Source organism: Rhinopithecus roxellana, chromosome 4, assembly GCF_007565055.1.
Source record: "Rhinopithecus roxellana isolate Shanxi Qingling chromosome 4, ASM756505v1, whole genome shotgun sequence".
Classification (NCBI taxonomy): domain Eukaryota; kingdom Metazoa; phylum Chordata; class Mammalia; order Primates; family Cercopithecidae; genus Rhinopithecus; species Rhinopithecus roxellana.
The window spans coordinates 123,699,927-123,772,015 of NC_044552.1; the positions used below are offsets into that span (position 1 = coordinate 123,699,927).

Genomic DNA, 72,089 nt, shown 5'->3' on the forward strand with positions numbered 1-72,089 from the left:
ACTGAAGAACAGCTGGGTTCTCTGGGTTATGTAGGAAACACCTCTTATGTCCACAGAATGCTTGACAAATGCATTCTTGAACTCTTCCTAAGTGTTTATTTCTACCTGCTGTAATTCAGTCCAGGACCAGGAAGTCAGAGATATTCTGGGCAGCAGAAAACGCACTCGGTTTCCCCCTCCCATCTTTCTTTGATTCTCCCTTCAGGGACTATCGCTCTCAGATCTTAGGTTTGTGCCCCAGATTCCTCTGTGTGCAGGAGGTGGGCATCTTCCCCCTTTATTGCCTCATATTGGTTCCTTCTAGACTTCTTTCTTCTCTTTCCTAAGCCAGTTGTCTGAAGGCTGCATTATGCACTCTGGTTGCCCCAATTTCCTCGGCACCTCTCACCTCATGCATTTTTATGTAAGCTGACTCCTGCCCCCCTCTCTTTATTAAAAGGAACTTTAAAATCCAATCTCGGGGCAGGCTACCGTAACTCACACCTGTAATCTCAGCACTTTGGAAGGCCAAGGCAGGCAGATGGCTTGAGCCAAGGAGTTTGAGACCAGCCTGGACAATATGGCAAGACCCTGTCTCTACAAACAATAACAACAACAACAACAAATTAGCCGAGTATGCTGGTTTGTCCCTATGGTGCCAGCTACTGGAGAGGCTGAGGTGGGAGGATCACTTGAGCCCAGGAGGTAGAGGCTGCAGTGAGCCAAGACTGTACCACTGCACTCCAGCCTAGGCAACAGAGTGAGACCTTGTCTAAAAAAAAAAAAAGTCAAATCTCGTGGTCGGTTTTCAGCTCTTACTAAGCCTATACTTCTTGGAGTAATTTTACCCCCCACATTTTAATACCTTTTGCTTTTTATTTTCTTTGATCTTTTTGTCTCTTCTCCCTACCCCAACCACACTTATTTTGTTTGTCATTGATAAAAAGGATGCACTCTGCTAGACTCAGCTCTCACATCTGTATCTTCCTCATCTAAAATCTTTCTACGGAGAGTGAAGCCACTCTTATGGCTTTACTTAATATTTCTGATACAGCAGAGTATAACTCACTGGTAAGCAAACAAATTTTTTCTTTCATGAGAGCAAGTTCAAGCCGCATCATCATGTTTATAGGCTGCATTAACAATGCAAAAATAGTTTTATTAAGTCCTATGCAAAAATATGTATTCTTGTAATATTAACAACTTGTGATATTATAGTTCCAGGCTTATAAATCCCATATCCTTTGTTAGGGTTTTTTTTTTTTTTTTTAACATTAGGGAGTTTTAGGCCTCAGGAGCAGACCTTATGAAACAGCATCTCCCTCTCTGACATTCTCCTGTCCTCCCTAAGGCAGGACTATAATCTGATTGTGGCTCAAAAGACCCTCATTTCAGAGAGGGTCCCACCCCATACCCTAGAGGAAGAAATGCTACAAAGAGATGTCAAGACAAACCTGAACAGACAAACTCTGCTGGGTTTCCCCACTCAGACTGTTAGTATGGGATCATATCCTTTTTGTGCAATCGCATTTCTACACGGTTGTCAATCGTGACTATGTAATGAAGCTTCCATAAAAACCCAAAAGGAGAGAGTGCAGAGAGTTTCCTTACAGCTGAACACGTGGAGGTTCCTGGAGGGTGGCATATCTAGGGGTGCGTGGAAGGCTCTCCAGTCTTTCCCCCATACCTCGCTCTATGCACCTCTTCATTTGTATCCTTTGTAATATCCTTTACAATAAGCCACTAAAGGTAAGTGTTTCCCCGAGTTCTGCGAACCACTCTTGCATATTAATTGAACCCAAAAAAGGGGTCATGGAAACCCCAACCCAGAGCCATTTGGTCAGAAGATCTGGAGGCCCAGACTTGTTACTGGTGGGAAGGAGGAGGCGGTTTTGTGGGACTGAGCCCTTAGTATGCAGGATCTGATACTATCTTTGGATAAATAGTGTTTGGATTGAACTGGAAGATAGCCAGCTGATGTCTGCTGCAGAGTCAATTACTTGCTTTCTAGTGGGAAGAAATCCCCACCTACTTGGGGGTAACCAGTCTTTTGTGTTAATTGTTGTGGTGTGAGAGCAGAGGAAAAACGAATAGCTTTTCCTAAATGTCAACAAAAGAATTGACATCGTGTTGTAGACACTAAATATTAAAATATGGACATATATTTTGAGTAGCAATGCAGAGGCCGACTGCCAATCAATCTTTTATCGGACACGTGTATGTGGACACACTTTTACATGCTGTGCACATGGCTTTTCAGAGTTCACCAGGTGAAGTGCAAGAGGCAGTGCTCACTCCACTCAGTCCTTGCTCTCCTCTCCTTTTCCCTTGTTTCTGGTTCTCTGCATAAGCTGGGCAGGACTTGTTTCTGAGTTCCTCTGGGGGCCTGCTGCCTGGGTTGGGGTGATCACTGCTCTGCTAGCAAAATCCAGAACACTGTGGATCTTGCTCTGTTCTGGACAGTGCGATGTCATTTTCCTTGCAAAAGGCAATCTGCTCCATCTATGCAAGTTTGGTTGAAGGAGTCTGGAGGTATCAATTAGGGCTTTTGTCTACAGTCAAAGTCATTTCCTTGGAGACAATTCTCCCAGTTTCTACTCTGTGTGAGCAGAAGGGCTGCATTTGGGGACCTTGGCAGGCTGTAGCAGTAGGGTTAAGGATCCAGAGAACCACCCTAGGAGTTGTAGTAGAGGCTGTTGGTGCCTCCCAGGTCCATGTCCTGCTGATGATACTCTACTACAAGAACTGCACTGTTTCTATTTCTATTTATTTCTCTCTCTCTCTTTTTTTTTTCTTTGAGATGGAGTCTCACTCTGTCACTAAGCTGGAGTGCAATGGCACGATCTCGGCTCAAGGCAAACTCCACCTCCCGGGTTCAAGCAATTCTCCTGTCTCAGCCTCCCGAGTAGCTGGGATTACAGGAGCCCCCCACTCCACTCCCTCCATGCCCAGCTAATTTTTGTATTTTTAGTAGAGACAGGGTTTCTCCATGTTGGTCAGGCTTGTCTCAAACTCCTGACCTTCAGTGATCCGCCCACCTCAGCCTCCCAAAGTGCTGGGATTATAGGCGTGAGCCACCACACCTGGCCAAACTGCAGTATTTCATCTGAAGATTTGCTCTCAGCTAGTATATGCTAGGTAGGCCAGAAAGGCTAGATTCATGTGGCGGTGACATGCTGGAGGAGGGACAGGGTTATTGGTCCTATGATTCAGTCTCAGTCTTTTAGTGAGCCTGTACCCCTGGGTTTATGAACTTCACTTGGCTTTTTCCTTCTGCCATTAGTTGGCATAAAAACAAGCTAGAGCTGAGATTTTCCCTTTCCCCATGTTAGAGATTAGAGTGGCTGGGGTTGCAGTTTTTCCTTCCGCTAGGTAGGTTAGCCTCTGGTAAGATACTTTTTACCTTGAGGGCAGGCTTTTATTTAGAAGAACAGACCAGAACTCTCAAGGTTGTCCACCCTGAGCCTCCAGCAATTCGTCAATTACACTTCAAGTGACCCCATGGTACTGGCGCCAGCCATAGAGGACTCTGCTCCCAGTACACTCTTACCCTCTGTATTTGCCTGTCTCTTCAATTTTGAGGACCGCAGTTTGTCCTGTGACCTCAGTTCTCTGACGCATCTTAGAAAAGTTGTTGATTTTCATTTGTTTAGCTTTTTTCTTGTTGTGAGCATGGGAAAAATGACTGCCAAGCTCTTTATGAGTTGGACTAGAAACTCCATGGGAGGTTCAATATTTTTAATCTAAGAAGGGCAAAGAAGTAATTTGTTAACTTCTTGGCAACTCATCTCAGTTTTAACTTTTATTTCAGTGCTTCCTTTTATAAATTGTTACATAATAATGACATCTGTTTGTGAAATATGTGGTATTCCCACCCACCTGGGCATGAAAAGGCCCTAAGAGGTCAACAAGCAGTCAGAGAAGCTGGTGTTTACCGGAGACTCAGGAGGACCAGCCAACCATAACCTCTGGGTTACCTTGGCAATTGCAGAATAAATGCATTATAGTTACTAAAGTAAAAAATTAGATATGCGTGTTTGCATATTGAATTATAAAAATACCATTCAAAGACAAATAGATCTAAAAATAAAATGGAAAAACAGAAACACTAATTCTGTAAATATTACACTTAATGCACAACTGAAACAAAATTTGCCAACTTAGTCAATATCAAAATCTACGAACAGTTTTTCTATTTTATATAATTTCCCTCTCCTCGCTCTGGATCTCCCTCCCCAGCTCTCAGTATTTTATTTTATTTTTTTTACTCTCATTCTTTGTACACTTCTGTTGCCTCTGTGATAAGCAGCTTCAAAGTTGGTTCCTAATGTTTTATTGGATAGAATACAGCAAAAGTGATGAAGTGTTGCTTCCCCAATTACATTACGAAGCATCCGTGGCTTCCATCTCAAGTGGGTTCACTTGCTCTCTGGGAATCTCTCCTCTAAGGGAATCCAGATACCATAATGCTGGCTGCCCTGTGGTGAGGCTTGCATCACTGGGAACTCATGTCTCTGGGCAACAGCCAATGAGGACCTGAGCCCTGCTGTCAGCCACTTGAGGGAACTTGGAGCTTGGAAGTGAATCCTCCTGGAGTCAAGCCTTGACCTAACTAGGCTTGGCGGCTGCTTGACTGCAGCCTTGTGAAAGAGACTTTGGGCCAGAGGCACCAGCTAAACCACCCCCGGATTCCTGACCCACAGAAAGTGGGAGATAACGTATGTTTGCTTTTTGAAGTTGCTGAATTTGGGGATAATTTGTTATATAGCAATAGAAAATGAGTAACTCTTTTGTATTCCTCTTTGTCCTGGCTTCCCCATTTTGAGGAAACAAAAGTAAATCACAGTGTAGAGCTGAAATATTCACATGAAAATAATAATATATTTTTAAAATTATTTGAATGTCTATGTGCTGACATTCCAAAATACATGAATTCCAAAAATTTATAAGTTGAAGTCCTAACTGCCAGTATCTTAGAATGTAATCTTTTTTGGAAACAGGGTCATTTCAGATCTAGTTAATTAAGATGAAGTTATACTGGAGTACAGTGGGCACTAAATCTAATGGGTCCTATGATTCAGTCTCAGTCTTTTAGTGGCCTGTACCCCTGGGTTTATGACCTTCACTTGACTTTTTTCTTCTGCTCTTAGTTGGCATAAAACCAAAGCAGATGGATCACCTGAGGTCAGGAGTTTGAGACCAGCCTGCCCAACATGGCAAAACCCTGTCTCAACTAAAAATACAAAAAATTAGCTGGGCATGGTGGCAGGCACCTGTAATCCCAGCTACTTGGGAGGCTGAGGCAGGAGAATTGCATGAACCCGAGAGGTGGAGGTTGCAGTGAGCTGAGATTGTGCCACTGCACTGCAGCCTGGGTGACAAGAGTGAAACTCCATCTCAAAACAACAACAACAAACAAACAAACAACAACAATGATAAAAGAAGCTAGAGCTGGGATTTTCCTTTTCCCCATGTTAAAGATGAGAGTGGTGTCCTCATAAAAACGGAAAACTTGGACACAGACACACACATGGGGAGAATATCATATGAAGAGACACAGGGAGAAGGCAGACATCTATGGGTCAAAGAGAGAGGCCTGGAACACATCCTTCCCTCACCGCCCTCAGGAGGAACCAACTCTGCTGACACCTTCCTCTGGGACTCCTAGCCTCCAGAACCGCGAAACAATAAATTTTTTACACCACCCAGTTTATTGTATTTTGTTAAGCAACCCTAGTGAAATAATGTACATACAGTTCTTGATTTACTGTTCACAAATTACTGCAATAAGGGAGGGTCCCGTGGGACTACAGGCGCCCGCCACCTCGCCCGGCTAGTTTTTCGTATTTTTAGTAGAGACGGGGTTTCACCGTGTTAGCCAGGATGGTTTCGATCTCCTGACCTCGTGATCCTCCCGTCTCGGCCTCCCAAAGTGCTGGGATTACAGGCTTGAGCCACCGCACCCGGCGGAGTTTTCTTAATTAACTTCCATAGTTTATTTTTAAGGTACTGACTCTGGACACCACGTGTCTTCTCTCTATAAATACCAGGACATGCTCTGTTTTTCAGCAGTCATTGGACTTCAGCATGACTACTCAGTTGCCGGCTTATGTGGCAATTTTGCTTTTCTATGTCTCAAGAACCAGCTGCCAGGACACTTTCACTGCAGCTGTTTATGAACATGCAGTGATATTGCCCAATGTCACCCTAACACCAGTGTCTCGTGAGGAGGCTTTGGCATTAATGAATCGTAATCTGGACATTTTGGAAGGAGCGATCATATCAGCAGCACAGCAGGTACCATCTCTACCATCTCTCCAGTGTACTGGATTCTATGAGAAAGGAGGGGGTCCTAGGAGACAGGGCCGGTGTCAGGGTCCTTTACACTTTTAGATGACATATGTATTAGAGTAGCCAAGAACCTTTATTTTGCAGGTAGAATTCTACTTTCCTCTCAAAATTAGAGCAAGGACACTACCCTAACAGTGAGAACAAAGTTAAGAAAAGAACAATTTGCTCATTATCAAGAAGCAGCAGACCTTTGAGGAACTGGCCATAAATTCAACATCTTTGTTCCCTTTTTCTGGTACAGATGGAGGATGGAGGATAAATGGGTCAGGGACCAGGTGCTATTTTTAGAGTATTAGTGGCCTTCATGTACTCATGTGCTATTAAGGGTTTGCAGGTTTTGGAATAAATTTATAATCTGAAAACAAACAAGTTTTCAATTCCTTGCCAGCATGCATTATATACTTCATACTTCATTCTAATTACAAGATAAAAGTATATGTAATGCATTGTGAGTCCTTAAGTTGAGTGAAGATTTCAGTTTAAAGTTAATCATACAGTATAAATTGTGGTTTACAGGAATATTATTTTAAAAGCTATTAATCTATTAGGTGTAGACCAGGGATATATGAAGTGTGATAAAAGTCATGGATAAATGTGTATTACATATATCCATAAATATATATTCTTTTGTGTTGTTGTTGAGACAGGATTTCACTCTGTTACCCAGGATGGAGTGTAGTGGTGTGATCACGGCTCACTGCAGCCTGGACTTCTCGGGCTCAGGTGATTCTCCCACTATAGCCTCCAGAGTAGCTGGGACCACAGGTGCGTGCCACTGTGCCCAGCTAAGTTTTGGATTTTTTGTAGAGATGGCGTTTTGCCATGTTGCCCAGGCTGGACTTGAACTCCTGACCTCAGGTGATCCACCCGCCTCGGGCTCCCATAGTGCTGGCATTACAGGCATGAGTTACTGTGCCTGCCCTATATTCTTACATATACTAATATTTAAAAGGTTATCAGGAGTTCTGATGTTCTTTTTCACCCTTAGTCCAACTATTTCCTTAAAGGTCACAGAGCTTTTTAAGGTGACTCTCTAATCAGAAGGTGCCTAGGTTAGCTCAGGCAGCACTTGTAGGCATGGCACAGTTCAAGTAACCAGTTTGTGGCTCCTCTTTTTCTGAGAAGCAGGAATCATGTTTGCAGGGGAAGGCTGGGGCAGAGGAGGAAACAAACAGAGCATTTATTAGTCAGTCCTGACACAGGCACAATTATCAGCCAAAGTTCAAGGAGAGGCTTGGTTCCAGGACAAGCTAGGTTTATAGTTAACAACTGCCATAGGAAACAACAATGGCAGGATTAGAAAATTAAAATGCTTGACTAAGTCGGGTGCGGCGGCTCATGCCTGTAATTCCAGCACTTTGGGAGGCTGAGGTGGGCGGATCACCTGAGGTCGGGAGTTCAAGACCAGCCTGATCAATGTGGAGAGACCCCATCTCTACTAAAAATACAAAAATTAGCCAGGCGTGGTGGCGGGTACCTGTGATCCTAGCTACTTATGAGGCTGAGGCAGGAGAATCGCTTGAACCCGGGAGGTGGAGGTTGTGGTGAGCCGAGATAGTGCCATTGCACTCCAGCCTGGGCAACAAGAGCAAAACTCCATCTCAAAAAAAAAAGAGGGAGAGAAAATGGTCCACTAGAAGCCCAAACCTCACCATTATGTAACATATCCATGTAACAAACCTGCATATGTACCCTCTGAATCTAAAATTAGAAATAAAGGAAAGAAAATAAAAATGAAAAGAAACAACAATGCACTAAAAAAAAAAAAAAGGAAATTAAAATGCTTTGGAAAAGAAAATAAATTATAAAAATATAGAAAACAAAATAAGATTTAAGGGGCGTGGGGGGAAGCCCAAATAGTTGTTACTCTGCCACTCAGTTCCTCAGCTCCTTTTGCAGGTCCCCTTTTTGATTAAGGTGCATTTTGAACAGGGTGCGCGTATTATTGTGACTCCAGAAGATGGTATTTATGGCTGGAACTTCAACAGGGACTCCCTCTATCCATACTTGGAGGACATCCCAGACCCTGAAGTAAACTGGATTCCCTGTAATAATCCTAACAGGTAAAGAAACAACTTGTGAAAACTTCACTAGTGAATATCAACTTGATTTACCTGGGAAAACTTTGTTGATGATCATTGCATAGATCCACGATCAACTCTTAAGTTTCAGCATAGCTTATTTTTCATCTACTATGGGTATATTTACTGGGAGAGTAAATATGAATTACGAAGTCACAGAAATCAGAGCTAGAAGGTAGCTGAGAAATCATCACATTTGGGCTGGACGCGGTGGCTCACGCCTGTAATTCCAGCACTTTGGGAGACCAAGGTGGGTAGATCACGAGGTCAGGAGATCGAGACCATCCTGGCTAACACGGTGAAACCCCATCTCTACTAAAAAAATACAAAAATTATCCAGGTGTGATGGTGGGCACCTGTAGTCCCAGCTGTTCAGGAGGCTGAGGCAGGAGAATGGCATGAACTCAGGAGGCGGAGCTTGCAGTGAGCCGAGATAGCGCCACCTCACTCCAGCCTGGGCGACAGAGCGAGACTCAGTCTCAAAAAAAGAAAAAAAGAAAAGAAAGAAATCATCACATTCAATGTGAACATCTCTGGTCTCTGACTCCTCACCAGTGAACAGGAAAATATTTCCCTGTGTGGGTCTGTGATTTGAAAACTGTATGAGTAAATGGCAAAATAGAGTCACATCGGTTTAAGATTAACAGTTTTCCTTTCTCATTGATAAGACAGCTGGTGAGGTTAATGTAGTAAAATCCTTAAAGTGTAAGCTGATTGTAACCTAAGAGGTAATAATATGTCAGGATTGTAAGTGGTTTAAGTCAGGTCTAAAGAGATATTAAGTATGATGAAAGCAGCACTATTAATTTTAATGTAAAGAAACCAACATCTTATACACCTAAGAAAATCATGTCGGTTCACATACTTCTTTCTGAATACACATGGCTAAAATTGTTTTAGGAATTCCTCTTTTGGAACTATTCTCAAAACCACACAACGCCAGTTAGAATGGTGATCGTTAAAAAGTAAACAACAGATGCCAGAGAGGATGTGGAGAAAGAGGAAAGTTTTTAAACTGTTGGTGGGAGTATAAATTGGTTCAACCATTGTGGAAGACAGTGTGGCAATTCCTTAAGGATCTAGAACAAGAAATACCATTTGACCCAGCAATCCCATTACTGGGTATATACCAAAGGATCATAAATCATTCTACTATAAAGACACATGCACATGTATGTTTGCTGCGGCACTATTCACAAGAGCAAAGACTTGGAACCAACCCAAATGCCCATCAATGGCAGACTGGATAAAGAAAACGTGGCACATAACACCACGGAACACTATGCAGCCATATAAAAGGATGAGTTCATGTCCTTTGCAGGGACATGGATAAAGCTGGAAACCATCATTCTCAGCAAACTAACACAGGAACAGAAAACTAAACACTGCATGTTCTCACTCATAGGTGGGAGTTGAACAATGAGAACACATGGACACAGGGAGGGGAACATCACACACCAGGGCCTGTCAGGGGGTGGGGGGCTAAGGGAGGGATAACATTAGGAGAAATACCTAATGTAGATGATGGGTTGGTGGGTGCAGCAAACCACCATGGCACATATATACCTATGTAACAAACCTGCACGTTCTGCACATGTATCTCAGAACTTAAAGTATAATAATTATAATAGAAAAAAAACACAGAAACTGGCTGGGTGCAATGGCTCACACCTGTAATTCCAGCACTTTGGGAGGCCAAGGCGGGAGGATCACCTGAGGTCAGGAGTTCGAGACCAGTCTGGCCAATTTGGCAAAACCCCATCGCTACCAAAAATACAAAAATTAATGGGGCGCAGTAGTGGGCACCTATAATCTCAGCTACTTGGGAGGCTGAGGCAGGGAGAACTGCTTGAACCTGGGAGGCAGAGGTTGCAGTAAGCCAAGATAGTGGCACTGCACTCCAGTCTGGGTGACAGAGCTAGACTCTGTCTCAAAAAACAAACAAACAAACAAACCCACAAAAACTACTTCCAGAGACACCTTGATTTTGATAAGATGGATTTTGACAAATTCCAGAGTTATTTATCATAATCATGTACTCTATTCTTATTTAATTGTATCATAATTATTTATTATTTAATCATGTCATATGTCAGTGTTTTAGTTTCTAGAAGGCAAGCACTCTATTATCACTTCCACTATGAACTGAATTGACTTATTTCTGAATGGCCTTTCCCTACAACCTCATCTCCAAGGGCCTCCTGAACATCCCCACAAGGATGTCCCATTCACTTCATTTCAAGGAACCCGGTTGCCCCTTTATGTTTTCCATCAACTAATGATGTCTGAATTTCTTGCCTCCTTAATTCTCTCACTTACTCTACTTTTTTTTTTTTTTTTTTTTTTTTTTGGAGAGAGAGACTCTGTGTCACCCAGGCTGGAGTGCAGTGGCATGATCTCAGCTCACTGCAACCTCTATCCTCCAGGTCCAAGCAATTCTCGTGCCTCAGCCTCCTGAGGATGACAGGTGTGAGCCACAACATCCAGCTAGTTTTTCGTATTTTCAGTAGAGATGGGTTTCACCATGTTGGCCAGGCTGGTCTTGAATCCCCGGCCTCAAGTGATCCACCTGCTCGGCCTCCCAAAGTGCTGGGATTACAGGTATGAGCCATCACGTCCAGCTGCCTTAATTTATTAACTCTGTAATTTTTTTTTGACTACCTGTTATGTCTAGACATTGTTCTTGGCAATGAAGTGAACAAAACAGATTAAAAATTCCTGTCCTCTTGAAATTTATACTCTAGTGTGGGGAGGTAATAAATTTTTTAAAAAGATAATTATCTATCTATCATCTATCTATCTGTATAGGTATCTTTCATCTGTCTACCTATCTATGATATGAGGTGGAAGTAAATGTTATGGAAAAAATAAAGTGGGGAAGGTGAATAGGGTGGCAAGCATGGGGCTGAAATTTTTAAAAGGTCATCAAAGGGCATCACAGTGAGATTTTAGTAAAGACCTGAAAGAAATGAGGTGACAGATCATATGAGTACCCGAGAAAAGTGCATTCCAGGCTGAGGGAATTCTAAATTGCAAGATCCTGTGGTCAGAGTATGTGTCTAACCTATAGAACAGAAAAAGGGTTAGTGTGGTTACAGTGATGTGACAGAAGAGGAGAAAAGAAGGAAATAGAGGCAGAAGGGTAGGAGGAGTGCAATGTAGAGAATAAGTTCCAGGGTATAGGTCACCAAAGAAGCAGAGGACAGTTAAAAAGCTGTTGTGATAATTTTGGCAGAGAGATGATGGTGTCTGAGATCAAGAGATGGTAGACGTTTAGGTATTGAGAAGTGGACAGATTCCGAATAAAGGCTGAAAGTAGCACTGGCAGGTTTTGCTGAAAGACTGGATGTAGGATGTGAGAGAAAGGGAGGACTCAATATCCTTTCCTGCTCTCATAGAATCAGATCTCATCCTACTGAGTATGTTTGAAGTATGCACAGAGTTGATTGCTTCCTCTTCTCATAGTCACCAAACTTTTGGGACCACATCACCTCTTAGACTGAGTGTTAAAGGAACAGGCTCTCATCACTCTTCTTTTTTATTTAATTAATTTATTTAGTATTTATATGTTATATCATTCCAGAAGGATTTGAAGTCTCTAATTATATCTAATATAATTAAAAATAGGATAGTTTAGTCTTAACAACAAAGTAGAAACCATATGAATAGAGGAAGCAGTTGTTACGAGGCATCATGGTAAAGAGCTGCTCATTACAATTGGATATTAAGTATAGTTCTAAGAGTTTCCGAGCAGCTAAGAGAAATACAATTTTGTTCAAACATTTCCATTGCGTCATAGAAGAAAGCTTGCATATTTCTTCAGTGACAAACTATGTCTAATAACCTAACTTAAAGATGAATTATTCAACTTTTTTTGTTAATTATTTTATTCTTAACTTTCATGGGTACATAGTAGATGTATATATTTACAGGGTACACGAGACGTTTTGATGTTTGTACACAGGCATGCAATGGTAATAATCACATCATGAAGAATGGGGTTTCCATCCCCTCTAGCATTTATCCTTTGTATTACTAACCATTCAATTATACTCTTTTAGGTATTTTAAAAAGTACAATTATTATTGATTATAGTCACCCTGTTGTGCTATTGAATACTAGACCTTATTCATTCATTTTAACTATTTTTTTTGTACCCATTAATCTCACTTTCTCCCCACCCCTCCCCTAACTATCCTTCACAGCCTCTGGTAACCATCTTTCTATTCTCTATCTCTATCTCCATGGGTTCAATTGTTTGATTTTTAGATCCCACAAATAAGTGAGAACATGTGATGTTTGTCTTTCTGTGCCTAACTTATGTTATTTCACATAACCTAATTATCTCCAGTTCCATTCATATTGTTGCAAATAACTGGATCTCATTCTTTTTGTGGCTGCATAGTACTTTATTCTGTACGTGTATCACATGGTTGTTTCCAAATTTTGGCTATGTGAACAGAGTTGCAATGAACATGAAAGTGCAGACATCTTTTCTATGTACCGATTTCCTTTTTGAGGGGTATATACCCAGCAGTGAGATTGCTGGATCATATGGTAACTCCATTTGTAGTGTTTTGAGAAACCTCCAAACTGTTCTCCACAGTGATTGTACTAATTTGCATTCCCACTAACAGCATATGAGGGTTCCCTTTTCTCCACATCCTCACCAGCAATTTTAATCAGTGCGAGATGATATAACTGTAGTTTTGATTTGATTTGCTTTTTTTTTTTTTTTTTTTTTTTTTTTTTTTGAGACGGAGTCTCGCTCTGTCGCCCGGCCTGGAGTGCAGTGGCCGGATCTCAGCTCACTGCAAGCTCCGCCTCCCAGCTTCACGCCATTCTCCTGCCTCAGCCTCCCAAGTAGCTGGGACTACAGGCGCCAGCCACCTCGCCCGGCTAGCTTTTTGTATTTTTTAGTAGAGACGGGGTTTCACCGTGTTAGCCAGGATGGTCTCGAACTCCTGACCTCGTGATTCGCCCGTCTCGGCCTCCCAAAGTGCTGGGATTACAGGCTTGAGCCACCGCGCCTGGCCTGATTTGCTTTTTTTACTTTCTTTTTTTTTTTTGAGACAGAGCCTCACTCTTGCCACCCATGCTGGAGTGCAATTGGTACGATCTCAGCTCACTGCAACCTCTGCCTCCGGGTTCAAGCGATTCTTCTGCCTCAGCCTCCCGAGTAGCTGGGATTACAGGCGCCCGCCACTACACCCGGCTAATTTTTGTATTTTGAATAGAGACAGGGGCTCCACCATGTTGGCCAGACTGGTCTCAAACTCTGAATTCAGGTGATCCGCCCGCCTAGGCCTCCCAGAGTGCTGGGATTACAGGCGTGAGCCACCGCGCCCTGTTGATTTGCATTTTTTTCTGATAATCAGTGATGTTGAACACCTTTTCATATGCCTGTCTGCCATTTGTATAACTTCTTTTGAGAAATGTCTATTCAAATCGTTTGCCCATTTTTGAATTGGATTATTTGATTTTTTTCCTATAGAGTTGTTTTAGCTCCTTATATATTCTGGTTATTAATCCCTTGTCAGATGGGTAGTTTGCAAATATTTTATCCCATTCTGTGGGTTGTCTCTTAACTTTCTTGATAGTTTCCCCTGCTATGCAGAAACTTTTTACCTTCATGTGATTCCATTTGTCGATTTTTGCTTTGGTTGCCTGTGCCTGTGAGGTATTACTCAAGAAATCTTTGTTCAGACCAATGTCCTGGAGAGTTTCCCCAAAGTTTTCTTTTAGTAGTTTCATAGTTTGAGGTCAAATATTTAAATCTATAGTTCATTTTTATTTATATGGTGAGAGATAGGGGTCTACTTTCATTCTTCTGTCTGTGGATATCTAGTTTTCCTGCACCATTTATTGAAGAGAGTATCCTTTTCCCAATATATGCTCTTGGCATCTTTGTTGAAAGTGAGTTCACTGTAGATGTTTAGATTTATTTGTGGGTGCTCTATTCTGTTTTATTGGTCTATGTGTCCATTTTTATGCCAGTACCATGCTGTTTTGGTTACTAGAGTTCTGTAGTATAATTTAAAGTCAGGTAATGTGATTTCTCCAATTTTTTTCTTTTTGCTCACGATGGCTTTGGCTATTCTGGATCTTCTGTGGTTCCACATAAATTTTAGAATTCTTTTTCTATTTCTGTGAAGAATGTCATTGGTATTTTGATGGAGATTGCACTGAATCTGTAGAATGCTTTGGATAATATGGGCATTTTAATAATATTGATTCTTCCAATCCATGAACATGGAATATCTTTCCATGTTTTGTGTCCTCTTCAATTTCTTTTTTTTTTTTTTTTTTTTTTTTTTTGAGATGGAGTCTCGCTCTGTCACCCACGCTGGAGTGCAGTGGCCAGACCTCAGCTCACTGCAAGCTCCGCCTCCCGGCTTCACACCATTCTCCTGCCTCAGCCTCCCGAGTAGCTGGGACTACAGACGCCGCCACCTCGCCCGGCTAGTTTTTTGTATTTTTAGTAGAGATGGGGTTTCACCGTGTTAGCCAGGATGGTCTCGATCTCCTGACCTCGTGATCTGCCCGTCTCGGCCTCCCAAAGTGCTGGGATTACAGGCTTGAGCCACCGCGCCCGGCCATCCTCTTCAATTTCTTATATCAATGCTTTACATACTTCATTTTAGACAGCTTTCACTTCTTTGGGTAAGTTAATTCTTAGGTATTGTATTTTATTGATAGCTATTATAAATGCTATTCCTTTCTTGATTTCTTTTTCAGATTGCTTGCTGTTGGCACATAAAAATACTACTGATTTTTGTATGTTGATTTTGTTGTCTGCAACTTTACTGAATTTGTTTACCAGTTCTATTAGTTTTTCAGTGGAGTCTTTAGGTTTTTCCAAGTATAGGATAATGGCATCTGCAAACAAAAATAATTTTACTTCTTCCCTTCCAATCTGGATGTCTTTTATTTCCTTCTCTTGTCTGATTACTTTAGTGAGGACATCTACTACTACGTTGAATAATAGTGGTGAAAATGGACATCCTTGTCTGTTCCAAATCTTAGAGGAAAGCTTTCAGTTTTTCCTCATTCAGTATGATACTATTCATGGGTTTGTCATAAATGGCTATTATTGTGTTGAGGTATGTTCCTTCTATACCCCTTTATTGAGGGTTTTTATTATGAAGGAATGATGAATTTTATCAAATGTTTTTTCAGTGTCAATTGAAATGATCATATGGTTTTTGTTCTTCATTCTGTTGATATGATGCATCACATCAACTGATTTGTGTATGTTGAGCCATCCTTGCACCCTTGGGATAAATCCGACTTGGTCATGAGGAATAATTTTTAATGTGTTGCTGCAATTGGTTTGCTAATATTTTGTTGAGGATCTTTGCATCAATGTTCATCAGGAATTTTGGGCTGTAGTTTTCTTTTTTATGTGTCTTTGGTTTTGGTATCAGGGTAATACTAGCCTCATTAAATGAGTTTGGAAGTATTCCCTTCTCTAATTTTTGGAATAGTTTGAATAGGATGGGGATTAGTTCTTTAATTGCTTGGTAAAATTCAACATTGAAGCCATTAAGTCCTGGGCTTTTCTTTGCCAGGAGAACTTTTATTACAGTTTCAATCTTATTCTTTGTTGTTGGTCTATTCAGGTTTTGGATTTCTTCCTGGTTTAATCTTGGTAGGTTGTATGTGTCTAGGAATTTATTCATGTCTTCTAGGTTTTCCAATTTATTGATATATAGTTGCTCATAGTAATCTCTAATGATCTTTTGAATTTCTGCAGTATTGGTTATAATGTCTCACTTTTCAACTCTGAGTTTGTCTTCTCTCTTTTTTCTTAGTCTCACTAAAATTCAATTTTGTTTATCTTTTCAAAAAACCAACTTTTTGTTTTGCTGTTCTTTTGTATTTTTTTATTTCAATTTCATTTATTTCTGTTCTGATGTTTATTATTTTTCTTCTACTAATTTCAGATTTGGTTTGCTCTTCTTTTCATAGTTTTTTAAATGCATCATTATGCTGTTTATTTGAAGGTTTTCTTCTTTGTTAATGTAAGTACTTATATCTACAAACTTTCCTCTTAGACTGATTTTGCTGTATCCTGTAGGTTTTGGTAAGTTGCATTTCCATTTCCATTAGTTTCAATAAAATTTTTAATGTTCTTCTTAATTTCTTCATTAACCCACTGGTAATTCAGGAGCACGTTCTTTAATTTCCATATGTTTGTATAGTTTTCAAAATTCCTTTTGCTATTGATTTCTAGTATAATTCCATTGTGGCTAGAGAAGATACTTGATATGATCTCAATTTTTAAAAAATGTTTTAAGATTTGCTTTGTGACCGAGCATATCGTCTCTCCTTGAGAATGATCCATGTGTGGAGAAAATGTTTATTCTGTAGCCATTGGATGATATTTTCTGTAACTACCTATTAGGTCAGTTGGTCTATAATGCAGATTAAGTCCAATGTTTCTTTATTGTTTTTCCCTCCAGATGATCTGTCCAATGCTGAAAGTGGGATGTTGAAATCTCCAGCTATTGTTGCTTTGGGGTCTATCACTCTCTTTAGCTCTAATAATATTTCCTTTATATATCTATATGCTCAAGTGTTAGGTGCATATGTATTTACAATTGTTATATCTTCTGACTGAATTGACCTCTTTATCATTGTATAATTAATTTCTTTGTCTCTTTTTATGGCTTTTGTCCTGAAAACTATTCTGTCTGATAAAAATATAGCCATCCCTGCTCCTTTGGTTTTCCATTTGCATGGAGTATCTTTTGCTATCCCTTTATTTTCAGTCTATGTGTGTCTTTATAAGTGAAGTGTATTTCTTGTACACAACAGGTCATTGCCTTTTATTTGTTTTTAATCCATTCAGCCACTCTATGTCTTTTGATTGGAGAGTTTAGTCCATTTACATTTAATGTTTTATTGTTAAATAAGGAAATACTCCTGACATTTTGTTTTTTGTTTTCTGGTTGTTTTGTGGTATTGTCTTCCTTGCTTCCTTCCTGTCTTCCTTTTTGTGAAGGTGTTTTTTCTCTGATGGTATGTTTTAATTTTTGCTCTTTATTTTTTGTGTATCTGTTGTAGGTTTTTTGATTTGATGTTATCATGCAGTTTGCAAATAACAACTTGTAATTCATTATTTTAAACTGATGACAACTTAACATTGATTGCATAAACAAACAAGCAAAAACTAATAAAAGCTCCATACTTTAACTTCATCCCCCATATTTTTTAATTTTTAAAATTTCTATTTATATCTTATTATGCTATCTATGCCTCAAAAAGCTTTTCTTGTCATTATTTTTGATTGGTTCATATTTTAGTTTTTTTACTCAAGATATGAGAAGTTTACATCACAATTATAAGTTATAATACTCCATGTTTGCCTATGTACTTACTATTACCAGTGAGTTTTGTACCTTCAGATGCTTTCTTAATGGTTATTGACATTCTTTTCTTTCAGTTTGAAGAAATTTCTTTAGCATTTCTTATAGGAAATGGCAGTGGGTTCTTTTCTGACCCACAGTGGGTCTAGACATGCCATCCAGGAACTAAGCCCTGTAATTGAGAACTTTAGGATTCTGCTTGGTGCTTTATGTTACTGTGGCTAAGTTGGTACCCAATTTGTAAGACAAAGTCCTTTTACTCTTCCCTCTCCTTTCATGAAGCAGGAGTCTCACCCCATGGCCACCACAGCTGGGAAGGTGTTAGGTCACACCTGAAGCCAGCATGGTACTGGGACTCACCCAAGGCTTGTAGTGAGTACTGCCTGGCTATCACTGATGTTTATTCAAGGCCCAAGGACTCTTTAGTTAGCAGGTGATGAATCTTGCCAGGACTAGGACCTTCCATTCAAGGCAGAAAGTTCCCTTATAGCCCAGTGTATGTCTAGAAATGTCATCAGGGAGCTAGGACCTGGGTTGGGGGCTTCAGTACTCTGTTTGGTGCTTTATTTTACTGTGGGTGAGCTGTTATCCAAGTTGCAAGACAAAGTCCTTTCTATACTCCTCTCTCCTTTTTTAAGGCAGAGGGATGGAGTTTCTCTCTCAAAGCTGTGAGCTGTGCTGCCTGGAATTGGAGGAGGGGTGATGCAAGCACTCCTTTGACCACTCCAGCTGGTGTCTCACTAGGTTATGGCACTCCAAGGCTACTGGTTCGGAGCTCAGTACAGCACTAGGACTTGCCTAGGAATAGTAGTCCTTGTGGCTTAAATCAGTGATCCCAACATTTTTGGCACCAGGGACTGGTTTTGTGGAAGACAATTTTTTAATGGGCAGGGTGGAGGATGACTTCTGGGTAAAACTGTTCCATCTCAGATCGTCAGACATTCGTTACATTCTCATAAGGAGCATACAACCTAGATTCCTCAGATGCACAGTTCGCAACAGGCTTCCACTCCTATGAGAATCTAATGCTGCAACTGATCTGACAGGAGGCAGAGCTCAGGCAGTAATGCCACTCACCTCCTGCTGTGCAGCTGGTTTCTAACAGGCCACGGACTGGTAATGCTGTGCAGCTCAAGTCCTAATAGATCACAGTCCGTGGCTTATGGATTGGGAACCCCTGGCCTAGACTGCCTTTCGAGTTTATTTAGAACCCCAGATAACTTTGTCCCACACTGGTGATGCTTGGTGGAACTCAGGTTCTGACTGCTGGGAGGACAATTCCCCTCTGGCTAGAGCTGTTCTAAATGTGCTGGCTGAATTCTCTGCCATGTTGCTTTCTGCTGCTACATGGCATCACTGACTTCCAGTGCAAAGTCCCACAATCACTGTACGTTCCTTCTCCCAAGGGCACAAATTTTCTCTCCACACCATGTGGTGATCTGGAGGATGGGTGAGAGTGGTGTTGGCAATTAAAGACTTTCTTTCCTACCCTCTTCAGTGCCTCTTGTCTTGATATGATTTTAAAACAAGGTATTGTGATTACTCTTCTGATTTTTGGTTCTTATGAAGATGCTTTCTTGTGTGGATGGTTGTTCAGTTTGGTGATCCTGCAGGAAGACAATCACTGGAAGGTTCTATTTGGCCATCTTGCTCTGCTTCCTCCTCATCTTTTATTTCTTTCTCTTGCCGATTGCTCTGGCTAGGACTTCAGTACAATGTCAAATAGAAGTGGTGAAGGTGGGCTTCCTTGTCTTGTTACAGTTCTTAGAACAAAGGCTTTCAGCTTTTCCCCATTCCATAGGATGTTAGCTGTGGGTGGTGACATAAATGCCATATATAGCCTTTATTATGGTGAGGTATGTTCCTTCTGTATAATAAAGTGCACATCTCTGAATTATGTATTACTTGCATTGTGGGTGCCAAGAAACTATTTATACTGCCTAGAATATTAACCTTTATTATGCCTAAAGAGTTCATTAGTCAAATGTTGGTTTTGATGTAGACCTCATAATTTAAAATTTAACATTTAAATTAAATAGGTTATCATTTTTTAATACCACCTAAATACAATATATTTATCCAATATAGAAAGTTAGATCAATGTTAGAAATGGAGTTTCATAGTGTACTTTTTCAGACTCATCATTAGCATTTCATATTTATACTTTTAGCTTTGATTTGAATGTTTCACAGATGAATTTAAATCTACACATGGTTACACCATAGCATAATATTAATTAGGCAGTTTCCCTAAATTTGAGACCATCACCTTAATGTAGTTGTGATGTTTTGAGGCTCCATAGTTTAAATCCATTATACTATTATGGAGTCTATAGAGCAGGGTTATGGAGAAAGGTTTCAGAGAAGGGCTTTTTGTTGCTACTATAACCTTATTTAAAGAAACAACAAAAAACCCAAACTTATTTGAAGCCTGCTTAAATATTACTGTTAAATGTGAAGTATCTATATCTAAGATTCATAATCATATGAATGTCAACATTTAGTTTTGAGTAGAAAAAGATAAATCATTACTGTGAGTTAAGAAATTTGAATGGCGATGTGTGAGGGAACTCGTAGCATGTCCATTCCACCTTTTCCATCTCCACCCTCCCCAGAGTTTCATCCCCAGGGTGCCCTGCTTGTTGCTTTATTTTGGTAACTCCAAGATGGTTGGAGATACCCATCCAGCCTCTGGTGTTCTGCGCGGGGTCTTGTCTTCTTCCCATCCCACTCAGGCTCAACCCCAGACTGGAACATGGTTTGGGAAGCAGTGGGGATAGCCAAGATGGTTGTCAGTGGGTGGCCCAGCAGTTCCTGTCCCAGGAGTGGCCACAGGCCAGGAGTAGTGGTGGCTGTGCATGTGGCCAGCCTGCTGCCATTGTCTCATCCTTGTCAGGGCCCTCTCTTTCACCTTACGGCATCTGAGGGGCAGAGAGAGGGTTGGGGCCGACAATGCCCCTGCAAATTTTTTTAAAATAAAATTTAGATGACAAGTATATATCATATATGCAGTGGCCAAGCATATAACTACTTTACAGTCATCTAACTGCTGTAGCAATGATATGTAACTACAGTATCAAAACACCCTGACAGTTTTTTCGGAAACCCAAAGTGGAGACCATCTGCCATATCTTACTTTTTCTTTAGGTACAATACTCAAATTTATATTCATTTTGCTTACACATGAATAGTTTCAAATCTGTTCACATATGGTTTAAAGTTTTTGTCCCTATTGTCTTACTCAGGCTTGTGTAACTTAAAATGAGCCTGAGCGTGGGTCTACATACAGGAAGATGTGTAATAAAAACATAATTTTGGTGCTACTCTCAAATTCATGCTATTAAGAAGGATGCTGTTTTCAAAGCTAAAAAGACCATGAAATGGCTAACTTACATATCAGATGTTGGATAGTTCCTTACTATTGAGGTGGTATAGTTTCTATGTAGTAAATGTCTTCAAATATTAACTGAAAAATCAGTGAAGTCATTTTCCCCTTTGTGATTCCAACTTCATTTTGTTTATTCTGAAGATAATTAATATTTTAATTGCAAAAGAAATTATAGCGTTGGAAAATTTTCTCTATATGGAGAATAACAATGAATCAAATTTACCAATTAGGGAACCATTTCAGGAATTGTTGGATGGTGAATTTTTCTGCAGTAACTATGCTTCAGTTGCAATGCAGTATGCCCAGAAACAATCCATTTCAACTTCCGAATGTTTGATTTGGAAAATTTGTTTGATGAGTATTCAGTTAAATACTTGGACACAAGTTCTTTCCAGAAGGTCACATCTCTACCATTTATCTTGGAATGTTTCTGAAGACATTCTACTCATTTTATTAACTCTATATACTTCTGTTTTTGGATCTCCAATATGATTATAGACAATATCAACACAGAAGGCTTTGATTTAGACTCTAAAGTTTAGAGCTTTTGATCTTGACATGGCCTTAAATTGGGCTTCCAGTCAAAATTGAGGTCACTTCTCCTTTCAAATGGCAAGTTCTCTTGAATGAGTTCTAGTGGAGTTGTAGAAACTGAAAGGCAATAGTAGCTTTCACTTTACATTACACCTTCTCCAATACAATCTTTTCCATTCTCATCAATCTGAAACCATGAACCTATATTCACTTATTTGGAACACATCAGTTGCTAATGGGACATTCCTTTCCTCTTCTATTGATTTTACAGCCAAATAGAAGCAGCTCAGTCCAACACATCCAAGGTGCTTGGGCTGTACCTTCATTTAACACAGGAATCTGTCCAGTAAATTTACAGAGAAAATGCCTTTATGTTAAAGCCAAATAACTGAGTTAGACTAACATCTTGTACTTCAAAGTCCTGTAGCCTTGCAGTCATTCTGAGGCTATTGTCTATCATGTGCAAACTCAATTGTCTCAAACCACAGGTCTTTAACTGACATCCAGACTTCTGTTCCAACAGGGCATTCAGCTGGTGTAGCAATTTCCGAGTCAGGTGTCAGTACTGCTATCATCTTGATAGTGACTGGGACTCAGTAGTAACCACCCTTCTTGGGCCTGCCTTCACCTTACCTCACGAAATCCAATCTCAGAGCCCCAGGGAACAAAGCAAAGAGAGAGACCCAGGGAGCGGGAGCCTTCCTGGATGGATGTTTCTGCAGAGCCACCAAGATCATATTGCCCTCATCAGGGTCAGCTTGGAGCTGAAGGGCTCAAAAAGCATTTTGATATTTGATTGCGTATTATTTCATACTGTTATTTCAGAGTTGTGTGTGCACATATTGTTTCTTCAGTAAGTCTAATGCTTTATAAGCATAGCAACCACATCTGACATTTCTGTGTCTCACACATTGTGTGCTTGGACAACTCTGCCTGGAATATTCTTCCCCCATTGCTCACATGTCTAATATAGTGCTTTGTGTTGTGTCAAAACCTAATGAACATTTGTTGAATATTTAACATGTGCTGATTTTAGGTTAGTAAATGTCTTTTTGATAATTGATGATTTTTGTTATACCTGGAGATTGAACACTTTGAAAGCAGTCTTAAAGAATGCATTTCAATTATTCTCTTTCACCTCTTCCTTCTGTGCCCAGGACAAAACTCTGCATGGATTAAGGACTTGGCAAATATCACGGATGAAGCAACAGGCAGATTTCAGGCACACATAAGCAAACTGAATTTTTAATCCCTCAATCAGGACATGTGGTCTAATTTTGGAGCATTTTATGTATATGCCAAACAACCTGAGAAATGTAGCTTGAATACACGAAGACTAATAGAGATAGTAGGAAAATATGTTTGTCATCAGAACTGTTTCAGAAATCCAAAACACCAACCTACCTATTCCACCACTTCAGGTGATCCAAAAAGACTGGGAGTAAACATGTTTCAAGTGGTTCAATGTGTTGTAATTTATATCTATGTATTTCAGATGTTAATAGAAACAAAGGTGGGTTAAACTATTGAATGGTTGTTCTTTCTTATAAACACATTTAAATAATACTTTTCTACACGTATTATTATATCCTTTTCTGATCTTTTTCAAGGATCTATTTTATAGATGATTGCTATGGTCTTCCTTATATTAATTATACAAATTTGTTTGTAGATCTAATAACCAAGATTTGATGGCACCAAATTTTTCTTCATATAACAGTTATCTCAGCCTTCTCAGCTGTGCTTCAATAACCTGGTATAACCCATTTACCATTTCAGAGTTTTGCAATAGAGGATAAATATAGCAATATGTTATATATTATTTTCAAAATTGTATTTTAATTGCTTTACTGGGACAATTATTGGTAACTTTGAAAAAGAGTTAAAAAAATCAGACATTAACAAATGCTCCAGGATTTCCATAGTTTCATACTAGCTGGTAATGCCCTAGCCAATCCTTGTTACCTCTTATTTGAACTATGGCAACAGCTTCCTAATGAGTCCCTTGCATTTAGTCTCTCATTGTTCTGGTACATTCTATATTGTGTGTTCTATTTATCTTTACAAAGAAAATTTTGACCAGGTTGTTTTTGTCTTCAAAGGTTTTAATAGTGCCTATTTGTTACTAAATTTGGAACAAATCTTAGCCTCTTGTGCAATGCTCAGTATCCATCCTTCCTTCCTTTGTCCCTCTCTACCTCCCTCCCTCCCTCCCTTCCTTCTTTCTTTCTTTTCTTTCTTTTTTTTTTTTTTTTTTTTGAGACAGAGTCTCGCTCTGTTACCCAGGCTGGAGTGCAGTGGCTCCAGCTAGGCTCACTGCAAGCTCCTCCTCCCAAGTTCACTTAGGTCATTCTCCTGCCTCAGCCTACCGAGTAGGTGGGACTACAGGCACCCTTCACTACGCCCGGCTAATTTTTTGTATTTTTAGTAGAGATGGGGTTTTACCATGTTAGCCAGGGTGGTCTTGATCTCCTGACCTCATCATCCACCTGCCTCAGCCTCACAAAGTGGCTAGGAGCCACCACGCCCCCTCCTCCCCTCCCCTCTCTCTTTCCTTTCTTCTAAAATCTGGTAATGTCTTCATTTCTCCCTCACTTTTGAAGGACAGTTCTGCTGGATATAGCATTCTTGATTGTCAGATATTTTTGTTCTTTCAGTACTTTAAATATATCAGCTCAATGCTTTCTGGTCTCCAAAGTTACTGATGAGAAATCTGCTGATAATCTTATTGGGGATCCCTTGTATGTATGAGTCACTTCTGTCTTGCTGCTTTCAAGATTCTCATTTTGTCTTTGGCTTTCTACAATTTGATTATAGTGTGTCTTAGTGTGGGTCTCTTTGAATTCATTCTCTCAGAGTCTGTCGAGCTTCTTGGATCTTTTTATTCATATCTTTCTCCAAATGTGGGAAGTTTTCTGCCATTATTTCTTCAAATAATCTCTCTTCTCCTGAGACTCCCACAATGCATGTGTTGGACACTTGATGGTGTTCCTAAGGCTCTATTCAATTTTCTTTACTGTTTTTTGTTGTTGTTCTGCAGACTGAATAATTTCAACTGTCCTGTCTTCCAGTTTGCTGTTTCTTTTTTCTACATGCCTGAATTGGTCTTTGAGTCCTCCTATAAAATATTCATTTCAGTTATTGTAATTTTCAGCTCCAGTTATTTTAGGTTTTCTATCTTTTTATTGATATTTCTACTTTGTTTTGGTTTTTGATTTTCTCCACATCTTCCTTTATTTTCTTCAGCCTCTGTAAAATCATTGTTTTGAAGTCTGTGTTTAGTAGGTCTGTCATGCGGTCTTTTTCAGGGATGATTTATTTTCCCTCTCCTTTGAGTGAGTCATATTTTCCTGTTTCTTTGTATGATTTGTGATTTTTCTGGTTGATAACTAGACATTTGAATTTTATCACATAGTTACTCTGGGAATCACATTCTCTGGATTTGCTATGTTTGTTTTATTGTTGTTGTTGTAGGATGTTTGTGTTGAGGATCAGCTTGAGATGTAAATTTAAGGTCTTCTTAGGCCTTTTATGAGCCTGTGCCTTTCCCTGGGCATGTATGGCAACTTTCTAAATTTTCCTGTATATTTAATTGCTTTTATGTATCTTTTTCCTTAAATGTCTCACTACCCAAAGGAGAAAAAGAGAAAAATAAATAAATAAATAAGGCACTGGATCTAATTTAAATCTCCTGGAAGCCACTTCAGCCAGAGAGAGGGCCTGCAAAAATGGTGTGTGTGTGTGTGTGTGTATATACACAATAGCTGCTTGCCTTTGTGTTTGTACTTCCATGATCAGAAGCAGCAATTAGTGATCAGAACACAGATTTCATATATTTGAAAGACAAGGTCATTATTGTCCACCTTGTTCCCAAATGCTGCCTGCAAGCTGCTTTAGGAACACAGACACGGCAGCCTGTCACAGGGACAGGGGATGAGGAATTGGTAACCACTATTGAGCTAAGAGCTAAAATGAACTGAAATTAACTGTAAGTTATGTTCCAAGCATTCCTCTGGAAGTTGCAAGCACTAGAGCTCCAAAATAGCAATATCAGACAGATTTCAACCGTGCAATTGTTATCTAGGTGGGGGAGAAAAATTCCCTGCTCTGCTATCTTCCTAGGATCCCCCTACCTCTAAATTAAATTTTTTTGAGATGGAGTCTCCCTCTTGTTGCCTAGGATGGAGTGCAATGGCATGATCTCTGCTCACCACAACCTCCGCCTCCCAAGATCAAGCGATTCTTCTGCCTCAGCCTCTCGAGTAGCTGGGATTATAGGCATGTGCCCAGCTAATTTTGTATTTTTAGTAGAGACGGGGTTTCTCCATGTTGGTCAGGCTGCTCTCGAACTCCTGACCTCAGGCGATCCACCCACCTTGGCCTCCCAAAGTGTTGGGATTACAGGCATGAGCCACCGCACCTGGCCCCCCTAAAGTTTTTTTTTTTTTTTTTTTTTTTGAGACAGGGTTCAGGGATTTGCTCTGTTGCCCAGGTTGGAATGCAGTGAAACTCACTGTAGCCTCAAACTCCCAAGTTCAAGCAGTCCTCCCACCTCAGCCTCCCAAATATCTGAGACTACAGGCACACACCACTATGCCTGGCAATTTTTTTTTTTTCCATTTTTTTGTAGAGAGATGGTCTTGCTTTGTTGCCCAGGCTGGTCTCAAACTCCTAGGCTCAAGCAATCCTTCCTCCTTCTACTCCCAAAGTGCTGGAATTATAGGCACGAGCAACCACACCCACCCCAAAATATTTTTTAATGCCTCTCTTCTGTTAGACATAAGTTTAGTAAACAAGATACGTAAGTCATTGACCCATGATATCCACAGGATGCTGCAGACATTATAAGATGGACACACAAGTGGAAATATGATTATAGATTATGATAAATGCTATGAAGAAAAAGTATGTGATCTGGTATCTTATCCTACAGTAGACTGCTACAACCAATTTTACTCAAGCATGGGATTCCTCTGAACTCCTTTCTTGTCTTAATCCTTCTCTTCTAATTATTGTTATTTAGAATTTATTTTTGCATATATCAAATAATAAGTTTAGGCAACTATCATTCAGGATTTTCATAAAAGCTAAGATTGATTTACAAAGATTTTCTTCCTCCAATAAACATATACCAGATTTGGCCAGACCCCAGTACAAGAAAGACTTAGCTGCTTGGCCAAGAACAACTCTATCTACGTTGTGGCAAATATTGGGGACAAGAAGCCATGCAATACCAGTGATCCTCAGTGTCCCCCTGATGGCCGTTACCAATACAACACTGATGTGGTATTTGATTCTCAAGGAAAACTGGTAGCACGCTACCATAAGGTAAAATTAATTTGCAAATAATCCAATTAGTTAATATCTAAGAAAATAAAGCGGGCAAGGAGAAAAATACTTTATTGATAATGATGAGAGTACTTTAGAAATCAAGTAGAGGCAAAGCATAGAAAGTAATGATAAAGTGTGGAAAGCTCCTATAAAGAGGCTTAAGGGGTTCCGTGTGCATGTAAGAACACAGGAGTGTGTTTTTAGGAGTGTGTAGGAGTCAGAAAGTACTACATGCATTATGTTGCACAATGTTGCCTTTTGGACTTTGTCTTTTTAAAGACATACCCTGGCAACGGGTCTAGGCTAGAATGAAAAACTGCTTACCACATAAACTCTGTCTTGAGGAGAATGGAGCAAAGTTCCTTGCCAAGGAAAACAGTGAAGTATACTTGGCAAATAGAAGTAATTATTTTACTCCCATGTCTTATAAGACTCCAAAGGGACTTTATAGATAAAGATACCCATGTACACATCTGTAATGTGGAGACTGAACCAAAGGCTCAGTTTAGCCAGAATGGCCTCTGGTTCTCTAAAGCAATCTCTTTTCCCATGGAAACAGTGATTATAGATTAAATTGGCTCTAAGATGTGAGCTTGCACTTTTTCCGACACTGTGATGTCCAGATCAACTTCCTACAAGAATTTTTTTCTCTTTATCTTCTGTTTATTGCAGCAAAACCTTTTCATGGGTGAAGAGCAATTCAATGTACCCAAGGAGCCTGAGATCGTGACTTTCAATACCAGCTTTGGAAGTTTTGGCATTTTCACATGCTTTGATATACTCTTCCACGATCCTGCTGTTACCTTGGTGAAAGATTTCCACGTGGACACCATACTATTCCCAACAGCTTGGATGAATGTTTTGCCACATTTGTCAGCTGTTGAATTCCATTCAGCTTGGGCTATGGGCATGAGGGTCAATTTCCTTGCATCCAACATACATTACCCCTCAAAGAAAATGACAGGTAATGTGTGATCTTAAAGATATGCAGTCTGATGTAATCAGAAAAGAAAAAAAAAAAAAACATGTTTTTCTAGCTAATGCATACTCCTTAAACATACAATGTTTTCCAGCTTTTAATTTTTGAACATCTAGTTTTTAATATGCTATAGAATCAATCTCAGTCTAAATTGTTTTGTAGATTTATTTGGTTTTATTTATCTTGATTTTTTTTTAAAAAATATATGACTTCTTACATACATCTCTCCTTTCTTGGCTTCTGGGTGTCATACTTTAATTGATTTCCTCTCACTTCTCTGTCTTTATCAGCATGTTTTACTGAAATTAATAAAACATATAACTTAGAGGGAGTAAAATGTGGATATGAGTTTAAAACAGTAATAACAATCATGAAATTCCTTTTTACTTTCCCATTTCAAATGATATTTTCAACTTATTACTTCCAGGAAGTGGCATCTATGCACCCAGTTCTTCAAGAGCATTTCATTACGATATGAAGACAGAAGAGGGAAAACTCCTCCTCTCACAACTGGAATCCCACCCATCCCACTCTGTAGTTGTGAATTGGACTTCCTATGCCAGCAGTATAGAACCGCTCTCGTCAGGAAACCAGGAATTTAAGGGCACTGTCTTTTTCGATGAATTCACTTTCGTGAAGCTCGCAGGAGTTGCAGGAAATTACACAGTTTGTCAGAAAGATCTCTGCTGTCATCTAACCTACAAGATGTCTGACAACCTAGCAGATGAAGCGTATGCCCTAGGGGCATTTGATGGACTGCACACTGTGGAAGGGCGCTATTATCTACAGGTAATATTTTAATGTCAGAAGAGATACTGGATAAAATAAAGACACTCAGTTAAATATACATTTTAGATAGATAATGAATGATTTTTTAGTATAAGCATATCCCGCTTTTGGGGATTTATGCATCCTAAAACTTTTGTTGTTTACCTGAAATTCAACTTGAGCTGGAAAGCCTATAAATATAGGCTAAATTCATTTGCTGCATCTTTTTTTCTTTTTTATTTTTGAGACAGAGTCTCACTCTGTAGCCCAAGCTGGAGTGCAGTGGCACACAATTCTCATGCCTCCGCCTCCCAAATAGCTGGGACTATAGGCAAGTGCCACCATGCCTGGTTAATTTTTTTTTTTTTTTGTATTTTAGTAGAGACTGAGTTTCACCATATTGGCCAGGGTGGCCTTGAACTCCCTGAGCTCAGGCGATCTGCCCACCTTAGCCTCCCAAAGTGTTGAGATTACAGGGATGAGCCACCATGCCTGGCCTATTTGCTGAATCTTGAAATCTTAGATGTCAGTTCAATTTTAAGCTGACTGGGGAAAGGCAGAACATTTACTTACAATAGCAGTATTAAAAATAAATATTTAAATTACAGATAATTATAACAGTTCATTGAAAACCTGTTTTATTTCCTCCTGAACAAACCATTTTCCCTATATTTTCACAAATGCCTATCTTGCTTTATAAAGAGTTTGACGCTAAGTATATCCTGGACATGAATGGAGTTGACCACCAAGATTGTTCAATGGAATGATTTGTTGCTGCAAAGATCCAATCTCTCACGCTCACAAGTGGCCTCCATGGTCCTCTAATTCTACTCTTCTCTTCCTTGGTCTGGCCCTCATCTTATCTCACTTAACAGAGCTTCCTGTTGACAGTCTGACCATCTCAGCTCCATCCAGTCAGTTCCCTACACTGTAGTTACAGAAATCACAAAAAGCTGTTTTTGATTATAATACTGTCTGGCTTAAAATTCTTCACTGACTTCTAATTGACAAATCAAATTTCTTAACATGAAAGACACACGAAGTCTAGATGTGTGGTCCCTTCCTATTCTCTATCCTCTAATTTCACTTCTACTTACATATATCCTGGTCTTCTGCAATATTGAGATATTTTCCTATTTCCTATTTGCCAGCACCTGCAGAACCTCGAGGTGTTTGCACAGATTGTTTGGTCCTTTATCCATGGCGAGCCCCACCTACTCATTTTCATAGCACTTTTCAGGTGTTTTCTTCACCAAGGAGCCTGCCTGGATATTTCCCAAGGAGCTACTCCTACCTCCCTAGCTGAGTTAAGTACCTCCTTTGTGTGCTCCCAGAACACCATATGCTTAACTTTATCAAAGACATATTATGTCATAGTATTCACATACTTATTTGAGACTGAGAACCCCTTAAGTGCTGAAATTATGCCAACTGCACAGTATTTTGTTTGCTCTATGGTAACTACTCTATCAATACTTGTTCATTTTAGCAAGTGAAGGCCTACTATATGCCAGGTATTTATTCAGTGTTAATGATATGAAGATAAATAAGCATAGATTCTCCTCTTGAGGAATTAGTAATGGAGAAAGACATTTGAACAGATAATTTCAGCATAGGTTGGCATGTGATAGTCCGTAGAATGCACATTTTGCCGCAGGAGTACTAAAGAGCTCCACTTAGATTAATTTGGGAATGCAGGGAAGTTTCTGGAGCTGATGCTATTATCCAGGTGAAAAAGAGGAGGGGATTCTTTGTGCTGTGAAGAGCATGAACAAGGGTGTGGATGCAGGCAGGAGCAGGGTCTGCAGGGAAAATCAAGCAGGTCAGTGCTACTAAGGCATAGCTTGAGAAGCTGGGGTTGGTGGGAAATAAGCCTGGAGGCAACATCCTGTCCTGCAGGATCTTACCTAGTACACTTAAGATTCAGCCTTTATTCTGCAGGTGATGGTCAGCTGGTGGAAGTGGTCCAGTGAGGGAATGATGTGGTCAGATCTGCCTTTGAGTATATCATTTTTACTACTCTGTAGATGATGGAGCAAAGACCCAAAAGACTAGATTACTAAAATAGTCTTATTAAGGGTCTGGACCACGACTGTGTTTGTCAGAATAAAAGCAGAGCATGGAGTCTAGAAATATTTAGAAAACGGAACTAAGTGGCTAATTTGATGTGGAACAGGAAAGCAGAATGAAGAGTCCAGAATGTGGCAGGTTTCTGGCAAGAACGGCTGGGTGGGTGAGATGCCTCTGACAGATCAGGAGGCAAGAGAGGAGCAGACTGGTTGACAGTGGGTAGAGGCTGAGTTCAGTTATAGATACGATGGTTTTGAAGTAGTTGTGAGACATTCAGCTGGACCCAGCCAGTTGGCTGTTGAATACTTCGGTTTGATGCTTAACGGAGGTACTAGAATTAGAAATATTGTTTCGAGAATCAGCAAAATACAAGGGGCGATTAAGCACACAAGAGTGAATGACACTAAAAAGGAGACTGTACTGACAATAAAGAACTATTGACAAGGTAGAACCTTTGGGAGCTTCGGTATTTGGGGCAGGAAAAGACAGAGGACAAGAAACCTGCAAATACAATTGAGAAATAAAAGAAAATTTAAAAAGAGAACATCTGGTAGATGCAAGGAAGTAGAGACTCTTGGAAGAAGGAAATCGTGAGGTGTATTAATGCAATACGTTGACCATTATTAGCATTTTTTAGCATAATTTTGGAAGAATTTTCTGAGCTCATAATGATAGCATGATGGGCAGATTATACTGGGTTGAAAAGTCAAAGGGAAGTGAATGCATTTTTTTCCCCAAGAAGTCTTATCTGAGACAAGAAGAAGAGAAGCAAGACAAGGGCTTAACAGAGACTCATGGTCAGGAGAAATGTGTGTGTGTGTGTGTGTGTGTGTGTGTGTGTGTGTGTTTATGTTTCTCAACAAATGAGAGAGCCTTGATTGCCTTTGTAGGTCTAGGAGAAAGAGCTACAAAAGAAAAAATATATAAAATATGAGAGGAATCGGGCCAGGTGCGGTGGCCTGTAATCCCAGCACTTTGGGAGGTCAAGGCGGGCAGATCACCTGAGATCAGGAGTTCGTGACCAGACTGTCCAACATGGTGAAACCCTGTCTCTACTAAAAATACAAAAATTAGCCAGGCATGGTGGCAGGCACCTGCAATCCCAGCTACTTGGGAGGTCGAGGCGGGAGAATTGCTTGATCCTGGGAGATAGAGGTTGTAGTGAGCTGAAATTGTGCCACTGCACTCCAGCCTAGGCAAAAGAGTGAGACTCTGTCTCAAAATAAAATAAAATAAAATAAAGGAGGAATCAATACTCTTACTCAGTGTTCCAAGGTGCTGGAGGAAAGGGGGAAAAATAGTATCATGAACACAGGTACAAAATGTCCAACAAGTGGACATTAAATGAATTATATGGTATATTATGGTATATTATGTGGTATATTAACATATGTAGGCTTATATATGTGACATACATGCGGTATTATATTGCTATATAAATTTTTATAATTGAAGTATAAATTGTGATGTATTATTTTTAAGTTAAAAAAGGTTGGTCACTAAACAAGAGGGTAATCTCTTAGCTCTTCTTCCCTCCTTTTCCTTCCTGCCTCCTCTACCTTTTCCTACCTTTTTGCCTCCCCCAGAGTCTTAGCTCTATCTAAAGAGAGTTGTGGGAAGTTCTTTCTTAGTGTTGTGAGGTAGGTTAGCTTTGTCAAGTAAAACCAAGCTTTCTGTTTATCTTGCTAGACGGTGATATTCCATTTAAACGATTGGTACCAGTTATGTTTTGGAATCTTTCTATTTAAAGATAATAATACATATTACTTGATATTACCAGCAGAGTCTGGGAAAATACCCAGAATCAAGCATATTAATATATCTATTGGAAAACATGGGACTATTCACCTTAAATAGCTTGAATAAAAATGTGATAGCCTTATGTTAATTCAAGTTCTGTCTTAATGCCAATGTGCCAGTGGGTTACAAAAATCCTTTATTTTCAGAGGATTTTGGATTTTGGTATTGAAGATAAGGAATTTTGGTATAATATTGTATTTATAATTTTTCATAGTCTAACTGTGATGATATATTATGATTGAAAAATCTTGATTATCACCAAAAGCCACCTCCAATCCAAGTGAAGAGAAACAAAGAGAGGTAAAAGTGAAATAAACCCCTATCTTGCCACACAGATTTTCTAAGCATTCTATAGTGAATATGCATAATTTTGTTTATATCAATGTCATTACAAACTTACTGCTTTTATATTTTTTCTTTGTTTTTCCTAAAGTTATTAATTGCCTTTTTTAAAAAATTTAGTTAATTTTCTTCGACTTTTTGTTAAAACCCCAAATCTACTAACGACATCTCAGAATAATTTTCCCACAATATCATTTTCATAAGATTACCTCGAGCTAAAAATAATAACCTTTCTCTGCACTGGTTTCCCTCTAGTCCTTCTGCACAGCTGTCATATTGAGATTTCCTTTACTGTCATCCTAGGAATGCTCTCTTAGCTATTTCCTTGCTTTGGGTTCTCTGTTTTTCTCCTTCTACCTTTATTTGCTCCTTTCTTCTGTTGGAGTCAATGCTGTCTAGTTACGTTGCTCTAATCTGAACTGGCTGCTCTCCATGCCTTGTACATGATAGGAGTCATCCTGGAATCTCCCTTTATCCTCGTGGTAAAGATTTTTTTTTTACCACTTCCCGGTGTGGATTTCCTGTTTTCTGTTCCCCGTCTTCCTTCTTTTGGGCTTGTGCCCTCTTTCTTGTTGTTAACAGTTTCCGGAAAGAGAGTGATTGGGATGCAAGATTTTTGAGACTTACCAGTCTGAAAGTGCCTTTCCTCTTAAATTTAGTTAAGTATTTCCCTGGGCATGGAACTCAAAGGTGGTTATAACTTTTCTTCAGGGTTGTGAATGTATTATATCCTCACATCTTATGTTGCTATTGAGAATTCTGAAGTTCTTCTGATTCTTGATTCTCTGTATGCGTATTCCTCATTCTGCACCTTCCCCAGAATGCATGCAGTTTCTTCCTTTCCATTTTCTTTTTCTCTTTTTCTGAAACTCTTATTATTGGGATCTTTTGCCTCTTGGATTGGTGCTCTAATTTTCCGACACTTTCTCTACTATTTTTTACTACTTTATTTTTCCCCTCTACTTTCTGAGAGATTTCCTCCTCTTGATCTTCCAAATCTTGTACTGAATCTTTTATTTTTGTTAACATGCTCATAATTTCCAAGAACTCTTTTTTCTTGTCTTCTGAATTTTACTTTTTCTTCAACACTTGTTGTTTTGTGCATGTATTATTTTTTCTTCTCTCTCTGAGGCTATTTAGAAAACTTTTTATTGAAACTCCTTCCCCCTGCTTCCTTTAAGTTGCCTTTATCTGCTTTTTTATTTGCTTTTTCATGCAATACGTTTTTCTCACATATCTGATAACTCTTGGGGATTACCAAAAACTCATAGAAAATTCTGAGCATGTGAGTAACACTTGTCAATTTTGAGCTTCATGATAGAATGACCTAGCTGGACCTTTTGCTGGGGGGAAATCTAAGGTAAGTGTCTTTAGAGACTTCCTCTTGGAATGGTCATGTCTTGCAGTTTTCAAGATTCTTCTAATTTCCATCTTGAATCAGTTGTCTAGTTTAGGAAATAAAAATACAGGATCTCCAGGTAAATTTGAAGTTCAGATAAGCTTTTTTTTTTTTTTTTTTTTTGGTTGAGACAGTCTCTCTCTGTTGCCAAGGCTGGAGTGCAATGGCACGATCTCCACTCACTGCAACCTCTGCCTTCTGGGTTCAAACAATTCTTCTGCCTCAACCTCCCCAGTAGCTGGGATTAGAGGTGCATGCCACCACACCCAGCTAATTTTTTGTATGTCTGGTACAGATGGCGTTTCACCATGTTGGCCAGGCTGGTCTCGAACTCTTGACCTCAAGTGATCCACCTGCCTCGGCCTCCCAAAGTGCTGGGATTACAGGCAGGAGTCACTGCCCAGATAAACACTTTTTTGTTTTTTTAAAGTGTAAGAATGTCCCATTCAATATTTAAGACATACTTATACTAAAAAATTATTTGTTGCGTATCTGAACTTCAAATTTAACTGGGAGTCTTGCCCTGTGTTTTACCTGGCAACCCTATTCCTGAAAGATAAATCCCTGCTGGCAGCATTAGGGAGCCAAGTGGGGAAAATGGCCTTGCAAGGTGTGGTTGGGGGCTGAGGGGGAACGTTTTCAACATTCAGTGTTATTTATTCAGGTAATCCCCTTCAACTGTGTCTCTTAAACTTTCATCTAAAGAACATCCACTTTACCCCCCCTGGAAACATTGTCAGTTATTTACTGGAGTAGGGGAGGATCAGTTACCCAATTTTTTGGAGGACTTAGTATCCAAGGCATCCTTCACAACTTTCTGCTCATTTTTTTTTCCTTTGACTGCCACAACTTTACTCCTAGCTCTAAGTACAGAGCGGTCCCAGCGATGAAATCTTTGAGTGCTTTGCAGTGTAGATAGGGTTGATTCTCGGCCCTTTCTACTGTTAGTTTAGGACTTGGCTTTCTTAGGTCTGCTAAATCAGTTACTACTTTTTCTATCAACATCCTAGTTTTTAAAACTGTGCTGTAGTCTATCCTCCTATTTTCCAGTCTTTGTGGGCTAAAAAATTAGTGTTCTTTTTGAAGGATTGTAGAAAATAAAATTGAAGCATGTGTTCATTCTACCTTTACCTGGAAGTTACTTCCATCCCATCTTAATATACTTGCACTGAAGTGATTACTTTCCACCTGCAAAGTGGAAACAATGAGACCAGTTAGTGGCTACTGCTTTAGTCAAGCAAGAAATGAAGGTGACTTGGAATATGCCATACAGATGGCATTAAATGAATATGGATCTCCTTTTGGAAACTTTTCATCTGCATGGTGAGATGACTCACATACTTAGATTTTATATTCAATAGCTACATACTATAGTGGAAAAAAAACTTAATGGAGAAGGTTTTCAGTTCTTGCACAGATATAGAGGATATGACTTTTCCAGATTACAGGGGTTGGCTCTAGGTCAACTCTGGGGTTCATTGCAACTCTGAAGCTCTTTTATTGTGTGAAACAGGCAATAAGATACGATTTACACAGGTGCCTAAATTAAACCTTTAAACACATTTTAAATTCTTGATAATTAAAATCATTAGTAACTTGAGAATATTGAAGATATAGTTGTTCATGGCTATAGGCCAAGGATCTGATTGCTTTTACGTGGCTAATCTTTTTGACAGTGAATTGCAGGAGGCACTGGGGCTTAAAGTCCTTTATTTTTATTATTAGTTGTATTAATTATTCTGCAATAAGCTGGATGACTCTAATGAAGAAGTAACATTATTTTACCAAATAAAGTGGCATAGGCATTTTTCTAGATCAAGAGAATATTTCAGTTGACTTTCTCATGTTTTTTTTAAGAGCATCTAGCATTTTATTTAATTATTTTATTCTATTTTTTAATCTTTAAAATTTACCCTAGCTTTATTGTCATTAATGAATGAAAATTATATATCTTTACAGTGTATGATGTGATATTTTGATATGTGTATACACCATGAAATGATTAAATCAAGCAAATTAACAAATCCCACATGACTTTCTTATGACTTACTGGTTTTCATGACTTCCCTAGATTTGTACCTTGTTGAAGTGTAAAACGACTAATTTAAACACTTGCGGTGACTCAGTTGAAACAGCTTCTACCAGGTTTGAAATGTTCTCCCTCAGTGGCACTTTCGGAACCCAGTATGTCTTTCCTGAGGTGTTGCTGAGTGAAAATCAGCTTGCACCTGGAGAATTTCAGGTAAGAATCTTTGAATATTGCCAATTAGTTTCATGTAAGAGGAAGCAGTTTTTGATACAAAAACCTGCTCAAATGCTTACAAATATCATAAAAATTTCCATTTGTAAAGGGCTAGATTGTCCTTGGGGATCATGAAGGACATTGAGCAGGCTGCATTTCTTGACTGGGAATTCTTAACATAGTAATTAGTGTGTCCTTGAGAATAAAAAGATATATATCTTATTTTGGGGGTTATACAGAGTTTAAGATCTTCTAAGTAGAAAGAAGATTCAACGAGAGTAGTTTCAGAACCAATCCCACTGGAGCCCATCAGGATCACTGGGAAGTGATGGCCTAGGGAAGTTGAAAGGAGTCCCTCTCATCGAGTGAGTCGAGGCTCTGTGTGACGGTAGAAGGAAAAGAGACAAGGAAAAGCTGAAAAAGAGAGAATTCGACAGTGGCTGATGTTGGCAAAAAAGCAAAAACTTTTTAAAGTTCAGAAATAATCCCTTGCTGCACATGTGCTCTGCCCAGCCACATTCTTCTGCTGACTTCCTGCAAGTTCTCCTCTCACTCCCTGTTCCTGGTAGAAACCACTGCTGGGGTGAGGGAGGACAGTGGAATGATGAGGTGGTTGTGGTGAGCAAGAGACAGGAGATGACAGATGCTCAGTTCAAACCCCTCTTAGTCAATTGCTTCAGGCCATTGTGAGGAGCAATTGTGGGGAGCATTTATTTTGTCTGAGAGGACTAGGTTTCTCTTCTGTATACTGCCAAATCCACTGGTTTGTGTTTATTAACTCTTACGGCGCCTCCAAAAGTAAATAAAGTAGAAGATATTGATTACAGTCATCTCAATAATAAATGAATCAGTGCCAGTTTCATAGCTCGAATTTTTCTCATACTCGGCAACATTTCAAATTTTTCTGATACAACACAATTTGGCCAGCATTTTTGTTTCTTCATTGTGTTATAGTAAATTTTTAAAGTGAGTTATGGGATTGTATAACTTGAATGTAGCCTTTGCCTACTTTTTTGTTTTAATCAGGTGTCAACTGATGGACGCTTGTTTAGTCTGAAGCCAACATCCGGACCTGTCTTAACAGTAACTCTGTTTGGGAGGTTGTATGAGAAAGACCGGGCATCAAATGCTTCATCAGGGCTCACAGCACTAGCAAGAAGAATAATGCTAATAGTTATAGCACCTATTGTATACTCATTAAGTTGGTAGAATATTGACATTTTCTGTTTTTTACTTGGGATAATTTAAAAAATGATGGATAAGAAAAGAAAGATTGTTCTGGGTTAATATTGTTCTCTAGTATACGTGAATTACTGATTTCTCTTTATTTAGACAAACACACACACACACCAGATAATATAAGCTTCATAAATTCTCTGTTAATGTAGATTTTATAAAAAACTGTATTTGAACATTGGTCTTTCTTGGAAGTGAGCTAATTATATCAAATAAGTATTACAAATCTTTTATGCAGAAGAAATAAAAACTACGGGTAAAAAACATATCAGAACTATCATAAAATTTACTTACAAGAAGGCTGCTCTTGTTACCACTTTTATTACAATACATATCACTTATTCAGCTCTGTTGAAAATTTCCAAAGATTTTATTTGTTTGCTCTTTTAGTTTTTTACCTAAACAATGAATTTTGATTCTCTTGTGGTTTGAATAATGTCTCCTAAAAATTTACATGTTGAAGTACCTCAGAATGTGATTGTATTTGGAGACAGGGTCTTTAAAGAGGTAACATAAGGTCATTAGGATGGACCCTAATTCAATATGACTGGTGTTCATAAAAGAAGAGGTGAGTAGGGCACAACAGGCACAAAGGGAGACCATATGAAGACACAAAGGAAAGACAACTCTTTACAAGCTAAGGAGAGAGGCCCTCAGAAGAAACCAACCCTGCCAACAACTTGATCTTGGATTTCCAGCCTCCAAAACTGTGAGAAATACATTTCTGTTGCTTAAGTCACCCAGTTCATGGTACTTTGTTAGGCAGCCCTGGCAAACGAATCAAAGACCATTCCTGTTCCTCTCTCCACCACTACTGTTTTCTATCATAATCTGAAGCTTCAACAAAAGGCTTACCTGGTAAGAATATTCAGCCAGTCTGGGTCCCCAAGACTCCAACAGACACTCTTAGAGAAGGATTGCTGATGGATTGATAGTGAAACCATTAGATCATTGAATTCTTCTGGAATTAGAAAATCAGAGAGTCCCATTTTAAGAAATTAGGTATTTAATCTAGCATTATGTGTTCTATTTTAGTAACAGCAGAATCTCTTGACATTACACAATTCAGTGAAACAAAGAACATCATTTAAGCCAGAACATCTTGCAAAGTGACTAACAGACTCTGAGCACTAATATCATAGTACTGTGATGATGGACAATTACATAGCACCAATAGCAGCCATGCACTGTGCAAAGCATGTCCTTCTGCACAGGACAGCAAGGCACTTGCAGCAGTGATCTATGCCAGCAAAACATCATTTTGAGACAAACATTTTTGTGGCAGATGTTTTTCCTAAAAAGTACTATATCATCCAAGAAATATTTGAGTAAAATCCCTTGTGCTTTTGGGTGACATTAACTGATATTTGCTTTTTTTCAAGACCTAATAGAAAATAAGAAAACCCATAATGTATTTAGAAACAGAAATCCACAGAGCAAGTCTCCATACTCTCATATAATTTCAATGTAAAACAGAAAACATATTGATGTGTTGGTGATAGGCTTGAATTATTAAAAACTTCAAAAGAATTCTAAATGTTTCTTTTCTGCTCAACATTGACAACTATGGTAGGTCTCCCTTGTGGTGTAATGAATTGCCCCCAAACTAATATCTTAAAACAACAAAGATTTATTACCTTATAGAGTTTCTGAGGGTCAGGATCCGGGACTGGCTTAGTGGAGTTGTTCTGAATCAGGGCCTTTGTAAAGTTGTAGTTAACTTGTCCCCAGGGCTGCCATCATCTCAAGGCTCGGGTAGGGCTGGAGAAAATCTGTTTCTCAGCTCACTCACAGTTGTTGCCAGGCCTCCATTCTGTAGGATGCTAGAAAAACTTTCATAAAATGTCATCTGGCTTCTCCTAGAGCAATGATACTGAGAGAGAAAGCACATGAGAGAAAGAATGAGGGAACTTGGATGTAAGCCACAGTCTTTGAAAACCTAATCACAGAAGTGACATCTCTTCTTTCACATGATATTGGTCACATGGACCAACAATGGCACAATGTGGAGAGAACAAACAGAGTTGAGAATATCAGGAGGTGGGGCTTCATGGGGGCCATTTTGGATGCTATCACAGTGAATATATGTATTTATATTTACATATGTATATATTGCAATGTAATTTTAAAAATAGGATTGTTTTCCTTTTCTTTTTGCTATATGTGATATGGATTTCAAAATACACTCTCAATAGTCACATCTATTAGAAAAGTACTACACTAAAAACTTTCTATATGTTGTATAATTAAATTAAATAATGTAATAATCTCTACTTTTGGTCAATAGTAAATTTAACTGTTTGCCTTAACTACAGTTTGTGGCAAAACCATCTCCTTTTAATATACACAAAGGACTTTTTTTTTTTTTTTTTTTTTTTGAGACAGAGTTTCACTCTTGTTGCCCAGGCTGGAATGCAATGGCACGATCTCAGCTCACTGCAACCTCCATCTCCTGGGTTCAAGCGATTCTCCTGCCCGAGCCTCCCGAGTAGCTGGGATTACAGGCTGGGATTATAGGCGTGCTCCACCATGCCTCGCTAATTTTGTATTTTTAGTAGAGATGGGGTTTCTCCATGTTGGTCAGGCTGGTCTCGAAATCCGATCTCAGGTGATCCACCTGTCTAGGCCTCCCAAAGTGTTGGGATTACAGGCGTGAGCCACCATGCTCAGCCCATGGGACTTTTGCATTCATTTTTCTGAAGCTTACTTTGTAGGGGAACATGCATTCGAATGTAACATAAAATAAACAGCAAAAGTTCCAGAATTATTAATTCATGAAGTGCAACCACTAGGAAAAAGGGTCTTAAAAACATTACCCTCTTTACTTAATTGATTCTTTGAAGAAACCGATATTCTTTTTCCTAATAATCTATTTTATATACAATATATATCAAAAGTATATAAATATATATGTATCTAACAAAAGTGAAAGAAACTGACTTAATCACGATGTTCTGAATATCAAGAGGAATACTAAAAAAGTCGACTGGAAAATAAAGTCAACGTCAAAAGCTGTTCTGAAACACATCACGTTGATTTTATACTGAAAGCTGATATCTCGAATTTCCTCTGCTTAGCTGTCCTGTGGTTGTACTGGGCGTGTTCCAAATGTATCACTTTTATTTTTATTTTTTATTAAAAAATAACTTCAAGGGTTATTTTAGATTCAGGGGGTACGTGTGCAGGTTTGTTACATGGGTATATTAGGTAATGCCGAGGTTTGGGGTACAAATGATCCTGTCACCCAGGTGATAAGCATAACACCCAATAGGTAGTTTTCAGCCCTTTCCCTCTCGCTGTTTCCCAGCTGTAGTAGCCCCCAGTGTCTGTTGTTGCCATCTTTATGTATACCAAATGTTTAGCTTCCCTTTAAAAGTGAGAATATGCAGTATTTGGTTTTCTGTTCCTGCCTTAACTTGCTTAGGATAATGACCTCCAGCTGCATCCATGTTGCTGCAAAATACATGATTTTGTTCTTTTTTATGGCTGTGTAGTATTCTATGGTGTATATGTACTATATTTTCTTTATCTAACCCATCATTGATGGGCAACTATGTTGATTCCATGTCTTTGCTATTGTGAATAGTGCTGTCATGAACATAAGAGCGCGCATGTCTTTTAACAATTTCTTCTCCTTTGGGTATATAGTTAGTAATGCGGTTGCTGGATCAGATGGTAGTTCTGTTTTGAATTCCTTGAGAATTCTCCAAACTGCTTTCCACAGTGGCTGAACTAATTTACATTCCCACCAACAGTACAGAGCTCCCTTTTCTCCACAGCCCCAACAGCAGTTGTTATTTTTGACTTTTTAAATAATAGCTATTCTGACTGGTATGAGATGGTATCTCATTGTGGTTTTGATTTGCATTTCTCTGATAATGAGTGATGTTGAGCATTTGTTCATATCTTTCTTGACTGCTTGCATGTCTTCTTTTGAGAAGGATCTGTTCATGTCCTTTGCTCATTTTTAATGGAGTTATTTTATTTTATTTTATTTTTTGTTGATTCAAGTTCCTTATACATTCTGGATATTAACTTTTATTAGATCTTTGGTCAGATGCAGTTTGCAGGTATTGTCTCTCATTCTGTAGGTTGTCTGTTTACTCTGTTGATAGTTTCTTTTGCTGTGCAGAAGCTGGTTAGTTTAATTAGGTTCCACTTGTCATTTTTCTTTTTTGTTGCAATTGCTTATGAGGTCTTAGCCATAAATTCTTTTCTAAGGCTGATGCCTAGAATGGCATTTCCTACATTTCCATCTAGATTCTTGTAGTTCCCAGGTCTTACGTTTAAATCTTTAATCATCTTAACAAAATAACCTACAGATTAGCGCTATTCCTACCAAACTACCAAGGTTATTTTTCTCAGAATTAGAAAAACTATTTTATAATTCATGTGAACCAGAAAAGAACCCCCAGAGCCAAAGCAAAATCATAAGCAAAAAACAAAACAAACAAAACAAAAAACCAACAAAGGCAGCAGCATCACGTTACCCAACTTCAAACTACAGTAAGTCCACAGTAACCAAAACATCATGGTACTGATACAAAAACAGACACACAGACCAATGGAACAGAATAGAGAACTCAGAAATAAAGCTGCACACTGATAGAGTTTGTATATTTGTCCCCACTCAAATCTCATGTTGAATTGTAATACCCAACGCTGGAGGTGGGGGCCTGGTGGGAGGCATTTGGGTCATGGGGATGCAGCTTTCACAGCTTGGTGCTTCTTGGCGATAGTGAGCTGTCACAAGATCTGGTTATTTACTTTATTTTATTTATTTATTTGTTTATACTTTAAGTTCTAGGGTACATGTGCATAACGTGCAGGTTTGTTACATATGTATACTTGTGCCATGTTGGTGTGCTGCACCGATCAACTCGTCAGCACCCATCAACTCATCATTTACATCAGGTATAACTCCCAATCCAATCCCTCCCCCCTCCCCGCTCCCTGTGATAGGCCCCAGTGTGTGATGTTCCCCTTCCCGAGTCCAAGTGATCTCATCGTTCAGTTCCCACCTATGAGTGAGAACATGCGGTGTTTGGTTTTCTGTTCTTGTAATAGTTTGCTAAGAATGATGGTTTCCAGCTGCATCCAAGTCCCTGCAAAGGACACACACTCATCCTTTTTTATGGCTGCATAGTATTCCATGGTGTATATGTGCCACATTTTCTTAATCCAGTCTGTCACTGATGGACATTTGGGTTGATTCCAAGTCTTTGCTATTGTGAATAGTGCCGCAATAAACATACGTGTGCATGTGTCTTTATAGCAGCATGATTTATAATCCTTTGGGTATATACCCAGTAATGGGATGGCTGGGTCTTATGGTACTTCTAGTTCTAGATCCTTGAGGAATCTCCATACTGTTTTCCATAATGGTTGAACTAGTTTACAATCCCACCAACAGTGTAAAAGTGTTCCTATTTCTGCACATCCTCTCCAGCACCTGTTGTTTCCTGACTTTTTAATGATTGCCATTCTAACTGGTGTGAGTTGGTATTTCATTGTGGTTTTGATTTGCATTTCTTTGATGGCCAGTGATGATGAGCATTTTTTCATGTGTCTGTTGGCTGTATGAATGTCTTCTTTTGAGAAATGTCTGTTCATATCCTTTGCCCACTTTTTGATGGGGTTGTTTGTTTTTTTCTTGTAAATTTGTTTGAGTTCTTTGTAGGTTCTGGATATTAGCCCTTTGTCAGATGAGTAGATTGCAAAAATTTTCTCCCATTCTGTAGGTTGCCTGTTCACTCTGATGGTAGTTTCCTTTCTTTTTTTTTTTTTTTTTTTTGAGATGGAGTCTCACTCTGTCTCGCAGGCTGGACTGCAGTGGCCAGATCTCAGCTCACTGCAAGCTCTGCCTCCTGGGTTTACGCCATTCTCCTGCCTCAGCCTCCCGACTAGCTGGGACTACAGGCGCCCGCCACCTCGCCTGGCTACTTTTTTTTTTTTTTTTTTGTATTTTTTAGTAGAGACAGGGTTTCACCGTGTTAGCCAGGATGGTCTCGATCTCCTGACCTCGTGATCCACCCATCTCGGCCTCCCAAAATGCTAGGATTACAGGCTTGAGCCACCGTGCCTGGCCTTGATGGTAGTTTCTTTTGCTGTGCAGAAGCTCTTTAGTTTAATTAGATCCCATTTGTCAATTTTGGCTTTTGTTGCCGTTGCTTTTGGTGCTTTAGACATGAAGTCCTTGCCCATCCCTATGTCCTGAATGGTATTACCTAGGTTTTCTTCTAGGGTTTTTATGGTATTAGGTCTAATATTTAAGTATCTAATCCATCTTGAATTAATTTTCATATAAGGAGTCAGGAAAGGATCCAGTTTGAGCTTTCTACTTATGGCTAGCCAATTTTCCCAGCACCATTTATTAAATAGGGAATCCTTTCCCCATTTCTTGTTTCTCTCAGGTTTATCAAAGATCAGATGGCTGTAGATGTGTGGTATTATTTCTGAGGACTCTGTTCTGTTCCATTGGTCTATATCTCTGTTTTGGTACCAGTACCATGCTGTTGAATTTTGTCAAAGGCCTTTTCTGCATCTATTGAGATAATCATGTGGTTCTTGTCTTTGGTTCTGTTTATATGCTGGATTACGTTTATTGATTTGCGAATGTTGAACCAGCCTTGCATTCCAGGGATGAAGCCCACTTGATCATGGTGGATAAGCTTTTTGATGTGCTGCTGGATTCGGTTTGCCAGTATTTTATTGAGGATTTTTGCATCGATGTTCATCAGGGATATTGGTCTAAAATTCTCTTTTTTTGTTGTGTCTCTGCCAGGCTTTGGTATCAGGATGATGTTGGCCTCATAAAATGAGTTAGGGAGGATTCCCTCTTTTTCTATTGATTGGAATAGTTTCAGAAGGAGTGGTACCAGCTCCTCCTTGGACCTCTGGTAGAATTCAGCTGTGAAACCATCTGGTCCTGGACTTTTTTTGGTTGGTAGGCTATTAATTATTGCCTCAATTTCAGAGCCTGCTATTGGTCTATTCAGGGATTCAACTTCTTCCTGGTTTAGTCTTGGGAGAGTGTAAGTGTCCAGGAAATTATCCATTTCTTCTAGATTTTCTAGTTTATTTGTGTAGAGGTGTTTATAGTATTCTCTGATGGTAGTTTGTATTTCTGTGGGGTCGGTGGTGATATCCCCTTTATCATTTTTTATTGCGTCTGTTTGATTCTTCTCTCTTTTCTTCTTTATTAGTCTTGCTAGCGGTCGATCAATTTTGTTGATCTTTTCAAAAAACCAACTCCTGGATTCATTGATTTTTTGGAGGGTTTTTTGTGTCGCTATCTCCTTCAGTTCTGCTCTGATCTTAGTTATTTCTTGCCTTCTGCTAGCTTTTGAATGTGTTTGCTCTTGCTTCTCTAGTTCTTTTAATTGTGATGTTAGAGTGTCAATTTTAGATCTTTCCTGCTTTCTCTTGTGGGCTTTTAGTGCTATAAATTTGCCTCTACACACAGCTTTAAATGTGTCCCAGAGATTCTGGTATGTTGTATCTTTGTTCTCACTGGTTGCAAAGAACATCTTTATTTCTACCTTCATTTCATTATGTACCCAGTAGTCATTCAGAGCAGGTTATTCAGTTTCCATGTAGTTGAGTGGTTTTGATTGAGTTTCTTACTCCTGAGTCCTAGTTTAATTGCACTGTGGTCTGAGAGACAGTTTGTTATAATTTCTGTGTTTGTACATTTGCTGAGGAGTGCTTTACTTCCAATTATGTGGTCAACTTTGGAATAAGTGTGATGTGGTGCTGAGAAGAATGTATATTCTGTTGATTTGGGGTGGAGAGTTCTGTAGATGTCTATTAGGTCTGCTTGCTGCAGAGATGAGTTCAATTCCTGTATATCCTTGTTAACTTTCTGTCTCATTGATCTGTCTAATGTTGACAGTGGGGTGTTGAAGTCTCCCATTATTATTGTATGAGAGTCTAAGTCCCTTTGTAAGTCTCTAAGGACTTGCTTTATGAATCTGGGTGCTCCTGTATTGGGTGCATATATATTTAGGATAGTTAGCTCTTCCTGTTGAATTGATCCCTTTACCATTATGTAACGGCCTTCTTTGTCTCTTTTGATCTTTGATCGTTTAATGTCTGTTTTATCAGAGACTAGGATTGCATCCCCTGCTTTTTTTTGTTCTCCATTTGCTTGGTAGATCTTCCTCCATCCCTTTATTTTGAGCCTATGTATGTCTCCGCATGTGGGATGGGTCTCCTGATTACAGCAAACTGATGGGTCTTGACTCTTTATCCAGTCTGCCAGTCTGTGTCTTTTAATTGGAGCATTTAGTCCATTTACATTTAAGGTTAATATTGTTATGTGTGAACTTGATCCTGCCATTTTGATATTAACTGGTTATTTTGCTTGTTAGTTGAAGCAGTTTCTTCCTAGCCTCAATGGTCTTTACATTTTGGCATATTTTTGCAATGGCTGGTACCGGTTGTTCCTCTCCATGTTTAATGCTTCCTTCAGGGTCTCTTCTAAGGCAGGCCTGGTGGTGACAAAATCTCTAAGCATTTGCTTATCTGTAAAGGATTTTATTTCTACTTCACTTATGAAACTTATTTTGGCTGAATATGAAATTCTGGGTTGAAAATTCTTTTCTTTAAGAATGTTGAATATTGGCCCCCACTCTCTTCTGGCTTGTAGAGTTTCTGCCGAGAGATCTGCTGTTAGTCTGATGGGCTTCCCTTTGTGGGTAACCTGACCTTTCTCTCTGGCTGCCCTTAAGATTTTTTCCTTCATTTCAACTTTGGTGAATCTGGCAATTATGTGTCTTGGAGTTGCTCTTCTGGAGGAGTATCTTTGTGGCGTTCTCTGTATTTCCTGAATTTGAATGTTGGCCTACCCTATTAGGTTGGGAAGTTCTCCTGGATGATATCCTGAAGAGTGTTTTCCAACTTGATTCCATTTTCCCCCTCACTTTCAGGCACCCCAATCAGACGTAGATTTGGTCTTTTTACATAATCCCATACTTCTTGCAGGCTTTGTTCATTTCTTTTTCCTCTTTTTTCTTTACACTTCTCTTCTTGCTTCATTTCATTCATTTGATCCTCTACCGCTGATACTCTTTCTTCCAGTTGATCGAGTCGGTTACTGAAGCTTGTGCATTTGTCACGTATTTCTTGTGTCATGGTTTTCATCTCTGTCAGTTCGTTTATGGCCTTCTTTGCATTAATTATTCTGGTTATCTATTCTTCCACTCTTTTTTCAAGATTTTAATTTCTTTGCACTGGGTACGTAATTCCTCCTTTAGCTCTGAGAAGTTTGATGGTCTGAAGCCTTCTTCTCTCATCTCGCCAAAGTCATTCTCTGACCAGCTTTGATCCGTTGCTGGCGATGAGCTGCGTTCCTTTGGAGGGGGAGATGCGCTCTTATTTTTTGAATTTCCAGCTTTTCTGCCCTGCTTTCTCCCCATCTTTGTGGTTTTATCTGCCTCTGGTCGTTGATGATGGTGACGTACTGATGGGGTTTTGGTATAGGTGTTCTTCCTGTTTGTTAGTTTTCCTTCTAACAGTCAGGACCCTCAGCTGTAGGTCTGTTGGAGATTGCTTGAGGTCCACTCCAGACCCTGTTTGCCTGGGTGTCAGCAGCAGAGGCTGCAGAAGATAGAATATTGCTGAACAGCGATTGTACCTGTCTGATTCTTACTTTGGAAGCTTCCTCTCAGGGGTGTACTCCACCCTGTGAGGTGTGGGGTGTCGGTCTGCCCCTAGTGGGGGATGTCTCCCAGTTAGGCTACTCAGGGGTCAGGGACCCACTTGAGTAGGCAGTCTGTCTGTTCTCAGATCTCAACCTCTGTGTTGGGAGATCCACTGCTCTCTTCAAAGTTGTCAGACAGAGTCGTTTGTGTCTGCAGAGGTTTCTGCTGCTTTTGTTGTTGTTGAGCTGCGCCCTGTCCCCAGAGGTGGATTCTACAGAGACAGGCAGGCCTCCTTGAGCTGCTGTGAGCTCCACCCAGTTCAATCTTCCCAGGGCTTTGTTTACCTACTTAAGCCTCAGCAATGGCGGGCGCCCCTCCCTCAGCCTTGCTGCTGCCTTGCAGTTAGATCACAGACTGCTGTGCTAGCAATGGGGAAGGCTCTGTGGGCATGGGACCCTCTCGGCCAGGTGTGGGATATAATCTCCTGGTGTGCCCGTTTGCTTAAAGCGCAGTATTGGGGTGTGAGTTACCTGATTTTCCAGGTGTTGTGTGTCTCAGTTCCCCTGGCTAGGAAAAGGGATTCCCTTCCCCCTTGCACTTCCCAGGTGAGGCAATGCCTCGCCCTGCTTCAGCTCTCGCTGGTTGGGCTGCAATATCTGACCAGTACTGATTGTCCGGCACTCCCTAGTGAGATAAACCCAGTACCTCAGTTGAAAATGCAGAAATCACCTGTCTTCTGTGTCGCTCGCACTGGGAGCTGGAGACTGGAGCTATTCCTATTCAGCCATCTTGCTCCGCCCCCAAGATCTGGTCATTTAAAAGTGTGTGGCAGTCCCCCTACTCTCCCTTGCTCCTGCTTTTGCCGTGTGAAGTGCCTGCTCCTGCTTTGTCTTCTGCCATGAGTAAAATCTTCCCAAGGCCTCCCCAGAAGCAGATGATGGCACTGTGCTTCCTGTACAGTCTGCAGAACCATGAGCCAATAAAACCTCTTTTCATATAAATTACCCAGTCTCTGGCATTTCTTTTTTTTTTTTTTTTTTTTTTTTTTTTGAGACGGAGTCTCGCTCTGTCGCCCGGGCTGGAGTGCAGTGGCCGGATCTCAGCTCACTGCAAGCTCCGCCTCCCGGGTTTACGCCATTCTCCTGCCTCAGCCTCCCGAGTAGCTGGGACTACAGGCGCCCGCCACCTCACCCGGCTAGTTTTTTGTATTTTTTAGTAGAGACGGGGTTTCACCGTGTTAGCCAGGATGGTCTCGATCTTCTGACCTCGTGATCCGCCCGTCTCGGCCTCCCAAAGCGCTGGGATTACAGGCTTGAGCCACCGCGCCCGGCCCGGCATTTCTTTATAGTAATGCCAAGAACAGTCTAATACACCTACAACCGTATAATTTTTGATCAAGTAGACAAAAATAAGCAATAGGGAAAGGACTCTCTATTCAGTAAATGGTGCTGGGATAACTGGCTAGCCATATGCAGAAGAATGGAACTGGACCCCTACCTTTCACCATAATTTTTGTTTTTGAAAAGATAGTAAAATTCTTAGATGAGGAGAGTATCCTACACTTATAACAATGCTTAGGCAGCATGCTCTAGTGTGCAATGGAATTATTGTTTAAGTACAGAAAATGCAAAAACAAATCTATGTTCTAATAACATTCTTACCTATTTGGGGTTTGTGTAATTTAAATGAAACCTAGTAGATAAAAATGCTAAGTAAATATGGGACCTAGTAAATCTAAATATCTGTAGCACTTCAAATATGACGATAATGATAACCCAATCTTAAAATACGAGGAAAACACATATAAATCAATAGTGCTGTATTATAGTGCTGTTACTGTGTATACCATTTTTATCATGGCAACTTGTAGATTAAACATAAAGAAAAGCTGTACCCTTAAATATTGAGATCTACTGTGTTTTCTTTCTTTCTCTCTCTCTCTCTTTCTTTCTCTTTTTTCTTTTTTTTTTTTTTTTTTGAGATGGAGTCTTGCTCTGTCTCCCAGGCTGGAGTGCAATGGCAGTGTCTTGGCTCACTGCAACCTCTGCCTCCTGGGTTCAAACAAGTCTCCTGTCTCAGCCTCCTGAGTAGCTGGGCCTACAGGTGCCTGCCACCACACCCAGCTAATTTTTTGTGTTTTTAGTAGAGACGGGGTTTCACCATGTTAGCCAGGATGGTCTCTATCTCCTGACTTTGTGATCCGCCTGCCTTGGCCTCCCAAAGTGTTGGGATTACAGGCATGAACCACCGTGCTCAGCAGAGATCTACTATTTATCCAGAGTTCTTAGTGAATCCAAGGAGAGGGTCATGGAAAAGTAACAAGGTCTAACGTGAAACAATGATGAGAGGGAAGTAGTAAAGAAAAGGGGAGAGGAGAACTAATGAGAGTTCTCCATAATACAATAAAAATCTGGCACTTTCAAATTCTAAATATGAAGTTTCTTAAATTGGCAAGGCAGAGGAACATGTGCACACAGAGATATACATGTACTGATGGCCACACACACAGGCCAAAGCATGTTTGGGGAACCACATTTGGACACAGATGCAGACTAAAATGTGAGTCAGCTGTGTTTCTACTTCTAGAAAAGTGCTATGACAGAGGCCGGGAGCGGTGGCTCATGCCTGTAATCTCAACACTTTGGGAGGCTGAGGTGGGCGGATCATGAAGCCAGGAGATTGAGACCATCCTGGCTAACATGGTGAAAACCCGTCTCTACTAAAAATACAAAAAAATTAGCTGGGCGTGGTGGCGGGCGCCTGTAGTCCCATCTACTCAAGAGGCTGAGGCAGGAGAATGGTGTGAACCCGGGAGGCGGAGCTTGCAGTGTCACACTCCAGCCTGGGCGACAGAGTGAGCCTCCATCTCAAAAAAAAAAAAAAGAAAAAGAAAAAGAAAGAAAGAAAAGTGCTATGACAGAAAGGTTTGTTTGGGTGTGTTGCTATCAGACAGGAAACAGACTATATATCCCTTCAAAAGCCGGCCTTCAAAAATGCCTTCATATAGGGAAAAGCATCTGGCTTGTGGTAGAGGGTTGACTTCTGCTCAACAGTGATGTCCGGGTGATAATCTCATTCTCCTCCAGGCTCCAGGTATCTCAGGAGTATCTGTCTGTTATAGTTTTTTTCTATTCATAGTTCAGTACAGTTGACCCTTGAGCAACGCAGGTTTGAACTGCACACATCCACTTATACGTAGATTTTTTCAATAAATGTATTGAAAAATATTTTGGAGATCTGTGACAATTTGAAAAACCTTGCAGACAAACCACATAGCCTAGAAATATTGAAAAAAATAAGAAAAAGATAAGTCATGAATGTATACAATATATGTAGAAACCAATTTATTTTATCATTTATTGCCATAAAATATATACAAATCTATTATATAAAGGCAAAATTTATCAGAATACACATGCACTTACAGACCGTACATAATCCCATTTGCAATGAAGAGAAATGTAAGATGCAGTATTAAGTCGTTGTAAAGATTTTATGTGTAAAGATGCAGTATTAAGTCATTACCACATAAAATTTACTGTAGTATTACGTATTGTACTACTGTGAAAATGTTATTGCCCCTTCCTGTTGCTACTGTGGTGAGCTCAAGTGTTGCAAGACTCTGCTTCATGCCCTGTGACAATAATCATCTTTGCATGATCAGTTCCTCTTCAGTAAATTGGGGATTGCAGCAAAAAATGATTTTGGAGTTCTTGTGTATTTTTCATTGTGTTTAGTGCAATACCACAAACCTTGAGTAACACCATGGGACCCATAGGAAGTGCCACTAGTGATGGTGGAAATGCTTCCAAGAAGCAGAAAAAAGTCACAACATTATAAGAAAAAGTTGAATTGCCTGATATGGACCACAGATTGTGGTCTGCAGCTGCAGGTGTCCCCATTTCAGACAGACAATTGTATTTCCTATTTTTTATGGCTTTCTTAATACCATTTTTTCCTTTAACTTACTTTATTGTAAGAATACAGCAAATAATACATATTGCATATACAATACATGTTAATCAATCATTTATGTTATTGGTAAGGCTTCTGGTCAACCATAGGCTATTTGTAGTTAAATCTGTGGGGAGTCAAAAATTAGATTTGGATTTTTAACTTTATGACAGATGGGCACCCCTAATACCCACATTATTCAAGAGTCCACTGTACTTGTCAAATTTCCATAGTCAGGTGTGAAGACTTTGGAACTTTCCTAATCCTGGACTGTGGTTTCCATTTAACCTTAGAGAATTTGGGCTTACTGGAGTCGTTCATTCTTCGGGCACAGATGCTAGAGAGAGGAAGATTTCTCTGGTCTGGCTCATACCCCACAAAAACTTCAATAATTGCAGGATCAACAGGACACCATGTCTGGTGGTTTGCAGACAAGAACACACTGGACTAATAAGGCTTTCTTGCAGTTCTGAGACAGGACACTGGGATGAGTGGAGCCCAGGTGCCAGGACCGGGACAGAAGGGCCAGCCGAGCAGCTGACGGGAGTTCAGGAATGTGGTCTATGATCATGATAACCCAGTGTGAACCTTCATGAGGAATGGTTTTGTCCCAGAAGGTGGGACCAGAGAATGCTCAGTGGGGTACCATTAGACTGACTCTCTTCATCCAGCTTTTGGTCCTTTTCTTTATTCTTTACTAAATGTATCTTTGTGATGACAGGAGTGCTTCAAAGCGTTCTCCAACAGAGAATTAGGGAGCCAGCAGAGGCGAGGGAAAGGAGATAATGTGGGCATCAGCTCAGGACGTTTTCTCCATCTCAACTCACTCTTTTTTGTTTATTTCTCTTAAAAAATGCCAAACCTCCCCCAAAAATGCTGTGGTGTTTTCATCCTTCTTTCGCTAAAAGTATTCACTTTCAAGTTAATGGAGAAAACAGGGGAGAGGAAAAGTTTCTTTTATCTCTACAAATAGATCTGCATAAAAATTAAAAAAAATAAAAACCACAGAACTTTGAGGTTCCTAGAGCACTCAGTTTTTGGAGAAGGTTCCAGTTGCCCAAGTCCGTTGGTGTAGTGAAGGATGCTCTCACTGGTTCTAAACCCCTGGTCTTGCAAAATATTCAACATTGCAAAAAGGAAAGAAAAAGATCAATTGTGAAGTACAAAAATGCTCCCACAGTATTCCATGACCCCCTCTCTCTAACATTCTGGAGGCAAAGCAAACTCCACCTTTCACACCCTCAAAAGGATGGCTGCTCTTTTCCCACATGGGCCAGCCCCTCAGTACCCTGCTCAGTGCCTTCTACCACACATATGTAGTGGCCCTAACAGGGGTTACTGTGTTTGTTTTAAATATACTTGTAGTGTGTTTTAGTGTTGCTGAGGTATAACAATACATGCACTTTTCAAGTACCTACTAAAACCAGGAACTTTCTCACACAAAACAATCCTGTTAAGCAAGCACTATTTATTTCATTTTAAAAGGATAATGCTTGATACATATACACAATAGAATACTATGCACCCATAAAAAAGAACAAAATCATGTCCTATGCAGTAATATGGAAGGAGCTGGAGGCCATTATCCCAAGTGAATAAGAAGAGAAAACCAAATACCACATGTTCTCACTTATAAATAGGATCTAAATATCGGTTACTCATGGACATAAAGATGAGAATCACAGACACCAGGGACTACTGGAAGGGAGAGAAGGGAGGGGGCAAGGGTTGAAAAGTAGACTGTTGGGTCCTATGCTCACCACCCAGGTGATGGGATCATTTGTACTGGAAACCTCAGGGTAACACAATATACCCCATGTCACAACCCTGCACACGTACTCCCTCAATCTAAAAAAAAAAAGTTGAAACTGTTTACAAAATAATAAAAACTAAAGTACAACATTCAGACTTACAGAGGCAAAGGGTTATAGTCCCCTACTTATAACATTTTGACTTACAAATTTTCAACTTACAATGAGGCAAAGATCATATACATTTAGTAGAAAGTGTACTTCAAATTTTGAATTTTGATCTTTTCTTGGGCTAGCGATATGTGGTATGATATTCTCTCATGATGCTGGAAAGTGGCAGCGAGCTGATCCGCAGCTCCCAGTCAGCCACGTGATCACAATAGTAAAACATTGATACCATACTCCACAGTGTATTCAATACATTATATGAGATATTCAACACTTTATTATAGGCTTTGTGTTAGACTATCTTTCCCAACTATAGGGTAATATTAAGTGTTCTGAGCATATTTATGGTAGGGCTAGGCTAAGCTATCATGTTTGGTAGGTTACGTGTATCAAATACTTTCTTGACCTAACGATATTTTCAACTTATTATGGGTTTATTGGAACGTAGCCCAATAAACTGTAATATATGCATCTGTAATATGCATATATTCAAGGTTAGCCAATAAGTGGTTGAGCTGGGATAAAAGATAATTGCAAGCCAATACCACCTGCTCCTTCAAGGACAAGGCTAACATAAATCTATACATTCCCTATCCTTTCCATGGATCTGAAGGCAATTTTACCTTTATCTTCTTGCCTTATTAATACTTTGTTTATAATGCTTTATAGTTTTTACAAGACATTTTAAACATACATTCTACATATTTCACAAGGTAGGCACATTTTCTCCATTCTGCATTAGAGCGCAGAGTGTCATGTTCAAAGTTCCTAACTTATGTGTATCAAATCCTCAAACTAGAATAATTTAACTTCATGCTTACTGCTTTCTCTACCACTTTATGTTGCTAGTGTTTTCTTACTAGCAACTACCTGAATGCTACCCTGTGCTTCTTGAAGAGCTCACTGTCAAGCTTACTTAAGTTTTGGATATTGATTTGTTGCTTAACAATTATTAAAGCCAAATTTCTATTGCATCCTTACCTTTCTAAGAGAGACATACCATATTCCTCAAAGTCAATCTTGTAGCTGTAATAGCACAGAACTTGAGACAATGCAGTGTGAGGGTTAAGGTGAAAGTACACAATTAATATTTAAACATATATGTGGAACAGCCATCATAATGTGTCCGGAATTGGTGGGTTCTTGGTCTCCCTGACTTCAAGAATGAAGCCGCAGACCCTCGTGGTGAGTGGTACAATTCTTAAAGATGGTATGTCCGGAGTTTGTTTCTTCAGGCATTCAGATGTGTCTGGAGCTTCTTTCTTCTGGTGGGTTCGTGGTCTCACTGACTGGAGTGAAGTTGCAGACCTTTGTGGTGAATGTTACAACTTTTAAAGGCAGTGCATCTGGAGTTGTTCATTCTTTCTGGTGAGTTTGCAGTTTCGCTAGCTTCAGGAGTGAAGCTGCACACTTTCACGGTGAGTGTTACAGCTCATAAAAGCAGCGTGGACCCAAAGACTTAGCAGCAGCAAGATTTATTGCAAAGACAGAAACAACACAGCCTGTGGAAAAAAACCCAAGCAGGTTGCCTCTGGCTGCCTGGTAGCCTGCTTTTATTCCCTTATCTGACTCCACCTACATCCTGATGATTGGTCTATTTTACAGAGAGCTGATTGGTCCATTTTACAGAGAACTGATTGGTCTATTTTGACAGCGTGCTGATTGGTACATTTAGAATCCTCTAGCTAGACATAAAAGTTCCCCAAGTCCCCACTAGGTTAATTAGATACAGAGTACTAATTGGTACTTGAGCTAGGCACAGAGTACTGATTGGTGTATTTACAATCCTTGAGCTAGACACAGAGTGCTGATTGGTGTGTTTACGATCCCTTAGTTAGATATAAAAGTTCCCCAAGTCCCCACCAGACTCAGGAGCCCAGCTGGCTTCACCCAGTGGATTCCTCACCAGGGATGCAGGCCAGCTGCCTGCCAGTCCTGCACTGTGCACCCGCACTGCTCAGCTCCTGGGTGGTTGATGGGGACCCAGCGCCATGGAGCAGGGGGCAGCACTCTTTGGGAAGGCGCTGGCCACGTGAGAGCCCATGGCCACTTGAGAGCCCACCGTGAGGGGGTGGGGCTCGGATATGGCGGGCTGCAGGTCCTGAGCCCTGCCCCACAGGGAGGCAGCCGAGGACTGGCGAGAATTCGAGGGCAGCCCCGGCCGGCCGGCACTGCTGGGGGCCCTGGACAACCTCCGCAGCTGCTGGCCTGGGTGCTTAGCCCCTCACTGCCCTGGGTCTGGGGCACCGGCCGGTTGGCTGTTCCGAGTGTGGAGCCCGCCTGGCCCACGTGGGATGGAACTCCTACTGGCCCTCGAGGACCCCTTGCAGCCCCAGTTCCCGCCCACCCGTCTCCCTCCACACCTCACCGCAAGCCTCGGCCAGCCCAGAGAGGGGCTCCCACAGTGCGGTGGCAGGCTGAAGGGCTCCTCAAGCCCCTCCAGAGTGGATGCTGAGGCCGAGGAGGCGCCAAGAGTGAGGGCTGCTAGCACGTTGTCACCGCTCAATGATTAATCATATCTGTTGATGTGGTGTGGAGAATAAGAATTTTCCTTGGGACATTGGGAGAAGACTGACAACATAGAGAAATTTTCTGGCATGGAAAGTAAGTTTAAAGGGATCAATGAAAATATATAAACAGACGAGTGAGCTCTTTTAATTTCGCTATTTTGAAATTCTGTTTGGTGGTCCAGTTATAGAAATACAGCAAAGGTGCTTATCAGCATGAAAAGTTATTTAATCATCCACACTTCCTGAAAACTTCGGACTCCTGCCAAAGCAAATAGGGCCCAGGTGTCACCATGGTAGCAGATTATCTGATAAACAGTTGATGTTTGGACAATATGCATTCTAGACATGTTGAATGGATAAACTTTGATTTGAGATATAAAAAATATTAGAATCAGAAATTCTGTTTTAATAGATTATGATGTTGATTTAATGAAATTGGTTTTGAACCAGTTGACTTTTTTTCTTCCTGTTTTTGGTAAAATTTTGTTTTGCTCCATTAAATAGAACTAACCGAGGGTTTGTTATCTCAATATTAGTAAAAATTAATTCAAAATCCTGCTGTCATGCATACCTAGCTAGTACTGGAAAACTAGCTTTTGTGGAGATCAGTTATAAAAGCATTGTGGTAAGAAAATAAAATCTGATAGCCTGACAATAACTTCCTAAATACACACGTATAGTTTAATCTTACTGGAAATAAATATGAGGAAATTATCTTCAGAAACTGCTGATAAAATGTTATACTATTTTTATAGATTAAGACAATTACAAATACTATTTTGAAAACGTTTTGAAATTAATGTTACTATGTTGTCTCATCTGCTTAGCATTTAATTAATAATAGTCTACCCATTCATTCATAGACAGGTGTTAAGTAAAGTTCTTATTCATGTAGTAGCCTCATGTAGTTTCCCGCTCTAGGTATTTTAAGGGTCTGTGAGAGAAATCAGCAAAAGAGATGGGAAACGCTTTAATTTAAATTATTATTATTACTATTTTTTTCTTTTTGAGATAGGGTCTGGCTTTGTCACCCAGGCTGAAGTGCAGTGGTGTGAACACTGCTCACTGCAGCCTCGATCTTCTGGGCTCAAGTGATCCTCACACCTTAGCCTCTCAACTAGCTAGGACTATAGGCATACATCACCACACACAGCTAATTTTTGAATGTTTTATAGAGATGGGGTTTCACCATGTTGCCCAGGCTGGTCTTGAACTCCTGGGCTCCAGCGATCTACTGGCCTTGGCCTCCCAAAGTGAAGGGATTACAAATGTAAGCCACCACACCTAGCCTGATTTAATTTTTTTTTTTTTAGCACAAACACATTTCTTTATTAGCCAAGGGATGATCCTAATTAATCCAACACATTTGAAATAGCTACATGTAAAATGTTTGTGATAAAGATAATTGAACACAGTAATGAAAAAAAAAAAAAGAAAAGAAACAGTATGGAGATTTGCTCATTGAATTGAGCTTGGTCATTCTCTTAGTTAATTCCTGTCCAAAGTGATGATGGAATTTTTATTCTACTTTTTCATAGATCCGAGTACAGGTGACATTGTTCATGACACAGTCCACCACTAATTTCCCGTCTTTCAATTTTCTTGTTATTGTGCTTTCCTTCCCATCCCACTCCTGATGCTGAACTAATGCACCATCTGTAAAGTTGCAGACAGTCTGGGTTTTTCTGCCATCAGCTGTGGTTTCTTCAAATTTCTCTCCCAGGGTACAAGAAAACTGTGTTGTTTTCAAAGTGCTCTCAGTTTTTATGGTGAGGTTTTTGCCATCACAAGTGATGATACAGTCTGGCTTGGCCATTGTGCCCATTTTTCGCAAAGCTATTCCTACTCCTAGCTCCTTCATGTATTCATCAAAGCCTTTGCTATCCACCAGGCACCATCTTCTTTCCAGCAGCTGAACTGTGGCCATGGTGGGCGCGGGCAGGCTGACGTGCAGAGAGGGATCGGCGTCGGCGTGGCAGCGTGCTGTCGCCTGATTTAATTTTTATTTGCAAATTCTTGGTAGTGGTTAGGAGCGAGAACTCCAGTCAGACAAATCTGGAATCAAATTCCACAGCTGCTTCTTAGTAGTAACTGATTTAATTTTCAGTTCCTTTTTTTTTTTTGGTAAAGTAATGGTTAAAAATAGCATCTATTATTTAGAGGTACTGTGAGAATGAACGTGGGATTTCATGTAATTCCCTTGGCCTAGAGACTAGTACAGGGTTAGTCAAAGCTCTTCCTCCTTCCCTTCCTTCCTCCTTTTTTCTCCTTCTCTTCCTCTTCCTCATTCTCTTTCCATGTTTCCTCTGCCTCCTCCTCCTCTCCTTTTCCCCTCCTCTTCCTTCCTCCCCTCCTCCTTCTCTTCCTCTTGCTTATTCTTCTTCTTTGTTACTTGTTACTTTGTTATTACTGACAATTGCCAAGCTTAGGCTGCACTTGCACACACAGTATGTTCAGGCTCTGCCAAGAGTTCCCAAGATGCACAACATGGGTCTGAGTAACACATGGTGGAAAATCCGCTATTGTAGATTGTTCTCGTTTCTCCCAAGCAAAGGCAAAGTTTGGGTCACTCCCTTCTGGAGCATTTTGGGAGGAGGAAGGAAGGATAAAAATCCACATCTTACAAAAATTTGTAGAAGGCTGCCCTCTACAGGTACATATAAATATAATATCTGGGTAAGAGATTCAAAGTTCCGATAGAAATTAGCATACAAGGTGTAGTTTCTTAGGGATGTTTCAGAATGAGACAATATTCTTCCTGAAATGTATAAGTTGAGTGGCTTGTTCACATGCTCTTCTATTTCTGCCTGACAACGAATGGATATATAGACAATCCTCTAACACTCTACTCTGTAATAATTCAGAGTAGGTGGTATCACAGTGAGTTTATTTATCAGTCAACTTGTTTTCTGAAAGGAGTTTTGGGAGATGCATGAGACCTGCTAACAATTGGTCTGTCCTCAGGGCTCTGAACTGAACACAATTTTTGAAGCACCACTTTGCTTTTTAGCCTCCATATTATTATTAGCTTCCTTAACTATTATTTACTGAGCTTCTACTGGGTTCCAGGGGCTGTGATAAACCTTTTATATATAAATATTCCAGATATACTAAGATACTTTGATGTAAATGCTCTTGATGTGTCCGGAGCCATGAGGCCCGGAATTAGCCGACCTCTGTTGCTTGATCTCCGCAAAGCGGAGACAAGACGGCACATTTCTGGGTTCTTTATGGCGGACCCTTCCTGCGCGCGCCTAAACTGTTCCCGCGCGCGCCCAAAGCTTTTCCCGCGCGCGCCTAAGTTGTTCCCGCGCGCGCCAACCTTTCCTGCGCGCACGCAGACATTTTCCCGCCCAGGAAGATATGCAGCCTAGGGCGCAGGCGCGATCCCGCGCCCAGGAAAATTACAAACCCACGGCGCACGCGCAATTGTAATTTGAGTAAGCCCAGCCTCCCGTCACCGCCCTGGCCCAACCTCTTCCTCTGCCAGCCTAAATAAGGCATTGCACGGCCACCATTAAAGGAGACTTGATCAGGCTATTTGCCTTGTCTCCATTGCTCGTGTTTTCTTGTCTCCTCCATTCCCACTCCCCCTTCCAGGGTCTGTTCGACTGTCCTGCAGGTCGGGACATTGTTGTGCTAAGATATTTAGATAGACGCGCCCCTGATAACAATATTTTATCTAAAATGTAGGGATCTACATGAAGTTCTCTACACGGTGAACTAATTCAGTAGCTGTTTGATTCCTGACCCGGAGATGGTTTCATATCTTTTGCAAGGTTAGTAGAAGACATTATTGTCATGTTCTGTACTTATACACTCTCTAGTAATCATAATAATCATTAGTGCTGAACTGCATTGTAGCTTAATCTTTAAAGAAATATATCATTTACTACCCTTTCTAGTCAGGAATAGAGTGTTACAAAGTTGTCTTACATAGGGAATCTATTTCGGTTCTGGTTCTCAATACTTTAAGTTCAGAAAATCATTTTTCTAAATTCCATCAGATATGATCAGACTATTAGAAACTGAGCCGCTTTTTTTTTTTTTTTTTCCAGGCAGAGTCTCTCTCTGTCACCCAGGCTTGAATGCAGTGGCGTGATCTCCACTTACTGCAACCTCTGCCTCCTGTGTTCAAACGATTCTCTTGCCTCAGCCTCCTGAGTAGCTGGGACTACAGGCATGCGCCACCACACCCAGTTAATTTTGTCTCTCGATCTCTTGACCTTATAATCTGCCCGCCTCGGCCTCCCAAAGTGCTGGGATCATAGGCGTGAGACTGAGCCACTTTTAACAGAACTCACCAAAGATGATTTATAAACCACAATGAGTCTAGTCATTTACACACATGGGAGAAATAAAATAGCAGCACAAGGAGATAGAACTTTGAAGACAGGCCTGCGTATAATTACCAAATTCCTTAGCTTCCTTGAGCATCAGTCTCTCTAACAAAAATGGGATTAATGTTTCCAGACTCTCAGTATTGGCAAGAGGATTAAATTTGAAAATGCAATACAGGACCCATATCCAGTAAGCACCCCGAAAGTGATTGATTGCTTACTACTAAGCCAGTTGGATATACTTATTTCAGAACAGCAGTACCTTCATGATATAAAACTGCTTGGGAAACCTGGTATTACATATAAGTTACTTGCTAAAAATTATTTTAAAATCAGAGTAAAGGGAATTTTATCTGCTTCCAGAATGCTTTTTAGAAAGTCATGATAGTGCTGTTGGATCATCTTTATCCACAATAGGAATAGAACTGTGCAACTGACTGTATGCTATGTCCCATGCCAGGAAGCACTTCTGATCAAAGCCAGGTCTATGCCAATCTGATTTCTGGGGATTTAAGCCACATTCTTTGTATCAAGACCTTTCTCCTGCCAGCCCCGAATTCCACATGTGGAGACATTTCTTTATGTATTGAAGACCTTATGATTTGCCTGTGTCCTTTTTTTTTTTTTTTTTTTTTTGAGACAGAATCTCGCTGTGTCGCCCAGGCTGGAGGGCAGTGGCATGATCTCGGCTCACTGCAAGCTCTGCCTCCCAGGTTCACGCCATTCTCCTGGATCAGCCTCCCTAGTAGCTGGGACTACAGGCGCCCGCCACCATGACCAGCTAATTTTTTGTATTTTAAGTAAAGACAGGGTTTCACCGTGTTAGCCAGGATGGTCTCTATCTCCTGACCTTGTGATCCTTCCACCTCAGCCTCCCAAAGTGTTGGGATTACAGGTGTGAACCACTGCGCCCGGCCTTGCCTATGTACTTTTAATGGTGAACATCTCTAGGCATGGTCATGTTCAATTTGCTACTGAAACGTTGGGGCCCCTGGCAACTATATTCCTGAAAAGATGGACTCTTCAATGAAAAGAAGAGAGCATCTGAAGAAAGGGGAGGTGGAAGGAGGTCAGATAAAATCTTCACTAACTTTACTGTAAAAAATTGAGGGATGAATGGGAAAGAGTAAGGACCCTCATAACAGAGAATTCTCCTGAAGCCTGAAACACTTTTGGAACAGTTTCCAAGAAATAACCAATTACGTCCCTGGTAAGCTTATAAGGAAGTTTATATACAGTGTTTTGTGGAGATAAGACTGTTTTCCTTTTATGCCAGCAGAAAATAGCTAAGCCTAAATGTAAGCATCAAATGCAATTGTAAAGACTGATATCTTTTTCCTTATTTTTGCCTCAGTCAACTTTTCTTTTTATATTGCAAATTAGATTTTTACTCTAGCTATCTTTTGTATTTTTAGTAGAATGGACAGAAGAATCTTACCAGGAAAATGACTTTGAATTCCCATCTTGTTGATTTGATTGATGATAGGAAATTCTCATAGTATCTCTTCCATAGTCTATATCGGGGTCAGTAAACTATTTGTTATACGTGATGTTTTATTGGAACACAACCGCACTCATTCATTTGCTATTGCTATTGATTATGACTTATTTCATGTTATAGGGGCAAAGTGTAGTAGCTGCTACAGATCTATGGCCTGCAAAACTTGACATATTTATTTTCTAGAAATTGATGATTCCTAGTTTGTGTAATAAGCAAAACCTCTATAAATATAAAAGTAAACATTTTACTCCTTGGTTATGCATTTCACAATTTATCATCATCTGTGAGGATTTGATTTTTTTTGTAGTGCTGGCTGATTATGCTACTTTTCTTCCATTATGATGGAAAACAGTCAATATTTGTGCCAGTTACACACTGGCCTGTGCATCTGCTTTCACTACCTTTTTAACAGTCAGCGCATTTTAAATACACCTGTGTTGATATCCAATCCCCGCAATGGAACCAACCTCTTCAGTTGTAAGGCATCAAACTTCTTAATCACCTGAGACTGATTTCAAAAATAAAAAATGAAAAGTGCAGCAAGCTCCACTTTATCCAAATTTATCCCAGACTCTTCTTATATTAATACTTTGTTGCCCATAAACTCTGTGGTCATAAGCTAACTCGTGTTAAAATATCTGTTAACATTCGTGGGTGTAGTCCTCAGAGAATTTCTATTTCATTTATTGCTTTACACTAAAGGCACTGTGGGAAGTGTGAAATAAAGGATACAGCTGCAATCAATTATTATAATAAAGTACAACGGGGATATGATATCTGCATTTTAAAAGAAAACTTCCAGAAAAAAATACCTTAATCCAAAGAAGCTGTTCTAAAGAGGTAACTTCGGGTACACTTGCCTACTATTGGGCAAGATGAGTTGGGGTAGATATCTTAGGTTCATGGGGTATTCAAGTCATATCACATGATCTCTAAATGTTTAATTGTGATATAGTTGTATTGAAGTGATATGTAGAGGTGTGAGGACTGCAGTATATTTAGTCTGTGGGAAAAACTGAAGAGATTGACCACAAATAAGCTGGGAGGAAGGTAGTCTAAAAAAGACTCCCTGCAGCATGACTTTGCAAAATGGGCCTTATGATGATGTGGAATGCTGGGGAACAAGAAGGGCAAGACAAACTCATCTGAATTTGACGGAAGGTCAAAATTAGAATGTCAACTGTTTGACTTGGAAGGTAGAAACTTGGTCTTGTTCATTGTTTTCAAAACATTGAGCACTGCCTCTGCCGTCTAGGAATACAAGATGCTTCTTTGATAATTCCTGAATGGATGAGTAAGAGAATGAATGAAATAATGGATGGATGGAATAGTAGAGATAAAAGAAACAAGATTATCTATGCCAATCTACTAACTTTACAGATAAAGATGCTAAGGCCCAGATAATCTTCTAATGAGATGTAAGTAAAGGTCCAAGTAAAGTTAACATCATCAAATATCAGTTCCATTCACACAACCGTTAATACAGCTAATACTGTATATAAGTATATGCAAGAAAATGTTTGTAGCACATCATTATTTAGAATATAAAATACATTCCTAAGAAATAAAAATAGTTAACTGTATTACAAGGCCATATGAAAAAGAAAGACAAAGTTCAAAGGAAGTGAAAGCATGAGAAAAACTGACTTCAATTTTAAGGTTAAAGTAACAAGTGAATTGAGTTTTGAAGGATGAGTAGAGTTGGATACATTGGCGTTATGGGTTGAATAGTATCCCCCAAATTTCATACATTGAACTTTTAACCCCCAGTACCTCAAAATGTAATTGTATTGGAAGCTGGGGCCTTTTTTTTTAAATTTATTTTTATTTTTTTCAAACACTACTTCATGTTCTTTATTTATTTTTTTCTTTTTTTCTTTAATTATTATACTTTAAGTTCTAGGGTACATGTGCATAACGTGCCAGGTTTGTTACATATGTATACTTGTGCCATGTTGGTGTGCTGCACCCATCAACTCGTCAGCACCCGTCAATTCGTCATTTATATCAGATATAACTCCCAATGCAATCCCTCCCCTATACCCCCTCCCCATGAGAGGCCCCAGTGTGTGATGTTCCCCTTCCCAAGTCCAAGTGATGTCATTGTTCAGTTCCCACCTATGAGTGAGAACATTCGGTGTTTGGTTTTCTGTTCTTGTGATAGTTTGCTAAGAATGATGGTTTCCAGCTGCATCCATGTCCCTACAAAGGACGCAAACTCATCCTTTTTTGTGGCTGCATAGTATTCCATGGTGTATAAGTGCCATATTTTCTTAATCCAGTCTGTCACAGATGGACATTTGGGTTGATTCCAAGTCTTTGCTATTGTGAATAGTGCCGCAATAAACATACATATGCATGTGTCTTTACAGCAGCATGATTTATAATCCTTTGGGTATATACCCAGTAGTGGGATGGCTGGGTCATATGGTACATCTAGTTCTAGATCCTTGAGGAATTGCCATACTGTTTTCCATAATGGTTGAACTAGTTTACAATCCCACCAACAGTGTAAAAGTGTTCCTATTTCTGCACATCCTCTCCAGCACCTGTTGTTTCCTGACTTTTTAATGATTGCCATTCTAACTGGTGTGAGATGGTATCTCATTGTGGTTTTGATTTGCATTTCTCTGATGGCGAATGATGATGAGCATTTTTTCATGTGTCTGTTGGCTGTATGAATGTCTTCCTTTGAGAAACGTCTGTTCATATCCTTTGCCCACTTTTTGATGGGGTTGTTTGTTTTTTTCTTGTAAATTTGTTTGAGTTCTTTGTAGATTCTGGATATTAGCCCTTTGTCAGATGAGTAGATTGCAAAAATTTTCTCCCATTCTGTAGGTTGCCTGTTCACTCTGATGGTAGTTTCTTTTGCTGTGCAGAAGCTCTTTAGTTTAATTAGATCCCATTTGTCAATTTTGGCTTTTGCTGCCGTTGCTTTTGGTGTTTTACACATGAAGTCCTTGCCCATGCCTATGTCCTGAATAGTACTACCTAGGTTTTCTTCTAGGGTTTTTATGGTATTAGGTCTAACATTTAAGTCTCTAATCCATCTTGAATTAATTTTCGTATAAGGAGTAAGGAAAGGATCCAGTTTCAGCTTTCTACTTATGGCTAGCCAATTTTCCCAGCACCATTTATTAAATAGGGAATCCTTTCCCCATTTCTTGTTTCTCTCAGGTTTGTCAAAGATCAGATGGCTGTAGATGTGTGGTATTATTTCTGAGGACTCTGTTCTGTTCCATTGGTCTATATCTCTGTTTTGGTACCAGTACCATGCTGTTTTGGTTACTGTAGCCTTGTAGTATAGTTTGAAGTCAGGTAGCGTGATGCCTCCAGCTTTGTTCTTTTGACTTAGGATTGTCTTGGCAATGTGGGCTCTTTTTTGGTTCCATATGAACTTTAAAGCAGCTTTTTTCCAATTCTGTGAAGAAACTCATTGGTAGCTTGATGGGGATGGCATTGAATCTATAAATAACCTTGGGCAGTATGGCCATTTTCACGATATTGATTCTTCCTATCCATGAGCATGGTATGTTCTTCCATTTGTTTGTGTCCTCTTTGATTTCACTGAGCAGTGGTTTGTAGTTCTCCTTGAAGAGGTCCTTTACATCCCTTGTAAGTTGGATTCCTAGGTATTTTATTCTCTTTGAAGCAATTGTGAATGGAAGTTCATTCCTAATTTGGCTCTCTGCTTGTCTGTTACTGGTGTATAAGAATGCTTGTGATTTTTGCACATTAATTTTGTATCCTGAGACTTTGCTGAAGTCGCTTATCAGCTTAAGGAGATTTTGGGCTGAGACAATGGAGTTTTCTAAATATACAATTATGTCATCTGCAAACAGGGACAATTTGACTTCTTCTTTTCCTAACTGAATACCCTTTATTTCTTTCTCTTGCCTGATTGCCCTAGCCAGAACTTCCAAAACTATGTTGAATAGGAGTGGTGAGAGAGGGCATCCCTGTCTTGTGCCAGTTTTCAAAGGGAATTTTTCCAGTTTTTGCCCATTCAGTATGATATTGGCTGTGGGTTTGTCATAAATAGCTCTTATTATTTTGACATACGTTCCATCAATACCGAATTTATTGAGCGTTTTTAGCATGAAGGGCTGTTGAATTTTGTCAAAAGCCTTTTCTGCATCTATTGAGATAATCATGTGGTTCTTGTCTTTGGTTCTGTTTATATGCTGGATTACGTTTGTTGATTTGCAAATGTTGAACCAGCCTTGCATCCCAGGGATGAAGCCCACTTGATCATGGTGGATAAGCTTTTTGATGTGCTGCTGAATCCGGTTTGCCAGTATTTTATTGAGGATTTTTGCATCGATGTTCATCAGGGATATTGGTCTAAAATTCTCTTTTTTTGTTGTGTCTCTGCCAGGCTTTGGTATCAGGATGATGTTGGCCTCATAAAATGAGTTAGGGAGGGTTCCCTCTTTTTCTATTGATTGGAATAGTTTCAGAAGGAATGGTACCATCTCCTCCTTGTACCTCTGGTAGAATTCAGCTGTGAATCCATCTGGTCCTGGACTTTTTTTGGTTGGTAGGCTATTAATTATTGCCTCAATTTCAGAGCCTGCGATTGGTCTATTCAGGGATTCAACTTCTTCCTGGTTTAGTCTTGGAAGAGTGTAAGTGTCCAGGAAATTATCCATTTCTTCTAGATTTTCTAGTTAATTTGCGTAGAGGTGTTTATAGTATTCTCTGATGGTAGTTTGTATTTCTGTGGGGTCGGTGGTGATATCCCCTTTATCATTTTTTATTGCGTCTATTTGATTCTTCTCTCTTTTCTTCTTTATTAGTCTTGCTAGCAGTCTGTCAATTTTGTTGATCTTTTCAAAAAACCAACTCCTGGATTCATTGATTTTTTGGAGGGTTTTTTGTGTCTCTATCTCCTTCAGTTCTGCTCTGATCTTAGTTATTTCTTGCCTTCTGCTAGCTTTTGAATGTGTTTGCTCTTGCCTCTCTAGTTCTTTTAATTGTGATGTTAGAGTGTCAATTTTAGATCTTTCCAGCTTTCTCTTGTGGGCATTTAGTGCTATAAATTTCCCTCTACACACTGCTTTAAATGTGTCCCAGAGATTCTGGGATGTTGTATCTTTGTTCTCATTGGTTTCAAAGAACATCTTTATTTCTGCTTTCATTTCGTTATGTACCCAGTAGTCATTCAGGAGCAGGTTGTTCAGTTTCCATGTAGTTGAGCAGTTTTGATTGAGTTTCTTAGTCCTGAGTTCTAGTTTGATTGCACTGTGGTCTGATACACAGTTTGTTATAATTTCTGTTTTTACATTTGCTGAGGAGTACTTTACTTCCAATTATGTGGTCAATTTTGGAATAAGTGCGATGTGGTGGTGAGAAGAATGTATATTCTGTTGATTTGGGGTGGAGAGTTCTATAGATGTCTATTAGGTCCGCTTGGTGCAGAGATGAGTTCAATTCCTGGATATCCTTGTTAACTTTCTGTCTCGTTGATCTGTCTAATGTTGACAGTGGAGTGTTGAAGTCTCCCATTATTATTGTATGGGAGTCTAAGTCTCTTTGTAAGTCTCTAAGGACTTGCTTTATGAATCTGGGTGCTCCTGTATTGGGTGCATATATATTTAGGATAGTTAGCTCTTCCTGTTGAATTGATCCCTTTACCATTATGTAATGGCCTTCTTTGTCTCTTTTGATCTTTGATGGTTTAATGTCTGTTTTATCAGAGACTAGATTGCAACCCCTGCTTTTTTTTGTTCTCCATTTGCTTGGTAGATCTTCCTCCATCCCTTTGTTTTGAGCCTATGTATGTCTCTGCATGTGAGATGGGTCTCCTGGATACAGCAGAATGATGGGTCTTGACTCTTTATCCAGTTTGCCAGTCTGTGTCTTTTAATTGGAGCATTTAGTCCATTTACATTTAAGGTTAATATTGTTATGTGTGAACTTGATCCTGCCATTATGATATTAACTGGTTATTTTGCTTGTTAGTTGATGCAGTTTCTTCCTAGCCTCGATGGTCTTTACATTTTGGCATGTTTTTGCAATGGCTGGTACCGGTTGTTCCTTTCCGTGTTTAGGGCTTCCTTTAGGGTCTCTTGTAAGGCAGGCCTGGTGGTGACAAAATCTCTGAGCATTTGCTTATCTGTAAAGGATTTTATTTCTCCTTCACTTATGAAACTTAGTTTGGCTGGATATGAAATTCTGGGTTGAAAATTCTTTTCTTTAAGAATGTTGAATATTGGCCCCCACTCTCTTTTGGCTTGTAGAGTTTCTGCCGAGAGATCTGCTGTTAGTCTGATGGGCTTCCCTTTGTGGGTAACCCGACCTTTCTCTCTGGCTGCCCTTAAGATTTTTTTCTTCATTTCAACTTTGGTGAATCTGGCAATTATGTGTCTTGGAGTTGCTCTTTTCGAGGACTATCTTTGTGGCGTTCTCTGTATTTCCTGAATTTCAATGTTGGCTTGCCCTACTAGGTTGGGGAAGTTCTCCTGGATGATATCGTGAAGAGTGTTTTCCAACTTGGTTCCATTTTTCCCCCTCACTTTCAGGCACCCCAATCAGACATAGATTTGGTCTTTTTACATAATCCCATACTTCTTGCAGGCTTTGTTCATTTCTTTTTCTTCTTTTTTCTTTTGGTTTCTCTTCTTGCTTCATTTCATTCATTTAATCCTCAATCACTGATACTCTTTCTTCGAGTTGATCGAGTCGGTTACTGAAGCTTGTGCATTTGTCACGTATTTCTCGTGTCATGGTTTTCATCTGTGTCGTTTTGTTTATGTCCTTCTCTGTATTAATTATTCTAGCTATCAATTCTTCCACTCTTTTTTCAAGATTTTTAGTTTCTTTGCGCTGGGTACGTAATTCCTCCTTTAGCTCTGAGAAGTTTGATGGACTGAAGCCTTCTTCTCTCATCTTGTCAAAGTCATTCTCTGACCAGCTTTGTTCCATTGCTGGCGATGAGCTCTGCTCCTTTGTAGGGGGAGATGCACTCTTATTTTTTGAATTTCCAGCTTTTCTGCCCTGCTTTTTCCCCATCTTTGTGGTTTTATCTGCCTTTGGTCCTTGATGATGATGATGTACTGATGGGTTTTGGTATAGGTGTCCTTCCTGTTTGATAGTTTTCCTTCTAACTGTCAGGACCCTCAGCTTTAGGTCTGTTGGAGATTGCTTGAGGTCCACTCCAGACCCTGTTTGCCTGGGTATCAGCAGCAGAGGTTGCAGAAGATAGAATATTGCTGAACAGCGAGTGTACCTGTCTGATTCTTACTTTGGAAGCTTCCTCTCAGGGGTGTACTCCACCCTGTGAGGTGTGGGGTGTCAGACTGCCCCTAGTGGGGGATGTCTCCCAGTTAGGCTACTCAGGGGTCAGGGACCCACTTGAGCAGGCAGTCTGTCCATTCTCAGATCTCAACCTCCATGTTGGGAGATCCACTGCTCTCTTCAAAGCTGTCAGACAGAGTCGTTTGCGTCTGCAGAGGTTTCTGCTGCTTTTTTTGTTGTTGTTGTTTAGCTGTGCCCTGTCCCCAGAGGTGGATTCTACAGAGACAGGCAGGTTTCCTTGAGCTGCTGTGAGCTCCACCCAGTTCGAGGTCCCCTGCGACTTTGTTTACCTACTTAAGCCTCAGCAATGGCGGGTGCCCCTCCCTCAGCCTCGCTGCTGCCTTGTGGTTAGATTGTAGACTGCTGTGCTAGCAACGAGGGAGGCTCCGTGGGCGTGGGACCCTCCCGGCCAGGTGTGGGTATAATCTCCTGGTGTGCCCATTTGCTTAAAGAGCAGTATTGGGGTGGGAGTTACCCGATTTTCCAGGTGTTGTGTGTCTCAGTTCCCCTGGCTAGGAAAAGGGATTCCCTTCCCCCTTGCGCTTCCCAGGTGAGGCGATGCCTCGCCCTGCTTCAGCTCTCGCTGGTCGGGCTGCAGCAGCTGACCAGTACTGATTGTCCGGCACTCCCTAGTGAGATGACCCCAGTACCTCAGTTGAAAATGCAGAAATCACCGGTCTTCTGTGTCGCTCGAGCTGGGAGTTGGAGACTGGAGCTGTTCCTATTCCGCTGGGGCCTTTAAGAGGTGATTAAGTTAAAATAAGACTGCTAGGGTGGGTCCTAATGCAATCGCACTGGAGTCAAAAGAAGAGAAAATTTGGATACACAAAAAAACACCAAAAATGTGTTAGACCATGTTAAATCACAGTGAGAATGCAGTCATCTGTTAGCCAAGGAGAGAAGCCTCAGGATAAATCAAACCTGTTGACACCATGATCTTGGACTTTCAGCCTCCAGAACTATGAGAATATAAATTTCTGTTATTTAAGCCATTCTGTGTTATTTTATTATGGCAGCCCCAGAAAACTAACACAGTTGGGAAGAGGAGAAAGAGCAAGAAAGAGAAGGGTTTCTCTTCCTTTCAAGGCTTGTAGCCCCTGTATTTCTTGTAACATCATCTTCCATCGCCCTGAACCCATGCTCCATCAAATACATCTTATTTGATCTTCACTTTTTCTTTCCTTCTGGTTCATCCTGCTGTCTGACAAACGCTTTCACATTTACTCTAATCAAACTTAACAAATGCAACTGTTGGGAAAATATAATTTAAAACCAAATCTCCTCCCGACCCAGAAAACCATTCCACAAAGGTAGAAGAGAAAGAAAACATTTGTATTATGTGATGCACATCACAGGCAGTCCACTAAGATATTGCAAAGACAAAAGACACTTCATTCTTTTTTGTTGTTGTTATTGTTATACTTTAAGTTTTAGGGTACATTATGTAGGCAAGCAGATACAATCCATTCCAGACATTGTGATGATTAATTTTTGTGTGTCAACTTGATTGGGCCACAGGGTGCCCAGATATTTGGTTAAACATTATTCTGAGTATTTCTGTGAGGGTGTTTTGGGGTAAGATTAGCACTTAAACTCTAATGTAGATTGTCTTCCTAACGTGAGTAGGCCTCATCCATTCAGTTGAAAGTCTGAATAGAGCTAAAAGGTTGACCTTCCCCCAGGTAAGAGAGAATTCCTCCTGAGTGACTGGCTTTGAACTAGAACATTGGCTTTTTCTTACCTTCAGACTCAAACTGAGATGTTGGCTATTCATGGGTCTCAGGCCTGCTAGTCTTAGGACTGGAACTACATCATCAACTCTAATGGGTTTCCAGCTTGCCGACTCACCCTGAACAACCCGGTACTTGCCAGCCTCCATAATGCATGAACCAGCTCCTTTTAATAGATCTCTTTCTTTTATTTCTCACCATTCTGGAGGGTGGGAAAACCAAGAGCAAGGTGTTGGTATATTTGGTATCTGGTAAGGGCCTGCTTTCTGGTTCATAGATGGCATTTTCTCTCTGTGTCCTCACAGGGTAGAAGGGGGGAACTGTACTCTCTCTAGCTCCTTATAAGGAGCTAATTCCATTCATAAGGGCTCCGCCTTCATAGCTTAATCACCCCCAAATTAATTTAATTAGTTTAATTAGTTCCACCTCCTAATACATCCCATAAGGAATTAGGTTTTAACAAATGAATTTTGAGGGGCACAAACATTTAGACCATAGAAACATCCTATTTGTTCTGTTTCTCTGGTGAACCCTGATGAATACACACATTTTCTTCAAATAAACTATAACTAGTGCTTAAGTAAGAGGACTTGACAGCACCATTTGTTACATATAATTCATCCTAAACCCATATGGTAGTTGGGGTAACCATCTGTGTTAGCTTACTGGCTTTAACCAAGGTGAAAATCAACTACTCTTTATGACAAGAGGGAGTTTTGCAACTTGGAGCAAGTAGTAAGTTGAGGCTAGTTTCCTGCCATCCCACAGAATCTGGGAGATAGGGTGCTGTCTTCCTTAATGTTTACATTTCCAAGAGATGGTTCCCAGTCCTTGAGAAAGACATTCCTGGGTCATAATGCTGACAAGAGGCTGAGTTAGCATTAAAAAGATTTACCTACATTTTAAAGAGACAGGGAAAGTCCTTAAAGCACAAGTTTTCTAATACAAAGACTTTGAAAAAGGGAAAGCAGGGAAAATCTCTTTTCTTATTTTCTACAGGGAAAATGAAACCTTTTGTTTTTAATTTGCATTTGCTCTACATTTCCCTGGACTTCCCATTCCTTCAAACTATTATTCCATTTCTCACTTTCTTTGCAGTGTCATATGTCTCAAAAAATTTATTTACCCTGGCTACCTTTATTTTCTTACCATACACTATCTTCTCTTGATCTCTATCCTTACTCTAACACTCAGTGGCATTTTACTCCATAGCTTCATTAAACTCTTCTTCCGCTCTTGGCTTTATTGGTCTCTTTTTTTTATCATCCCAGTATCTGGAAGTATTTTACTTATATGTTGACATTTCTTACAGTTCCATCTTC

General features: G+C 40.0%; 1 protein-coding gene and 2 pseudogenes across 1 annotated transcript; 1 reads left to right on the top strand and 2 right to left on the bottom strand.

Annotated features, from left to right (window-relative positions):
- Positions 1-4,385: 4,385 nt before the first annotated feature.
- LOC104657997 (pantetheinase) lies at positions 4,386-40,130 on the top strand. Its single transcript, XM_010357892.2, has 8 exons — positions 4,386-4,697; positions 6,052-6,276; positions 8,263-8,393; positions 26,839-27,031; positions 27,707-27,998; positions 28,441-28,802; positions 36,464-36,634; positions 37,661-40,130. Exons 2-8 carry the CDS (start codon positions 6,067-6,069, stop codon positions 37,841-37,843), a joined length of 1,542 nt encoding a protein of 513 aa, XP_010356194.1. The 5' UTR covers positions 4,386-4,697; positions 6,052-6,066; the 3' UTR covers positions 37,844-40,130.
- LOC104657996 lies at positions 21,396-22,278 on the bottom strand (annotated as a pseudogene).
- Positions 40,131-57,374: 17,244 nt separating the features above from the next.
- Positions 57,375-57,824, bottom strand: LOC104657998 (annotated as a pseudogene).
- Between the last annotated feature and the right edge of the window lie 14,265 nt (positions 57,825-72,089).

Bases quoted from the DNA above. Each gene is read 5' to 3' on its own strand.
- LOC104657997 (XM_010357892.2), top strand. From the start codon at position 6,067: ATGACTACTCAGTTGCCGGCTTATGTGGCAATTTTGCTTTTCTATGTC. The intron at 6,277-8,262 runs GTACCATCTCTA...CATTTTGAACAG, and splicing joins TCATATCAGCAGCACAGCAG to GGTGCGCGTATTATTGTGAC. The intron at 36,635-37,660 runs GTAAGAATCTTT...TGTTTTAATCAG, and splicing joins TTGCACCTGGAGAATTTCAG to GTGTCAACTGATGGACGCTT.